Here is a 71,907-nt window from a genome sequence, read left to right as displayed (position 1 = left end):
CAAAAAAGAACAAAAAACAAGACAGAGAAAAAAAACACAAGTATATGTTATAAAAAAGTATATCAGCTGGTTACAACAACTTTTTGTGCATCTCTTCCATTAATTCATATTAATTCAAATATCTTAACTCAAATGTTTACCATATTAACATTATCATACCTCCACTTTTAGTTGATTACAGTTGTTTAAACATCCTTCATCCTTAACTATACCAAAGATTTAATCCATAACCAAATGCTAGCATTTCATTTACTTGTTTATAAAATCCTTCATTAACATCAAATCCTCATATCCTGTTTTAGCTAAACATCCATAATATTTAATACCAAAAATTCCATCCTCCATGTATATAATTTATTATCATTCTCCTTTCTTTATTTAATTATATCGTATATCATAGAATTTCCCCATATTAGTTAAGATTTAGCTGTATATAGTTTTATTTTATTTTTTATGGTAATAATTATTGTGATTAATAACCTTTATATATAGTCCAAGGATATTTCTAACCTTCCCTTCTCATATCCAATTATTATTTATCATAGCAACTCAACATTATATACATTACTATCATTATCAATTATTATTCAACTATATCTATTACAAATGAATTTAACTAGGTTTAGCTAGTTTTAAATTGTACTCTTCCATCGATCAGCCTGTGTCTCTCCAGTAACAGAACCTCCTTAATCCTGTTGCCATTCGTGGGTCGAATTCTCCAAACATCTTTATGAGCAAGTCCATACAAAAAAATCTTTGCATCTTTTTGCTTATGGTGCCTCTCATATAATGCTGCCGTCCTCCGTTTATTTCCTTTATCAGCTTGTCTTTAATTCTCAGTGGTGGTATCAAACGTTTTGCAGATGGTATTTCATAAAGTATAAATTCTTTAATGCTTTTCACTCCTCCTGTGCCCTGTCTTTTGAAGTAAATCTTCTGTGTGGCTGCTCCCCCTTCAGACATTCCATCTTTTTCTCCCTCAGAGGTAAACCAGTTGCCCCGAATATCAGCAAATTGAAAATCTTTATCTCTGATATCGTTAGTTTGTATTTGAAGAACATTCAAACGTTCAACGTTCTCATTTTTCCCCACATATTTTGTTGCTAGAAACAGCAGATAATCCAGTTTCCTCTCAATTCTATCATGTGTGGCATATAATTTTTGTAGTGCCCAAGAAATCATTTGAATAGAGGCTTGAATAGACACCATATTTGTACGCAGTTAGTATTTTTTCTTTGGGAACTCTGAGGTATTTGCAAGTAAAAACAAGCTGGGAACTGTACAATCTTATCTGATCTTAGACCAATCCAGCCAAGCAATAAAAGTGTCAAGTTGTAAGGAGCCAAATTATAGTGAATTGGTTTACAGCCCACTTGCAGAGGATCAGAGGAGATGTTGGAGTAATCTATCCTTTGTCCGTGTAAACAGCATTTAAGACATTTAAAAAATAGGGTAACCACCGTCCATAAACCAATAAAGAGATCGAAATCGCCGCTAGATTCTTCTGTTCTTTAATTTAATTTAAATTAGCTTGAATTTTTAGGCGGACTGTCTTTCTCTGAGTAATAAAATCACCTTACCAGCTGAAAACACTTTCGCCATTCTTTGGAGCTATCTGCAGTTTCAGTTAGCCTTATGGCTAATCCGGAAGTCACTGGCAAAGGAGGTTAAATTCCAAGCCCCCAGAGACTTTGTGAACATCTCTGGGGCAACTGGATCTCCTCCTACCTTTCACTGTCTCTCCGGGTCAACTTGGGTCCAAAAAGGAACCGTCCAAGTGCTTCGGAATAGGGGAATTTCAGGAATAGCCTGAAAATCCGTCTTCTCACTGCTAAGCCCCGCCTTCTTCCCAGCATTAAGATTACACTTATTTTAGTTGTAAAAGGCTGCACAGCACCAGAGATGGTGCTCACCAGTATCTCTGTGACCCAACAAGATTCTTCTGTATATTAGGTTAGATTTCATGGACATATGGGATTTCATCATGATTTTCAAATAATGCTGGCATAGGAACCTATTGGATTATTCAGTCCTAGTTTTTTTTAATAGAAATATCTTTATTATTTGAGTGATGCATGCTCAGAGATAATCTTAGTCAAGTGGATTAATGTAATAACTTGTTGACAAAATGCCAAGTGGTAAATCGCTGATGTAGCCAAAAGATATAATCCAAAGGTGTCTTGCTATTCATTTCCATCACTAAATATGTAAATAGCAGGAAGTGCAAAAAGCTTCAGATAAAAGGATGCAACCATCTCCAGATCTACTAGTGAGCATCAAAGAAAAAGAACTAGCAGAACAATGACGGTCATAGGGATAATTTTGGGTGTTTTGCTGCTTGTTTTGTTGATTCTCTTCTTCCTGAAACAACATTGGTCCCGAAGAAATTTGCCTCCTGGGCCTTTGCCTCTGCCATTCATTGGGACCTTATTGTCAGGTGGGCTTACACTCCGTGAAGATTACTTCCGCAAGGTATTTAATTCTGTATTTGTATTTATTAATTTGTCAAACATGTACAAGATAGCAGGCATCAATATAAACATAGACATGAACGGAAGAAATGAATACAAATAAATGGGGAGAGTAGGACAGGGACGGTAGGCATGCTGGTGTGCTGATGCAAACCCCCTCTGCAGACCTCTTATGAATGGGGTGAGGTCCATTCATAAGTTTAAGGTTGAAGCTGTGAGGGTTTGAGGTTGTAACTACAGAGTCAGGGAGAGCATTCCAGGCGTTGACCACTCTGTTGCTGAATTCGTATTTTCTGCAATCGAGTTTGGATTCTATTCTAACCAGTAATAATCATGATAATTCTCAATTGTTTCTATATACCAAAATTATGGTATAATTCATCATGCCACGATATTCAGCTAAGTCTTGTTTATAATTGCTTCACAGAGAACAAATGTAAAATAATGGGGCTGAATTTTTAAGAAGGCAGATTCTAGTTCAATCTTACCAATAAATGTTTGATCATGGAACCAATTCTTCAGAGAGAGGGTGGGGGAAGTGGTGGGATTCAGCCAGTTTGGGAGAACCGGTTGTTAACTTTCTGAGCAGTTTGGTGAACTGGTTGTTGGAAGAAAGCATTAGGGCAGAGAACTGGTTGCTAAATTATTTGAATCCCACCACTGGGTGGGGGTATAGAAATTCAATAAGTGAATAAAATAGGCAAAACAAAAATAATTTTAAAAAGGATGTCCATTCTTAGGAAAATAATTCTTAAAATCAGAAAGACACTCTTGGCAAGAATCTTAGAGAGGGAAAAAAATTCTAAAGAGAAAGAATTGCATATAGAGAAAAGTCTTAGAATTCAGGATTTAGGAACACCTGTGGATGGCATTCAGGATTAAATGGGAATAATCCGTGTATTTGATTGTAACGTTTCTCATCTTCGATTCACTTGACAGCCTGTAAAACGATATGGAACTATATACAGCTTATGGTTTGGGCACCAACTTACGGTAGTGCTGTCTGGATTCAAAACTGTGAAAGAAGGACTGACCGACTTCCCAGATGAATTCTCATATCGACCAGAGGATCCTTTCTTGGAGGCTTTTGGGAAAGGAATGGGTAAGTGCAAATTATAAGAAATTCTATCTTAATAACCATCAAACTCTTCCAATTTGTGGTAATTTTGTATATAGCAAGAAAAAAGAATAAGATGTAGCAAACATTTATAGGAGTTAGACCAGGAAAGGAAATGTTGCTTAATCCAATTTACACCAAAATAGTATTTATTTATTTATTTATTTATTTATTTATTTATTTATTTATTTGGTGTTTTTATATGCCGCCCAATCCCAAAGGACTCCGGGCGGCTTACAAGAAATATAAAAAACACATAACGACAAAACAATTTAAAACAACAGACACCCCTCATACATTCATTCTAATCGGGGCTGGACCTCAACAGTGAGGTCAACAGCCCCAGGCCTGCCGGAACAGCCAATTTTTTACGGCTTTCCTGAAGGCCATCAGAGTGGGTATGGTCCGGATTTCCGGGGGGAGCTGGTTCCAAAGAGTCGGAGCAGCCACCGAGAAGGCTCTTCTCTGAGGGCCCGCCAGCCGACATTGTTTGGCCGATGGCATCTGAAGGAGGTCCAATCTATGGGATCTTACTGGCCGCTGGGAGGTATGTGTCAGCAGGCAGTCTCGAAGGTATCCTGACCCTAATCCGTGTAGGGCTTTAAAGGTAATAACCAACATCTTGAATTGACTCTGGAGACCAATTGGTAGCCAGTGCAGTTCATGGAGGATAGGTGTAACGTGGGTGTACCTCGGCACACCCACTATCACCCGCGCGCCCGCATTCTGAACTAACTGCAGTCTCCGAACACTTTTCAAGGGTAGCCCCATGTAGAGCGCGTTACAATAATCCAGCCTCGAGGTGACAAGGGCATGAGTGACCGTTAGAAGCGCATCCCGGTCCAAATAGGGCCACAATTGGTGCACCAGATGGACTTGGGCAAAGGCCCCCCTGGTCACAGCCGACAGATGATGTTCCAATTTCAGCTGTGAATCCAGGAGGACTCCCAAATTGCGAGCTCTCTCTGAGGGGCGTAAATTTTCTCCCCACAGGGTTAAGGATGGACTGTCCAAACAGTCCTTCGGGGGCAACATCCAAAGCCACTCAGTCTTATCGGGATTGAGCACAAGTTTGTTCGCCCCCATCCAGACCCAACAGCCTCCAGGCATCAGCACATCACGTCCACCGCTTCACTGAGCTGGCAAGGGACAGAAAGATATAATTGAGTATCATCGGCATATTGATGGTACTTTACCCCATGCTGTCGCATGATCTCACGTCCATAACTTTCCATCTGGACTATTGCGTTCATATATTGATTTAGATATTGCCTTTTTCATTAAACTTCTCTCTCTCTCTCTCTTTTTTTTTTTTTTGAGGATCTCATCAACTTCATACATGTTTCAACATCTTCCCCTTCTTCTGGATCTCTGTCCTCTTCTTTCATATTTCTGTTTTTACGAATTTGATTTTTACTCATTCTCTCCCTTTAAGCAGCATATCTAATTGCCCCAGTTTCATAGCAACTGGCCACACAAACATGTATATTCAACATGTATATATACTTATTAATTACCTTTCCCTTAAATAATTTGAGAAGTTCTCTGATGCAGAATGGAAAACATTTATTTTTATTGCAGATACTGCATATCTCTGTGTGTGCTTTTGTGTGTGTGTGTGTCTGTGTGTGTGATAAGCTTTCAGTATTTTCCATATACAAGAACTAGGTGTGGTTGGGATCTTTTCCAAGGTGCTAAAAGATCTAAAATTTAAATAATATCGGCAACTCTAATCAGGTTACCCAAAACCGAAGTTAAATGTTATTCACAACATCTTTGTAATATTAAATGCATAGTAAAATCATAATATTCAATTGGATTTATTAAAATACATAAACCCCAATATTTTTAAAACACTTATTTCTTATTCCACCGCAGATATCTAGCGCTGGTAATCAAAATTACAGTAGTATTTCTCTATAAAATTTGAATTTCCGGTTTTCTATATTTTCATGAGAAAAAAAGCTCTTTTTATGGGATTGTGGCTGTTAAACATTCTTATAATCTGCTATTGTGTTGGAGCATAGCATAGTATTTGATTGAAATTGGTGATGTGAGATGAGGTGTATGTAAGATAGAATGAAAAGGGGTGGGGAAAACCAGGTAAAATGATCTGGGGGTTATGAAGTATGGGCCAGGTTTCTATGGCAATCAAATGATGATTAGAGCTGGCCAGGACAGAATATCTTATCCACAGTTGATGCAGTTTCCCATTACCTGATAAGTATTTCTTGGGTAAAAAAAGTTGGATTGCTAGTAGCCATGGTCTCAGGCTGTTGGCAACAATAATTGGTGGCAGATATTAGGTCCATCTGGAAAAAGATGTCATCCAGACATGATATAATACCACTTTATAAAGCATTATAAAGCATTACCACACCTAAAATACGGCTAGAGTGACGCTAGAGGGCTAGTAACTCTGAATCCAACCGAACACAATTAAGAGCCTTTATTAGGACCTATTCAGTGGCGATACAGGTGGCAAAATGTGTGCATTTTTCCGCTCTTATTGCATCCGCAGAATCGCGCCCAGCCGCCCTGTTTAGGATAGCCCGCTCCCTCTTGAAAGGGAGGGATGCGGACGACCCTCTACAGGATAGAGCTGAGGAATTTGTTCAGTTTCTGTCAGATAAAATCGCTTGGATTCGGATGGACCTGGACTCCACTTGGATGGTACCAGCCGAGGCGCCGAGGGAAGGTCTTGATCGGATTTTATGGAGCACGTTTGTCACTCCTTAGGAAGTGGTTTAGGACCTGGCTACCTGAGAGACCATCTCCTGCCATTTATCTCCCAACGACCAATAAGATCACACAGTTTGGGTCTCCTCTGGGTGCCATCGGCCGGTCAATGTCGGTTGGCGGGTCCCTGGGGGAGGGCCTTCTCTTAGCTGCTCCGGCCTTATGGAACCATCTTCCCGTAGAGATCCGGACCCTCACCGCTCTTCCGGCCTTCCGTAAAGCCACTAAGACCTGGCTGTTCCAGCAGGCCTGGGGCTGTTGATTAGTATCCAGCCCCACTCCAACTGTATGCATGTTGTTGAAATTTTAATACTTGTATCCTTATTTTAAATTTTTTAATATATGTTAATATATGTTTCTTGTCTTGTCAGTAAGCCACCCAGAGTCCCAAGGGAGTGGGCGGCATACAAATGTTAATAAATCTAAATCTAAATACTGCATCCAATTTTGGTCACTACACTATTCAAAAGATGTTGAGACTCTAGAAAAAGTGCAGAGAAGAGCAAGCAGGATGATTAGGGGACTGGAGTCTAAAACATATAAAGAATAATTACAGGAACTGGGCATGGCTAGTCTAGTGAAGATAAGAGCCAGGGGAGACATGATAGCAGTGTTCCAATATTTGAGGGGTTGTCACAGAGAGGAGAGGGTCAAGCTATGTTACAAGGCACCCAAAGGCCAGACAAGGAATAATGGATGGAAACTGACCAAGGAGAGATTCAAGCTGGAAATAAGAAGAAATTTTCTGACAGGGAGAACAATCAACCAGTGGAATAGCTTGCCTTTGGAAGTTGTGGGAGCTGGGGTGTTAGGGGGGAGGGGGGATATATAGTATGTGTTAGATTTTAAAGTAACGCGATTGCACTTGTATACTGTTGCTCTTTAATTTCACTGTAAAAATAGGACAAGCTGAATATATTAATAGATAGTAGAAATACACCGAAGGGAGGAGTAGAGGGATAGAAGAAAGAGGAGTAGAGAGGGTGGGAGAGAGGACGGGAGGGAGGGTGAGAAGGAAGGGAGGGAGTGTACTGGGAGAGAGGAGTGGTAGAGGGGGAGGGGAAGTAGGGTAGAGGGGAATGTTGGAGGGAAGATGGAAAGTTGGAGGGGGGCGAAAGAAAGGGTGTATGGAGGGTCGAAGAGGTACATTGGGTTTCTATTTTTGGGGGTATTGTTGACAAGAGGAATGGCTGTGTTTATTGTTTATTGTTATATGGCCCCGGTTATGCACAGTATATATGTGACTGTACGAAATGAAAATGGAAAATAAAAACACATTTACAAAAAAAAAAGAAGAAGTTGTGGGAGCTTCATCACTGGAAGCTTTCAAGGAGACATTGGACTGTCATTGGTCAGAAATGGTGCAGGGTCTTCTGCTTGAGCATGGGGTGGACTAGATGACCTACAAGGTACCAACTCTGTTAAACTGAAAAAATGTCATGAAAGATGAATAAAGCATTTGAGCACATTTTACTGGAGAACGTAAGGGTTAGATTTTCTGGTTTCAATTACGAAAATGGGTCCAATGTTGCTTAGGAATTATAATCCCTATGGCAACCATGAGCTTCCCCCTGGTTATCTCACCTCAATTCATATTGACACTGACTTATGGTTTACCTCACAAGAAATGGCGCAGGATCTGGAAATGGAGGGCATTGTCATCAGGGTTTTTTTGGGGTTTTTTTTGCTAGTGTTGCCTGACTACTGAAACTCAGCCCCATAAAAGCAATTTAAATTATTTTAGTCAATCTTTGGCACATAAATGCAATAGGAACTTCAATTTGGTGATTAAAAAGGCGATTTGCCCATTTTGCTGGTTGGTTTCAGTGTTGTGGGAGGAAGGTGACAACGGACTTTCTGCAATCTCTGAGAAGATCCTGTCCAAATACCTATAATAGAAGTTCTTGTATATGAGCAATTAGATCAGTGGTGGGTTGCAGGCGGTACGCCCCGGTACGGGCGTACTGGAGCCTGCCCGGAACACTGGATACCATTCCGGTATGGTGCTCTGGAAGGCCCACCCGCCCGAGTTCCTTACTGCTCTTTTAAGTCGTACAGTGCCTGTGTGACGCTCTGCTGAGCAGCTGGAGCATCACAGAGGCTCACACAGGTGGTAAGATGCCTGTGTGTGCTGCCTGTGTGTGCATGCTGCCTGTGTATGCACGCTGCGTGTGTGCGCATGCACACTGCTCAAGTCCATGTGGATGCCACCAGGCCCGTTCCAACCATACCGGTTGGAATGGGATCCAGAACCCACCACTGAATTAGATCATCTTAGAAGGTTTCCATCATATATGACAGAAGTTGGCAAGCACTGCACCTGTGGTCATCACAGCATGTATGTCTCATTGTGGATCCCAAAATGAATAGATATTTCTTAAAGGAAACATAACATGTCCAGAATTTTACAAAAATGGCAACAAGGGTTTGATATTCTGACCTGAAATTCAGAGAGATGTTTGGCAGAAACTGGACTTGTTTTTTTTTAACACAAAGGTAATCAGGAATCATTTATCATTGTCTGCTGATGCCCTCAGGAATCGTTTTCTCCAATGGCCACTCCTGGAAACAGCAACGACGTATTGGCATCACTTCTTTGCGGAAGCTGGGCCTGGGGAAGAAAAGCATTGAGCATCAGATAGAAGCCGGGGCTCAGACGTTGGTGGAGGTCTTTAGACAAACAAAAGGTATGTCATTTGGGGTAACAATTCAAATCCCCATCTGCCAAAATCTTTCCCATTTTGAGTATTTTAAATAAAAATTATTAGAAATTCTATTTATATAAAGTATCACATAGAGCAAACAAAGAGTACAATCACCATGTGCTTTACTGCTCAACTATATTACTGTAACAGGAAACAGAAAACTTTCCTCAGAACATGTAAGAAAGCATAGATTATAAGCATAAATGCAGACTAAATACTGCAATCTATTGGCTAAATAATTATGTAGTTGTTGCAATATAAATGCATTTTAACCTGTATTTTAACAAAAATAGATGCATTAATTTGGTTTTTTTTTAATGGACAGTTGTTATTTCTCTTTTTTCACCCCCTGTCAATCTCCCAAATTGATTAGACAGGGAAAATACAAGATGAACTACTACTACTTTATTGTAAGATTAAATTAACAGTCTTGCAAGTTTGAAAGTACAAATAGATTGTAGATTTGTAGATTTATTTATTTATAGGCCTGTAGTTTCTGCTGTAGTTTCTTTTTACTGCCTGATAAGTTAGATAGAATCCTTTTGAAGTTTTATTTTCTACTCACATATGAGCCAGTAGTGTGCTGCAGCTGCTCAAAAGACTAATGCACTGAATCAACAGAGACAACAAGAACTAGAACAGAACAAAACAAAACAGAATAGAAGAATTGGAAAGGAAATCAGGAAATCCTTTACCATTTCACACAAATCGTTGTCCAATCTCTTCTTAAAAACTTCCAGTGTTGGAGAATTCACAACTTCTGGAGTAAAGTTGATTCACTGGTTAATTGTTCTAATTGCCAGGAATTTTCTTCTTACTTCTAGGTTGCTTCTCTCCTTGATTAGTTTCCACCCATTGCTTCTTGTTCTGCCCTCAGGTGCCTTGGAGAATAGCTTGACTCCCTCTTCTTTGTGGCAACCCCTGAGATATCCGAACACTGCTATCATGTGACCCTTAGTCCTTCTTTTTATTAGAATAGACCAGTGGTGGGATTCAAATTCTTTTACTACTGATTCTGTGGGCGTGGCTTGGTGGGTGTGGCAGGGGAAGGATATTGTAAAATCACCATTCCCTTCCCACTCCAGGGGAAGGTTACTTCAAAATCCCCATTTCCTCCCGATCATCTGGAACTGAACAGGCAGAGAATAGATGGAGGTGGGTCCAGTCAGAGGTGGTATTTGCCGGTTCTCCGAACTACTCAAAATTTCTGCTACCAGTTCTCCAGAACTGGTCAGAACCTGCTGAATACCACCTCTGAACTAGACATACTGTCAGCACTCCTTCATTGGATAATCAGGAAAGAAAACCACGAGACTCCATTGATAGAAATCAAGTGTACTTTTACTAATTATAAATGAACAGAAGCGTAGCAAAGCGAAGACTGATTATTTAGGCGTGAAAGCAAATGATATATAGAATAACCCATTCCCCACCCCTTGGCATCCCAGTCACAGTCCAATCATAATTCTCCCAAGTGTCAGGTGCAAGATAACTTCGAAAGGCATCACCAAGATGGAATGTCGGTGCCGTTGGCCTTGGCGGGAAACCTCCTCCGCATGCGCAGTAAGACAGGCAGCAGAAACTCCAGAATCCTCCTCCAGCACAAATAGTAGTCCCCTCCCAAATACCATGCCCCCCCTCCCCGTTTCAATGGCAGCCGAAGCAGCAGCAAAGCAGAGGCTGACACATACCCAATTCCAGCAATGGTTCTTCATAGCCTCCAGTCCCCTAATAATCATCTTTGTTGCTCTTCTCTGCACTCTTTCCAAAGTCTCCACATCTTTTTTATGTAGTGGCGACCAAAACTGGATGCAGGATTCCGAATGCGACCTTACCAAGGCATCATAAAATGGTATCAACATATAATGTGATCTTGATTCTATCCCTCTGTTAATGCAGCCTAGAGTTGGCTTTTTTGGCAGCTACATGCTGGCTCATATTTAAGTGATTGTTCACCATGTTGGTGAGACCTGCATTCAGTTCTGGTTACCATGATACAAAAAAGACATTGAGACCAGGGGTGTGTTGCTGACGGCATTACTTCGGGTACTGTGTGCACGCAATTTTACGGGTGCTCGCTTTGCTTGTGAACGTGCCTGACTCTGTGTGCGTGCACAGTTGCCTATAAATAGGTCTGCGCATGTGCAGAACATTTAAAAATGTAAAAAAAAAAGACATGCCACCCCTGAACGGGGAACTGGTTCGGAGGCGTGGCAGGCCTGGGTTGCAGCCGGTTCCAGTGACCCAGGGCAGCAAACAACTACCGGTTTGGCCGAACTGGTTCGAACCAGTAGAAACCCACCTCTGGTTGAGACCCTGGAAAATTTTCCACCAATAAGTAAATAATCAGACAAATTGACATCAACACAGTCTTCCAAGATTTGAGAATGAAAGAACTGCATCAACTATGATCCTGAAGGTAGCATTTAAAACGAACAACAGGCACCCCACTATACAGAAACAAATATAATACCCCATCGATTCACAAGAAATCGGACCACATATCAGTAACAACAGCCAGCCACTCAAGCTATCAAATAAGCCAAAACCAGATCATAACTCAGAAGTACCCAGATAACAACTCTAATCCTAATCTGTATCATACAAACGGTACTTAAAAGTCAAAGAGAACAGCAACAACAGCCAGCCAATCAAACAGTCCAAAAATTAGACCATGACTCAGAAAAATCCGAATAAACAATATTTAGATTAATTTGCATCTCATAAAAAGGCATTTAAAGACTTGTGTTCTGACAGATTAGCACAATTCAAAACACACTGACGATGTCTCTTCAAATAGTGATGAAATGTTTGCAATCAAATTTCCAAGATCGGAGAGTATACTAACAGACTAATCCTGAAAATTGTACAAAGACAACAAAGATGAGAATGCATCTGGAGCAGGAGTGGGTTGCTGCCAGCATTACTGCTGGTTCGGTGCGCATGCATTTGGCAATAACTGCAATAAAAATTGCTCTGCACGTGCGCAGAAGCAAAAACCAAGATGATGGTGCCTACTGGGAAAACTAGTTCATGAGCGTGGCAAGCCAGGGTTACTACCTGTTCCAGTGACCCAGGCTGCCAAACTAATGCAGGTTCGGGTAGGAACCCACTACTGGTCTGGTTAAATCATATGATAAAAGATTGAGGGACTTACTATAGGTATGTCAAGTCTATAGAAGAGAAAGATCAGCAGGGAGATCATAACTGTCTTCCAGTATGACACATTATTCAATTAGGGGAGGGGAAATAAGAAAATATTAAAATGCAAATATACAAGCGGAAAAATGACATAAGTGGAACTAATATTAGAAATAAAATGTAAACCGATAAAATTATTTGTATGAAAATATAAAGTTGGGATTGCTGAAACACCACCCTGAGAACCCACCAGAGAAAATAAATAAGTAAGGGCAACAAAGGAAAGGAGGGGGGATGAGGAGGGAAAGGAAGAAAGGGTAAAGCAGAGAAAGTAAAGGTGGGGAATTAAAAGTAGAAGAGAGGGGAAGAAAGAGGAGGAGGGAGGAGGAGAGGGGAAAGAGAGGGGAAGAAGAAAGGAGGAAGGAGAGGAGCAAAGAAGAAAGCAGAGAAGGGAGGTTGAGAAGACGGAAGGAGTAAGGTTGTTGCAAAATAAGATGGAGGCACAGAGTGGCAAGAAAGTGCCCCAAACTGTATTATATACGTGTGTGTGTGTTTGTGTGTGTGTGTGTGTGTGTGTAAAAATTATTATAGATACTAATGATGAACAAATGTTAAACAACAATTGTAAGAATGTATATCTGTGAATGAATTTGAAAGGGAATAATAAAAATAAACTTCATAAAAATAACTGTCTTCCAGTAGTTAAGGGGCCGTCACAAAGAAGAGGCATTTGACTTATTCTCTAGGGCAGGACAAAAAGTAATGTGTAGAAGCTTGTTGATGACAGAACCAACCTAGAAGTAAGGAGTACCATAATTTTCTGACGGAAGAGCTTTCCTCCTTGGCTGTCGGTGCTCTTATCACTGGAAGTTTTCAAAATAGACGGAATAACCATTTGGCTGGGATGGTATAAAACTCCTGCCTTGAGAAGGGGATTCAACGAGAAGACGTCCGAAATCCTTCCAGCTCTATGATTCTGATTCTAGTACAAATCGGTTAACAGGTGAGGCTGGATTCATGATAAAATATCTTCCTTTTCAGGGCAACCATTTGACCCTTCACTTTCAGTCCTAAATGCGGTTGCTAATGTCATATGTGCTTTGAGTTTTGGACATCAGTTTTCTACAGAAGATGAAGATTTCAAGCAGCTGGTTGTCGCTCTTAAAACTATTTTTAAATTCTTTTGCGGCTTTTTCCATGCGGTGAGTCATTTTTTCTACTAAGGAGGCAAAGCCCTCCAAACTAACTATGTTTCCACCAGTATTTTCATGGCATCCAAGAATGGGTGGCATGCAGTAAGTTTTGGAAATCCTCTCCTCTCCTCTTCTTCCCAGTATATGTGTGTATGTTCCTTGAGTGAGTCTTGATTCCTGGAAAGGGCCTGGACAGGTTTGTGCATTTCTTGTCATGATTTTGGAAGTGTTTTAGCGTTGGCCACTTCCTAAAGACTGACTCAAGGTCATTTGACTTTCTAGGGCCTGATTAGTTTCTAGGTTGGTGTCTTTACCACTACACATGTGGTACATATGTTGTATTTGATCTATACTAGTCTCCCTTTATTTATTGATCAGCACAAATACAACACAAATGTAACAAAGGCAACAGTAAAAATATTGGCTTTCTGTCTGGATGGTCTCTTGTGATGAGCCGATAGACAGAGAAAGGAAGCAGTATGCAGTATACATATATACATATATGCATTTATGCATTTATGCATTTATGCATTTATGCATTTATGCATTTATGCATTTATGCATTTATGCATTTATGCATTTATGCATTTATGCATTTATGCATTTATGCATTTATGCATTTATGCACATATGCACATATGCACATATGCATATATATGAATATATATATGAATATATGCATTTGTTTGTTTGTTTGTTTGTTTATTAGACACATTTATATGCCGCCCAATTCCGAAGGACTCCAGGCAGCTTACAAAAATAAAGAGAAAAAACATAACGAAACACATAACGGAAGAAACAGTTTAAAAACAGCAACGCCTCATACATTCATTCTAATTGGGGCTGGACCTCAACAGTGAGGTCAACAGCCCCAGGCCTGCTGGAACAGCCAAGTTTTTACAGCTTTCCTGAAGGCCATGAGAGTGGGTATGGTCTGGATCTCCGGGGGCAGCTGGTTCCAGAGAGTCGGAGCAGCCACAGAGAAGGCTCTCCTCTGAGGGCCCGCCTGCCGACACTGTCTGGCTGATGGCATCTGAAGGAGGCCCAATGTGTGGGATCTTACTGGCCGCTGGGAGGTATGTGGCAGGAGGTGGTCTCGAAGGTACTCTGGCCATTTAAGAGCTTGAGCCTATAAGTCATCCCTACCCTCCTGTCAAGTGCCAGAGAAATCAGGAGATTCAGGCAGTTCAAATGAGTGTAAAGATTTATTGCAAGCTTAAGCTCGCTACAAGAATCTGAGCTACTAAAGGTCTAGGGAAATTTGTGGGAGTAAAGAAAGGTATTTAAGGCATTCTCTTGTGGGCACACAGTGACTCTTGACTGATGATGTGTTTGACCCTTCCCTGCTTTACTTATGGCGGGGAATAACTAACTGTTCCGTTTCTTTTTCTGTTAGGTATATGATTTGTTCCCACAAATAATGAATTACCTACCAGGCCCTCACAAGGACGCCCTGGGTGCTCTGGATTTTATCATTGAATTTATAAAGCATGAAATAGAGGAACACAAGGAATGTCACTCTCTGCACGAGCCGCAAGATTTCATTGATTACTATCTTCTTCAGATGGAAAAGGTTTGGGTTTATTGTGGTTCAATACACGGGCAAGGAATTATTATATTCCTTTCTGTAAATAAACAAGCAGAGCTATTGATCATGTGTTCCTCCAGCTTGGATTTTTCTTTCTTTCTTATTCAGCTCCCATTGTGAATATATCCCACACTTTTAAATGGGAACTATATTATACTTCTGCTCTTGTTATTTGATTCATTCCCACTCAGTCCCTGAAATGATTGGAAAAGGACAGATACTTTCATAGCATTGACCTAAAATAAAAATGTTTACAATGTTTTGGGGGAAAGACCCAGAATGATTTTTTGAATGTATCAATTTGAAGTGCTTTAGCAATAGTACTGAGACTTATATACCACTTCACAGTGATTTACAGCCCTCTCTAAGAGGTTTACAGAGTCAGCATATTTTCTCCTAACAATCTAGGTCATTTTACCAGCCTTGGGAGGATGGAAGGATGCGTCAACCTTGAGCCTGGTGAGATTCGAACTGCCAAATTGCAGGTCTTTATAGGAAATAGCCAACAACCTTGAATTGGACCTAGTAGGCACCTAGCAATCAGTGTAACTCATACAACGGTGATGTTACATGGGCCACCTGAAGGGCCTCAGGAACTGTCCACACTACTGCATTCGACACCAGTTATTTCTCCCAAACGCTCTTCAAGGGTAGCCCCATGTAGAGCATGTTGCAATAATCCAAGCAAGAGATGACTAGGGCAGGAGTGACTTGCACTGGCCTCACGATCCAGGAAAAGGCACCATGTGAAGCTGCACAAAGATTCTCTTAGCCATGGCTGCCACCTTGTGTTCAAGCAGGAGTTGTGAGTCTAGGACAGTGTTTCTCAACCTTGGTCACTTGAAGATGTCTGGACTTCAACTCCCAGAATTCTGGGAGTTGAAGTCCAGACATCTTCAAGTTGCCGAGGTTGAGAAACACTGGTCTAGGAGAACCTCCAGAAACAAAAATAACCTCAGGAAAGCTACAGAGAATTCATTTTAATTTCCATTTTCCGTTTTGAATCACCAGAGCAGGAATGACCCTGACTCTACCTATTATGAAGACAACCTGGCTCAGTGTATTGCTGATTTTTGTGGTGCTGGAACAGAGACAAGCTTTGGTACCCTGATGTGGGCACTGCTTCTCTTGACAAATCATCCTGACATTCAAGGTGAGCAAATCTGGGCTGTGAGAACAAGGGCTAGTCTCAGGTAGTTTGAAGGTATTTGAAGTGTTGAGGGCTATTGAATGATGAACTGAATCTATTCTTCATAATATTTTTCCTATGTGGATTCCTGAATTTATCTAAACTGGAACTTAACATGATTAAAAGAAAGCATAGCTTGTTCATACGGAGAACCTTCTCTGATATCAATATAATATTGTGTGAGGCAGGTATTTACTTACCTTCCCTACCGGTTTGCAACTGTGAGCATGCGCACCAGTGGTGGGTTCCTACCGGTTCGGACTGGTTTGGCCAAACTGGTAGTGGTTTGGCAGCCTGGGTAGCTGGAACCAGCAGTGAGACAACCCTGCCACGCCCCGGAACTGGTTTTCTCCTCTAATCTTTTTTTTGCTTCTGCGCATGGACAGAACAATTTTTATTGCAGTGCACATTGCACAGCATGCCCACGAGCATGCTTCTTGCAGGAATCCACCCCTGGTGCGCACATACGTGCATGTGTTCCACCTTACGCACATGCGCTTTGCCTTTTAAAAAGGGCCTAAATAGGATGCTGTACTGCTGGGGTGATGGGCGGGGCCACCCGCCATTTCCGCTACCACTTCAGGTGATCCGGTCAGAACCGGAAGAATATCACCTCTGGTGTGAGGAAATAAAAACTAGAAATCAGTACTCTACCAAAGTTTTCAGATTTTTTTTCCCCAGCCTAAATTGTGTGTAGGAGACCAAATTAGGATATGATAATGAACATACCTGGGTTTTGGGAAAAATGATTGAGATTATTTGCAAAACAATTATTACATTTTCAAAAATTTCACCAGATTTCTGAACTGGTTGAAATTAAAATCTAGAGGTTGACCAGTCTGAGGAGAGTCACTGGAATCTTTGAATTAAATCCCCAATTTACATCAATGTTCTGAATCAATTTAGACTGTATCTAGTCTGTTCTGACCCACCTCGTTCCACACCAAAGCACACTCAGAGCCAGAGATAAATTACGGCATTTAATTAACAGACAAACAGGGCCTTGGCAGCAACCCAGCACAGACAAGCTTGGACAGCAATAAACACAGATAAGGCTTGGCAGCAATCCAGTCTGCCAAGCTCATACAAAGTTCTCCGACATTCGATTCTGTGTTGACTTCTGCAAAGAGGGGCGTGTGCACAAGTAGCCTCCTGGTGGCCAACCAGTCTCTTTGCGCCCTGCTCGGAGTCGGAACCCTGTCCAGGGTCCTCCACATCATCCAGAGCCGACTCAGAGGGCCCCACACTGTCGGAGTCTGGTGGCAGCTCCAACGGGCCACAACACTAGTCATATCCCAGGAATTGGGAACTGCCCACCCAGTCACATGACCACTGACCCAAGCCTACCCAGCAGGTCATTAGGGCAGAGAACCGATTATTAAATTATTGGAATCCCACCACTGGTCTTGTTCTGTTTTAATTGTTTTAAAAGTTTTAATTTTTTAACTCTGGTCTGTCATCATAATAAAGGATTGATTTGTATTTCTGAGGATTGAAATGGGAAAATGAATAAATAAATGAACAAACTAAAGGAATTTAAAAAAAAAAAACACAATATTGAACGTGAAATTTCTGCTTCTATCATTGTTTTCTAGAGAAAGTCCAGAAAGAGATTGAAGATGCGTTTGGCTCCTCGGGGTCAATTTCCTATCAGGATCGGAGGAAGCTGCCCTACACCAATGCTGTCATTCATGAAATGCAACGTTTGAAATATGCATTAATGTATGGGATTCCAAGGCAATGCAACAAGGATGTGACGATGAGGGGATATCACATTCCGAAGGTGAGAAACGTGTTCAGGCTGAATTGCAGTAGCCCAACATGGATGGAAAAAGGGAATAGGGAACTTGGACAGAAGCGCCAATCAGTTGTGCAAAACTGAATAAGCAAGAATAGCAAACATTTTTGAGGGATGAATTATGGGTTCAAACCCAAACACCTCTCCGATTTTAAAATTACAACCTTAAGCGTTTTATTTTTTAATCATTGGAAGATGAGAGTTTAGGAGCTGAACTTGAGATCAGAATTGTAGTCAAGTATAGCCGTGTTTCTTTGTCCCATTCTTCAAGAGACAAGGTGACTTTAGTTAAGAGAAAGGAAGCTGTCTCATTGTCTCATTCTACATCCAGTAGGAAGAACAGCCAGACCTTGTCAATTTATTCCATTGATTGGAAACTGAGGAAGTATAAAATCAGTGATCTGGTTTCTGTGTGGGAGTTACAACCACAACCACGTATCCTCTGCTTTCAGAAACTGCTCCGAGAAACAAACAAACATGGATCTGTAAAGGGAAGCTGTTGTGGCCCAGGAGGAGCCGTTGGAGCTGCCACCAGGCTCCGACAGCAAGGGGCCCTATGAGTCGGCTTTAGAGGATGTGGAGGACCCTGGACAGGGTTCCGACTCCGAGCAGGGCGCAGAGAGGCTGGTTGGCCACCAGGAGGCATCTGAGCCTTGGACCAGTGGAGAGGAGACAAGGGAGTGTGATCCGGACGTCAGCAGTGGGGAGGAGCCAAGGGAGTTGTTCCTAGATGCCCGGGACCAGAGAGCTGATAGGTGTAAGGAACAATTACGCAATTACAGGAGATAATTGCACCCAGCTGGTGGTAACTAGGCTCCTCTCCAGACTATAAAAGGAATGCTTGTGCACAAATGCCCCTTTTGCAGAAGTCAACACAGGAACGAATGTTGGAGAACATTATTGTGAGCTTGGCAGGCTGGATTGCTGCCATGGCTTATCTGTGCTGGATTGCTTCCCAAGCTTGTCTGTGCCGGTTTGCTGCCAAGGACCTGTCTGTCTGTTAATTAAATGCCGTAACTTATCTTTGGCTCGGAGTGTTTGTTGGTGTGGGATGAGGAGGGTCAGAACAGGAAGCTATATTCAAAGGTTTCATTAATATTGTTTAAACTTATATGCTTGTTTTCTTTATGAAACTGTTCTGTTTAATCATCTCTTTCTTTTTTTTTAAACAGGGGACCTTTATCATCACAGACCTTCGCTCTGTCCTTCTTGATCCTGAACAATGGGAGACACCGGAAGAATTCAATCCAAATCATTTTTTAGATAAGGATGGGAAGTTCATTAACCGAGAAGAGTTCCTGTCCTTCGGAATGGGTAAATCCGTGAGCTCAAAGCAGCTTACTCATTTCTTATTTCATTTTTTTTTATTACATTTATATTCCACCTCATTTCATTAGCAAGTGATTCTGGGCAGCTTACAACTTACGGATTCCCACCACCACATTGCCCGAGTTGTTCTGAGGCCATCATGCTCTGAATAGGAAATCAAGGGATCTTAATTTCTTCTAGCAGTTGGGGCAGATCCATAGCAAACGTGACATTCTGGACCATTCCTGACAATATGAGCATGAATATTTAAGTCTCTGGCCAAAAAGAAAAAAAAAGTCAAATGTGGTCGAATTACTTACTGATGCACCGTAAAATAAGTTGCTGGACAGAAGGTGAGAAAGTGACTTCCCTCTTGTCAGCCAATCACTGGAAAAATATATGAGATCAGGTTTTTCATGGGTGCATAGTTTTGCCTTTGAAATGGTACACCATCTAGTACAACCTTAGTTAAAGTCATCTCCCTGATAGGTGTCAACAGAGTTAAATAGCAATAGCACTTAGACTTATATACCACTTTACAGTGCTTTATAGCCCCCTCTAAGCGATTTACAGAGTCAGCATATTTGTCCCCAACAATCTGGCTTTTCATTTTACCCACCTTGGAAGGACGGAAGGCTGAGTCAACCGGAAGGAAGGAAGGAAGGAAAGAGAGAGGGAAGGGAGGAAGGATGGCGGGAAGGGCAGTAGTAATAACACTTAGACTTATATATCACTTCACAGTCCTTTATAGCCCTCTCTAAGCAGTTTACAGAGTCAGCATATTTGCCTTCAACGATCTGAGTCCTCATTTTACCCACCTCAGGAGGATGGAAGGCTGAGTCAACCTTTGAGGCTGGTGAGATTTGAACTGCCAAATTACAGGCAGCTGGCAACCAGCAGTCACCAGAAGCAACCTCTTCGATCTCCCTGAGCTCTGGAAGCTTTCCTCCGGGGGGGGGTGAAAACAGCTTCCCCTGCGCTTCGGCCTCTCATTTCTGGCTTTCCAGAACTTCCGGGAGGCCTGTTTCTCATCCTCCCCAAGCCTCCACACAGGCCCTGTACTCACCTGGCATCCCAAACGGGCTGCATGGGGACTCCTGGGAGAGGCGGGGCAGGATGGGTGGGACCAGCTAAGGTTGGGGTTTCTGGGTTCTCCGAACTTGGCAGATTCTTAGCTAGAGGTTCTCCCGAACCCGTGTGAACCTGCAGCAGCCCACCCCTCCAGGCCTTTGATTCGTTTTAGTTGCCCTTCTTTGAGCTTTTTCCAAAATCTCAACATCTTTTTTTTATAATGTGGTGACCAAAATTGGTTGCAGTATTCTAGGTGTGGTCTTACTAGGATTTTTTTTAAAGGTGGCGAGGTAAAGAGAGCCGAGGTGGCGCAGTGGTTAAATGCAGCACTGCAGGCTACTTCAGCTGACTGCAGTTCTGCAGTTCGGCTGTTTAAATCTCACCGGCTCAGGGTTGACTCCGCCTTCCATCCTTTCGAGGTGGGTAAAATGAGAACCGGGATTGTTGTTGGGGGCAATATGCTGACTCTGTAAACTGCTTAGAGAGGGCTGAAAGCCCTATGAAGCGGTATATAAGTCTAACTGCTATTGCTATTGTTATATGCTGATGGGGTATATTCTGTAGAAGAGATTATTATCTCCTTTATGCATGCTTTGTCTCATTTACAGGTGAACGTGTATGTGTGGGACAGCAGCTGGCAAGAATTGAGACCTTCGTCTTTCTGACCAGCCTGTTGAGGGCCTTCAGCTTCCGGTTGCCTGAAGGAGTGAAAGAACTCAATGAAGATCCTATTCCAAAGATGACAATGCACCCATACCCTTACAAACTGTGTGCTATTCCCATACAGGCATAAACTTTTAAAAACACCATAAAAAGCATGAAACTGTTTCCTATCTGCTTCTTCGCTTAATTTAATCATTTTCTTTCGTTAGTTGTACTTTAAAACTTTTTCAGTCTATTGCTGGGCTCACAAACACACTTCACCAGTTCAACTAGTGGTTGTGTGTGAACGATATGCTAAGTAAATTTGTTACATTTTAGCTTAGTTTGCTTTTGGCTGCCAATAAACATATTGCTTTCCATTCAGTCCTAGAATCTTTTTTTCATTTTTTAAAATAAATTTCTCCTATGGGCTTCATGGTCTCCAGCCATAGCAAACTTCACAGATAGTTCAAAATGATACCATGTTTGAAGCGATGAAATGCTTTTATAGCCTTGACCTGTGGAGAAAAGTTATGTCATCCTTCACATGCCAGTGTACAACATCCATAAGAGCAATCAGTGGATTTTTTTAATCCTATACTTAGTGCCGAACCTGGACTGGATCCAAATGCTTCATCTAGATCTCTCTCTGGTTACAATCTAATCACGTTCAACATTTCAACAACCGAATAATCAGAGAAGCAATTGAAATAGAAAAACGCCCACACAGCATGAACAGGCGGGACGATACCTCCCACCTGCCAGCCTTTTGGAAGCCTGCCCTTATTGACAAACGAGTCCCGAACATGATGAATGACACCAGGCCCACACCCACAGTAGCCACACAGAATATCACCACCAAACATCCACAAAGAAAACAGACAAAACCACAAACTGATTAGGAGGCACGACCCAGAACCAGAAGCCAGACTGCAAAAGCACAATTAGCCTCTTTAAAACCCCTCCTACCCTTACATGAAACACAACCCCCCAAACAATCAGAACAAAACACACCTCCACCAAATAAGGACGCACCTCCACCCAATCAAGACACAGCCAAGCCCCCACCCAATCAGTTCAAACCCCCACTGGCAGTTAAAAGGAAGAAACAGCCGAGATCTCACATTACTCCTGGAAACACCAAGCCTGAAGTAGCCTGAAGCAGCCTGAAGATGACGAATGAGACTTCGTCGAAACGTCGCCAAGACATCTCCAATTCTACGCGGGAGAAAACCCGAACAACTAGAGACCTACATATGTATATGTAGGAGATCAGAGATCAGAGATGGAGTCCCAGGTCAGGTATTCTAGTCCAAGTAGCAGCATAAATATCCCTGAGCTGACAACTGGCATTGGAGATTCAACTGGGACTGCAAATTTGGAATTCCAGTTGACATGGAGACCAGAAGCTGGCAATAACTTGAAGGAGAAAGCCAGAACATTGGTGGCAACAGGTCTGAACTAAAAAATAAAAAATAAAGTTTCCATTCCCACCATTATTTCTAGAGAAAGTCCAGAATGAGATTGAAGATGTATGTGAATTTTCACGGTCAATTTCCTATCAGGATCGGAAGAAGCTCCCCTATAACAATGCTGTGATTCATGAAATACAACGTGTTAAATATGTCTTGCTAGCTGGGGCTCCCAGGAAAAGTACGAAGGATGTGAAGATCAGGGGTTACCACATTCCAAAGGTGAGGAACATGTTCAGGCTGTATTGCAGTAGTCCTGCATGAAGGGAAAAGCAGAATACAGCATAATCTCTCTGTTCATAAACTGCCAATGTAGTCATGCAAAATCAAATAACCAAGAATAGCAAACTTGTGGGGATGGATTATGACTTTGAATCCAAACACCTTGCAGATTTTAAAGCTAGAACCATAAACATTTTCTATTTATTCTAGGAAGATGATAAGTGAGTAATGGCTGAACCTAAGTTCAGAATTGTAGTATCTGGACATGTTTCTTTGTGCATTTTTTGGGGTAATCTGATGTGATACATATGCACCCAGCTCTCTGTTTTAATAGAAAGGGTGGAAGAAAGGAAGCTAAATAGCTGAGCAACTACTACTTTCTGAAACTGCTCTGGAAATGAACAAAAGTGGGTCCATAAAGGCTGGCTGAGGAACTCTGGGAGTTGAAGTCCACAAGTCTTAAAGTTGCCAAGGTTGGAGACCACTGCTCTAGAGAACAGATTATTATTCCCTTTATGCATACATTGTCTCATCTTTCTGACCAACCTGTTGAGGGTCTTCAGTTTCCGTTTGCCTGAAAGAGTGAAAAAACTCAACGAAGAACCTGTTGTAAAAATGGCCACACATCCACACCCTTACAAACTGTGTGCTATTCCCACACAGCCTTAAACTTAGACCACAAAAAGCATACAATTATTAAAGAGTAGCTATTATGATAAATGTTTCCTATACAGTATATCTAGTCACTTAATATTGTGTTTTGCTTTTATTTAGTCACTATTAGAAACTTGTTCAATATATTGCTGAGTTCATACAACATACCTGACAAGGTCGACCAAAGACTAGGAGGCTGTGGGTGAAAAATGTGGTTTTCCTTTATTTAACATTTGTTTTCTTTGGGTGTTCAAAAATATATATTACTTTCAATTTAGTCTTAGTATCTATTTTCATTTTTAATAAATTTCTCCCATGGACTTCACATTCTCCAGCCAGAGCAAACTTCAGAAATAATCCAAAATGATATCATGCTTGAAGCGATGAAATGCTGCTGACAGAATGAACAGAAAAAGAAGAAAGGATGTGCCATCCATCCATATTCCAGGGCAGAATATCCACAAGAGCAACCAATACATTTTCTTATCCCATACCAGGGGTGGGTTTCAACCGGTTCGCGGCGGTCCCCGCGAACCGGTTGGTCGGCGAACCCGGAAGTAAGTAACTTCCAGGAACAGCGAAGGGCCCACCCGCCCGCCCGCATTCCTTACCCGGTTTTGACAAGTTCTGCGCTTCCACGCATGCGCAGGATGCATACAGCGCCTGCGCGATCCTCCAGGAGCAGCTGGAGCATCGCACAGACGCTAGTACACATGCGTGCGCTGCGCGCGTGCATGAGGACGCCGCCGGCCCCATTCCAACCGAACCGGTTGGAATGGGGCGAGAAACCCACCCCTGTCCCATACTTAGGCCTGAATGTAGACTGGAACCAAATGCTTCATCTAGAGCCCTCTCTGATTATAGTCTAATCACTTTCTATAGGAGACTTCCCACCCCCAATATTGCTCCACTTGTATTTTCTAGCAATTCCTCTCCCAGAATTCTTTGATTATTCAAAAACTTCTTCTGAATCAATGTAAAGAAAGAGGTCCCTTGGGGTTAATCCTGCCTAATCTCTTTGTTATCCCTGTATTCCCAAAATGCCTCCTGGAAACCAGTTGCACCTGAATGTTACGATCTAAATAGAGAGGTGGGTGATTGCAGCAAGCTTCCTGGTATATGGGAAGTGACCTCACCATGAGTGATGTGAATGTTCTAGATCAGGAGGGTCAAAACTCACATCATCATGGTGGCGTCATGTGACATATTGGGACATTTCTCCCTCCCCCACACACACACTTCACTAAACTGGACATGCAGATGGGTAGCATGTGACACATCTGATCCACGGGCCTGGAGTTTGACAGCCTTGTCCTAGATCTTCAGATTATATATTAGTTGAGAAAAAAGACCAGACCAAATATATGCTGTTCCCAGTGTGAGTGAGCATCATTTGGTTTTGTCTTAGTGGCCATGAATTTCTGAGTCACTTACCCTGCTCTGATGGCTGAGAGAGTGATATTTTTGAATCTAAGAAATTTCGATGAATTTGCCAACATCAAGGGAATGAGGTCAAAGAACTGGGAAACAAGGAAGGCAGTACAGCAGACATACTCACAGTTTATACTTGATTCTTTATTCAGAGCCACACAGAAGTTATCTAAGGAACACAATGTCTTGATACTGCAATCTTCTCCCAGGGGATCATTTCCATCTCTCTTCCCCTGACTTCATAGTTGGTATAAGAGCTGAAATCCTGGCTGGAGAATCTCAGACAGTGGCACGCCTGATTTTCATGAATATTCCAAAATAATTTGGAACATTCATGTTCCAAAATAATTTGGAACATTCATGTTCCAAAATAATTTGGAACATTCATGTTCCAAAATAATTTGGAATGCTTTAGATTTTGTATTTGTAAGCATGATCCCAGGATATTTAACTCTTTTCTTCACCTTAAAACTTGATTTCTTCATCAGAAGTTCAGTCTTGGGTATTTTGATTTTTAACCAGCATTTTTTTTTTGAAACTGGTTAAACCTCCAAAGTTGTTCAGCTTCTTCATCAGATATCCCATATCACTTTTGGCATCTGGTAGAAAAATAATTCAAGTATCAGCAAAAGCTCTCAGTTATATGTTTCATTCGTAATTTCCATTTTTAATTATTTTTCTTTGTTGAAAACTTCTGATACTAAAATAAGCAACAGTGGAGACAGAGAACATCCTTGTCTCATGCCTTTTTGGATTTCACACAGCTCATTTAAATCACCATTAGACCCATTAACTGTAACGTGTATTTGTTGAGATGTATAAATTGAATTGATCTCTTGAATAAATTTCTATTCAAAGTCCATATCCTCTAAAACCTGGAGCAGAGAGACTTAAATTAAATTGTCAAAGGCTTTCTCCGCATCCAGAAAAATTAAAGCTGCTTGTTTCTCATGCTATTGAAGGTATTCAATAACATTCAAAACTGTTCTCACATTGTCTCTGGTCCACTCACCAGCTCATTTCACTGTGATCCTTGGCTCTGCTCTCAAAATTTTGTATTCCTCATCATGCAAAATATCTTCAAACGGAACAGAACAAAAGCTTTCCTGATTTAGTCATTTAATCATAGCAAAATATAAAACTAATACAGATATAGTAACAGATGCAAAGAAATAAGAGGACATGTTCACAGTAAGTTGTCACTCCTGCAGTTATCTCTAACCTGTTCCAAATATTCTGCTCTCTACAAATTAGCCCTTGGCTTAGAGACTGGTCTTCTAGTGATATGTAGGATCAATCCCGGAAAAAAGTAAAACAGTTTCTCTTGGCTTTTTCTATATTCTTTAGTTTTGAAAAAGAATCTCAATAAGCAAACCTTTCTGAAAAGTAGCATTTGCAATCAAAATGTCCAATGTCTTTGCTATAACATGCAGTCTTAATCATGAAATACAGATTCATGGTAAACAGTTTCGCCTAACTTGCCCAGTACCTAACTTTTTAATATTTTATTTAGTTTGTCAAACATGTACTAGATAACAGGTATAAGTATAAACGTGGATATGAACAAAGGAAATGAGTACAAATAAATGGGGACAGTAGGACAGGGAGGGTAGGCATGCTAGTGTGCTTATGCGGGCCCCCTTTATGGACCTCTTAGGAATCGGATGAGGTCCATGGTAGACAGTTTAAGGTTGAAGCTGTGGAGGTTTGAGAATGTAACCATGGAGTCAGATAGAGCATTCCAGGTATTGATCACTCTGTTGCTGAAGTCGTATTTTCTGAAATTGAGTTTGGAGCAGTTTACCTTGAGTTTCTATCTATTGTTTGCCCATGTATCATTGAGGTTGAAGTTGAAATAGTTGTTGACCGGTAGAACTTTGTAGCACACAATTTTGTGTACTATGCTTAAGTCAGACTGTAGGTGGTGTAGTTCCAGGTTGCCCAAGCCCAAAACTTTGAGTCTGGTGGCATAAGGGATTCTATTGTGAGTAAAGGAGTGGCGTTCTCTTCTCGTGAAATACCTCTGGACCCACTCAATTGAATTGATGTCCAATATACAGTGTGGATTCCAGGCAGACGAGCTGTATTCGAGAATTGGTCTGGTAAAGGTTTTGTATGCTCCAGTTTGCAGTACAATGTTACTGGAGAAGAAGCTATGCAAGATTAGGTTAACAACTCTTAATGCCTTTTTGGCAATGCTTTTACCGTGAGCTCTGGGGCATAGATCATTTGAGATGAGTACTCCTAGGTCTTTGTCAGAGTGAGGGTCATCTACGAGGTTGTATCCACCCATTAATAATTCTATATTCAGAAGTAGTTTTCAAGAAACTGTGTAATGGGAAGAATCATTTAGCTGTACAATGCTGTTGGTAGAATTACCATACTCTAGTAATATTCCTCAAACAGTCACTAGCAAAATTAGTCATTGTGTGCTGAGTACAGTTGAAACAATCCCTTTGTCTAGATAATGAAAGCTACATTCTTCTTCCAGGCTCCACTCTTTCATCAAAAAATCAGAGGGAAAAGAATCATCCAATTCAAGATGTAGGTTACAAAACCAAAAAAATCAGGAGCAGGTTTTTAAGTTGCTGATCCTATAGAATTATTTTGGAATGCTATAATAATACACAAACATCATGATTCTATCTACAGTGAAGGAGCAAAAGGTTTTTCCTTAAACCAATGTATCACCAAGAAACAGTTACACAGAGCAGAACAAAAATGGGGGGTGGGCAATTTATGTGCTGGAAAAGTTGTTTATGACTGTCTGCCAACCACGACGTGCATTCTTGGAGAAATGTTTCAGTTGGAGAGAGAAAAAGCTCATTCCCTTTCTCTTGGTCTAAGAGAAACAATGAAAAGCTTATCAGATTAGTGATCTAAAAAGTATTTGCAGAAGCATGCTGAAAACCTCACTATCTTCTTTTGGACTTGTGTTCCTTTTTTGGAGGCTAATTTCACCATGTATTTTTCTTCATATCTAAGAGTGGGATCATCCAGGGGGAACTGAAGAAACTTCTCAAATAGGAAGAGAAATGTCTTCAAAGAAAAACAAAGCCCAGTTGCCTTTTGAAAAAGCATCTCTAGGACATCCATAACCTGAATGGCAGAGACTCTCCATAGACAGAGACAGGGGACAACCCCTTCCTTTCCCCTGAATAGATTTTGAAATTTCAGGAATAATTTCTGTTGCCATTTCAACAGAGGCACCCTGAGAGAAGGCTGAAAGAAACCTCAGTAGCAGCAATCAACCAGCTATACAATATTATTTCTGTAGGCAGAATATATTTTATTTGATTTATTTATCAAGTTTATGCACAGCCCAGTTCATCTAAGTGAATCTGGGCAGTTTACATACAGCCATATAAAAGAGAAATAGATAGAAATGTTAAAACCAGAGTAAAGTAAATTTAGTTATACGTGTCACAGATTGTCTCCAGGTTTTCTATGTTTCTCTGGAGCCAGAGAAATGGACTCTTGCCACAATCTCAGCTTCCTATTGAGCAAAGTGCAGCATCGAGACCAATGCAAGTTCCAGAGAGTGCAATTGTCCTCGGCTGAAGATGACTTCTTTCCCTGACAGTGCAATAAGGCTGCTTATTAAGTGTGAATGGGCATGACCAGATTCTTTTTGATTTGGGATGGCTATTGATTAACAAGTCTCCCCTCCACCCTCTCTCCATGAGTCATCAATCACAAGGAAGTTGCTCAGTTATTATAACAACTAATCCAATAATGTGTATGGAGATTGTTTTGCCCTTGTGGCAGTGGTGACATTCAAATATTTTTACTATCGGTTCTGTGGGCATGGCTTGGTGAGTGTGGCTTGGTCATGCAATTGGGTGGGCATGAGTGGGTGGGCATGTGAGTGGGTGGGCATGGCCACGTCAATGTCACTCCCACCCAGTCACATGACCACCCCCAGCCACACCTACCCAGGTTTTGTGGCTCCCAATGTTTTCTGTGGGAAATGGGTCATGTGACTGGGTGGGCATGGCCAACTTGATTGGTGTCATTCTTAGGATTCTCTCCTCAGTCCAACTCACAATAAAATATTACTTTTCCAATATTTAGAATATTCCAGAAGAACTGAAAAAGGCCATTCAAAAACAAAAAAACAATAAAACACCTGGGCCGGATGGGCTTCCGTCGGAAATATATAAAAAACTTCAAAATACCATGGAAGACAAATTATTAGAACTATGTAATGAGGCACTACAAAATGGTAGGGTCCCAAAATCATGGGGGGAAGCTTACATCACCCTAATACCAAAGGAAGAGGCGGACAGTAGCAAGGTCCAAAATTATAGACCCATATCCCTGTTAAACGCAGATTACAAAATTTTTGTATCAATATTGGCGGAAAGACTAAAAATAATATTAAATCAAAGTATCCATTCGGATCAAAACGGCTTTCTCCCAAAAAGACATATTAGAAACAATACAAGAATAATAATTGATACCCTGGAATTCTATCAAACAAGATCCGAGAAACAACTCGCATTAATTTTTGTCGACGCCCAGAAAGCCTTTGATAACCTAGATTGGAACTTTCTAATCACTCAACTAAAAATGATGAAATCTGGCGACAAATTCATTAAGATTATAGAATCTATATATTCACGGCAATCTGCAAATATCATAGTCAACGGGGAACTAACGGAGAGGATACAAATTGGAAAGGGTGTTAGACAAGGGTGCCCGCTCTCCCCACTACTATTTATTATGTCACTAGAGGTTCTTTTAAATCGGATAAGATCAAATCAGGAAATTAGGGGCTTGACCATAAAAAAAGAACAATATAAAGTACAGGCCTTCGCGGATGACATGGTCTTTATCGTGGAAGACCCCTTACTTTCAGGACCGAATTTGATGAAGGACATTGAGAACTTTGGGTGTGTGGCCGGTTTAAAAATAAACAAGGAAAAAACAAAAATGATTATAAATTTTTTCCCCAAAAACCAGATTGGAGAACTAGAGAAAACAATGGAATTAAAGGTAACTAAAAAAATTAAGTATTTAGGGATCTGGCTGTCTGCGAAATGCTCTTCCATAAAAGAAGACAACTATGATAAGTTGTTACAGAATACTCAAAAGGACTTAAAAACCTGGTCAAAACTACAACTATCACTGATGGGAAGAGTCACAGTAATTAAAATGAATGTTTTGCCAAAAATCCTCTACCTATTTCAAACGGCACCGGTCAAGTTAGGGGAAAATTTTTATAATGATTTGGACAAAATGATTCGAAACTTTATATGGAATGGTAAAAAGCCCAGAATAAAATATATGCACCTGCAGGATAAAAGAACTCAAGGGGGAATGGGATTACCGGAATGGAAAACATATCATCAAGCAGCAACAACTATGTGGATAAAAGAATGGGTAATGTTAGCTAATAAAAGAATCTTAACAATAGAGGGCCACGACCTGCAATACGGGTGGCACAACTACTTATGGTGCGAGGGAAATAAAATCCACAATTATTTTAGTAGACACCATTTAAGGGGGGTATTAATTAAGGACTGGCTGGAAATTAGAAGGAAATACTACACGCAACTACCTAAATGGATATCTCCAACGGAAGCCCTGATATACCCGAATTTGATAAATCTGGATAAAATTGTTACCTACTAACAGTTGCTAGACGACCAAAACAAACTAAACCCCAGGGAAAATTTGGCTGATAAGGGAATAAACATCGATTGGTGGCCATATCTTCAAATTCAAAACAAACACAAATTCGATCTAGCACAACCCGGCTTCCAGAACAAGAACCAGGAATTAGATAAAATCTTAATTGGACCAGATGAGAAACTAATTTCAAAAATATACAACTGCTTACTGATTCGAAAAACGGAAGCAGAAAGAGTAAAAGAAGTCATGGTAACCTGGGCCCAAAACATCGGCCACACAATAGACCTAGACGACTGGGAAAGAGTCTGGGAATGGAACCTAAAATTGACAAAATCGACGGCCTACAAAGAAAATATATATAAAATGTTCTACCGCTGGCATCTTCCACCGACAAGACTGGCGAAAATTTCTTCAAAACTTTCGGCCATATGCTGGAAATGTAAAACAGTGCTGGGCACGTACTACCATATGTGGTGGACGTGTCCGGTTGCCAAAGCGTATTGGAAGCAAATACTAGGATGGCTGAATGGAATCTTGTCAATTAAACTATGTCTGAAGCCGGAAACCTTCTTATTAGGGATAATAGATCAAAAAATATGCAAATCTAACCAATACCTCCTAGTCCATATTCTGACAGCGTCAAGGATTGTTTACGCACAGTGCTGGAAGAGTGAAAATGCCCCCACCAACACTATGGTGATGAATAAAATTTTAGAACTAGCAGAAATGAACAGATTGACGATGCGAATTAACGACAAAGAAGATACAGACTTTTATACAGTCTGGGAGAAGCTGTACAAATGGCTTGATGAGTCAGTGAAGACTTAGACACAAAAAGAGATAGCTGACTAACCTAATACGATTAAACCAATAACTCAAATGAACAATATACAACAACTGAGAGATAAGCGAATGGAGAAATGTATTAGGGGTGAGAACCCACCGTCGAGCAATTTTGTTAGACTACAATTTTGGGAAAACTTAAAAAAGCTGATAGGAAATCCGCTATAACTACCTGCATGGAATTAGCAATTAAACTTCATTTTAGATGAGGCGAGAGGATTTATAATCCTTGCCTCTTTAAGCAAGGAAAGGAAAAGAGAACAAGGTTGTCCTCAGCAGAGGAAAATATGTAAATGTAACAAAGGTTAGAGGGGAGGGAGGGAGGACAGTAGGGAAGTCAGGATGGAGAGGAGAAAGGAGAGGATGAACGCTTCCCTTTCCTACCACTTCCCACTTCCTCCCCTTCCAGAACCTCCGATGAATGGCCTACCTTTCCTTGACTGCCCAATGGGATCAAATAGCCCCCCCCCACCCACCAGATTTCTTTCTTGTGTTCACTGTTAACTCTGCCTATCGTTCTTGCTTTCCATCGGTGGCTCTTCTCTTCTACTTCCTTTTCCTGCCTACCCTCCTTTCTCTAAGCTGGAATTTTTTTTCAACCTTGTCAACGTTAAGATACTTGGACTTCAGCTCAGCACGCTGGCTGCAGAATTCTGGGAATTGAAGTCCATGCAACTTAAAGTGGTCAAGGTTGAAAATCACTGTTCTAAGCTAAATTCTTTTTACATTCGCTGGTGCATTTTGAATTCCTTCTTCATTTTCTCCTAGTGGCTTTTTTTTTTGGTGCTAGGGATCCTACTTTATACTGCTGGGCACGATCTCAACAGAGAAGCTATTCTTTGGGGGGAGGGGGGTTTGCTTCTGCAGGATGGCAAACCCTAAGAATTCGTGGAGAGACCATTATTTCCTTTCCTCGTTTTCTCCCTCCTGGATTTGCCTGGGAAGGGCCGGATGAGATGGTCTAAGAACCCCTCAGGCCCTGCATCAGGGGTGAAATGCTACCGGTTCTGACCAATTCACCTGAACCAGTAGTAACAAATGCTACCAGTTCACCCAAACTGATATTTCCGACAATCAGCTGGGTGACTGGGTCGCAGTACCAGTCCTCTTTAAAGAAAAAAAAGATGGAACTATGAGGTTGTGTGTGGACTTTTGAGGGATTAATGGGGTGTGCGTGCACAACTTATACCGATACCCCTCATGAACGACATGCTATCTCATCTGGCCAAGGGAAAAGTCTTCACCAAACTAGACCTCAGAGAAGCATACTACCGATTACATATCAGAGTGGGAGATGAGTGGAAAACAGAGTTCAACTGCCCCCCAGGGAGCTTTCAATTCAAAGTGATGCCTTTCAGACTGCAGGGGGGCCCAGCGGTATTCATGCAGTTAATAAACAAGGTGTTGCATGAGCACCTCTACAAGGGGCTCCTCGTCTACCTAGATGACATCCTTATCTACACTGAGATCATGGATGACCACCGTACCCCTGGTCTGCCAAGTACTAGGAAAACTTCTGGCAGCCAACCTGTACGTCAAGGTATCAAAATGTTAATTCCACCATGCATGGTTAGACTACCTGGGTTACTGTGTGTCAAATGAGAGAATAGAAATGGACCCAGCCAAAGTACAAGGCTTCTTAGGCTGGCAACTGCCTCACACCCACAGACAACTAGAAAGCTTCCTAGGTTTTGCGAACTTCTACAGGCAATTCATCCCCTCCTTTGTGAAAATTGCCAAACCCCTAACAGTCCTTCTGAAGACAGGGAGCCCAGGAACGAAACCCCGTCTGGGACAACCCTTACAGTGGGACCTAACCTGCCAAGAGGCGTTTGAAACACTAAAAGAAATGTTTGCAAAGGAGTCAGTGCTGAAGCATCCTGACCCCAAGCAACCTTTCGTGATCCAGGCAGATGCCAGTGACATGGCAGTTGGAGTGGTGCTACTCCAAAGAAACAACCAAGGAAACTTACAACCTTGTGCCTACACCTCCCGCAAGCTCACAGAAACAGAGAGATGATGGGCCGTGTGGGAAAAGGAGGCTTTTGCAGTGAGATGGGCACTGCTAACCTGGAGACACCTGTTGGAAGGGGGACAGAAACCGTTCAAAGTCTGGACTGACCACAAAAATCTGGAGACGCTTAGGACCCCACGGAAACTATCACCCAAACAGGTCTGATGGGCTCAATACTTCAACCATTTTGATTTTGTTTTAAAGCACATTCCAGGCTGACGCCCTCTCCCGCATGCCTCAGTACAAATGCGAACAGGAGTATGTAGTGGATGCCATCATTCCCTCTACCCAAATCGCTGCCAAGTGACCACCAAATGGCAATGCCATGACCGGCAAGACCTAACCACGAGGCTCAAAACCGAACTGCTAGCAGACCCCTGGTTCCAAAACAACCAACACATCTTGACAAAAAGAGATGACCTTGCATGGAAGGGGACAAAACTCTATGTCCCAGAATCCCTACGTACCCAAATTCTCCAGATGAGTCATGATGCCAAACCGGCAGGCCACTTTGGGATCCTAAAGACTTTACACTTAGCCCGGAGACAATTCTGGTGGCCTGGCATGAAGAAAGATGTAGATAGTTATGTGAAAAGTTGTACCATCTGTGCCACAATGAAGAGACCACCAGGAAACCCCCCCCCCCGGACTACTGTAAACAGTAGCAGAGCCAACGAGGCCATGGGAGGAGATCGCAATGGACTTTATGGTAGAGTTGCCAAAAAGTGGGGGAAACACGGTGATTTGGATTGTAATAAATCTGTTCTCCAAACAGGCATGCTTCATATCCTGCAGCGGACTACCCTTGGCTCACAAGCTGGCTAAACTGTTCGTGAAGCGTATCTACTTACTGCATGGAGTACCTCGAAGAATTATCTCAGACAGACCGGTCCAGTTCATGTCTAAGTTCTGGGGGGAGTTCCTGCAGTTCATTGGATCATCTCAGGGTCTTAGTTCAGCTTTTCATCCAAGTACCAATGGGACAGCAGAGACTGAATGCCATGGTGGAGCAGTACCTGAGGTGCTACGTGAACTATCAACAGTCTAATTGGGCAGACCTTTTATCTTTTGCTGAGGTGGCGTACAATAATGCTGTTCACAGTAGCACAGGACTCACACCATTCAAAATAGTGAGTGGTATGGACTTTGAAAAGGTTTACCTCTCCACAAAATATTTGAGATTAAAACTGCCTAGCAAGAAACTGAGGCCGTAGTTTATGGAACCATTCCCCATAGTAAAGATCATCAACCCAGTCACAGTGCGATTGAACCTGCCTCGATTGTTGGGGAAGTTACACCCAGCATTTCATAGTAGCCTCTTGAAACCAGTGATTGGATCCACTTTGAGACCACTACCCTGGGAGCCCCCGGGCCCTATGGTCATATGGGGCCAAACCCATTATGAAGTTCAACATATCCTTCAAGATGGCACAGGAGAAAACTCCAATACTTAATCAAGTGGAAGGGCTACCCCTTATCAGAAGCATCTTGGGTGAAAAGTAGAAATATCCAGGCTGATTGTCTTATAGCAAAATTCCATGCAGAAAATCCAAGCAAGCCTGGGGGAGGGACACATGCCTAAGTTATGCACCTGTATTCAAATTGTTTTGTTTTACACAGGTCGCTTTCAGGAAGTGAGGGGAGCTGGATGTCAACACCGAAAGCTTTCCATGACTACTATCAACTTGAGAAGGGGTGGGGATGCCATGCATACTTTTGGCCAGAGTAAAAGTCTCATATTTCTGTACTGGGATGTGGATGTGCATGTCCAGAACCCTGTTGGAGAATGTGATTGATGATCTCACCCAGAGGGGAGGGGACACAGTGGTAAAGTTCAGATTTCATTAAGTGGGATTTAGTTTCAGCTCCACAGAAGTCCGTGCCAAGATGTTAGTCCTAATAAATGAATGGGGTGTGGTTTTTTTTGAACTTTGTCTGGAGGCTCATAAATTAATTAGGTCAGCTCTTGGAAACTTCACATTGTCTTTGCTTAATGTTGAATTCCAATATTGCATGGTCACTTGCCCCCAGGGTTCCTGTGGCTTCAACACCTTCTATCATTTGAGTGAGAATTAAGTCTAATGTGGCCGGTCCCCTTGTTTCCTTCTCTACTCTTTGGGAAACCAAGTTGTCTGCTAGGTTCATTAGGAACCTGTTGGATCTTCCACTTGGTGCAGAATTTTTTTCCCAGTTGATGTTGGAATTAAAATCCCCCATTACTATTGTGGTGTGCTTTCTACATACCTTAGTTAGCTGATTAGCAAAAAGTTCATCTACTTCCTCTGCTTGGTTGGGTGGCCTGGAGTATAGATCTATGGCAATGTCATTTCCCCCCAACCTTTAATATTGACCCAAATGCATTCAAGATAGTTCTCATCATCTGTAGAGATGTAGTTATTTCTTATATATAGTGCAACTCCACCTCCTCTTTCATTTGGTCTATTTCTTTTAAATAATTTAAATCCTTCTAGCTGTATGTTCCATTTGTGGTTTCCACTCCACCAAGTTTCTGCAATGCAACAATATCATATCTGCCTTCATTTACTTGAATTTCTAATTTACCCTGTTTATTCCTCATACTCTGTGCATTGGTGTATAGACATTAGAGTCCATTTTGATTGACCCTGTGTTTACTATCTACATAACTTGTGTTATGCTTGACTGCCCCTATTTTCTTGCCACTTGTATGATTCATGCACATGGTATGACACTCACTATTAAATGCTTGGTTTTGCTTGACAGCAGGAGTGATAATCTTTCCCGCACAAACATCTATGTTACATGTACTGATAACCCTATGAGTTTTAGATTGCTGGGGACAGAAATGTCCGGTATCAATTAATTATCAGTTCAGTTTAAATGTTTATCCAGAAAATCTTTGAATTTAATGCCAAGTAATTCAGTTCCTTTCTTGGATGGGTGCAAACTATCTCTTTTGTAAGTTTTTCATTGGACCAGCTGCAGGCATCATGACTAGTAAAACCAAAGCCTTCCCTTTTACACCACTCCTTTAGCCACACATTAAACTCATTACACACTGGCCCTCCCCTTTTTGTTCCTTATATACTGGTAAGACCTCTGAAAAGATAAGCCTACAGCCTACACTACTAAGTTCATATCCCAAGCTCTGCACTTTATTTTTAACCAGTTCTCCAAACTGTATAAGCAATTAACTAACGGTTCGGGTGAACTGGTAACAACTGTCTGAATCCCACCTGTGCCTTTTGGCCATTCTTAATTCAGGTTGTAACCCATCTGATGAAGAACACAATAAAGTGTCTAGACCAGGGTTGACTAACTTTTCAGCACCTAGTGCCGAAACCAGCATGCCACCTCTAGCACGCGTGCCATAGGTTTGCTCTCATTGGTGTAGACTGTCCTGTCAATATAGAGAAAATAAGTTTCTAAAGAGCAGACAATTGTATATGGTGAAAGGTCTTAGAATTGAGGATTTAGGGAAGACACTGGTGGTATCTTAGCTGTAAATAATCTATTTTATATGATCATAACAGTTCACAACTTTGATTCACTTGACAGCATGTAAAAGAATATGGAAATATATACTCCATGTGGGTTGGACATTACCTTATGGTAGTGCTATCTGGATTCAAAACTGTGAAAGAAGGAACGGACTGTTTCCCCAAAGAATTCTCTTATCGACCGGAGGATGCTTTCCTGACAGCTGTAGGGCAGAGAAGAGGTAAGTAGAAATAATAAGGAATTGTATCTAAATAACTATCACACTGTTACAATTTGTGTGTCAGGCCTGCAATTATATTCCTTTTAGAATTTTGGCCTGCCACACTTCCTCTTATTTCATTATGCTGTTTCAATAGTATAGTTGATGGGAGAGGGGAATAGACAGGAGTAGGATTGTGGAATGTATTGTTGTCATTCTTTTCTAGAAGACCAAGGTCATCTTTTGTCTCCGCACTTTTACACCTGACTGGAAGCAGCTGGGTGGAGATGCCAGTGTGGAAGAAGATTGGACCATGTGATAGATTGTGGGTGTGGGGCCAAGATCATGAACTTTTAACGGGGTGCGATTCTGGTGTAATTTCCAGAATTGGCATTCCACAGCAATGTGCTAAGATGTCTGCTTTATTAAATTGGAACTTTAAGGATCATTTTGCCTTGGACTCTGATTTAATTCTACATGATACTTGAAATGCTGACATTGTGGGGATAATATATATAGCAAGGGGAGGAGAGGAGTAAGGGATAATAAAACGATTTCTTTTTCTTTAAAATACTTTATATGAAAGTATAAAGCATGCAAGTGATGATGGAAGGATGATTCCTTCTGTCAGTTGCTGATTTGAATTGTTTTTCCCTCTCTCTCCCTCTCTATGCTTTTTTCTTTCTCTTTTTGTAGGCAGCTGAAATGATTAGACATTAGAAGGGAAAGAAGGGTAAAGCTTTTTATAGGGTGATATGATTAAAAGCTAGGCTAAGTGATAAAAAGAAAGGGAATATTAATGTACTATACTTTTTGTTTGAAAGAATGAAAGTAATAATTGGAATAACTGAATAATGAAAGATTGCAACCTAATATAGATGTATATTGCTATATTGGAATTATATAAGTTTATTGAATGTAATAATAATATTTAATCTGATCAATTTTGTTTGTATCAGAACATATGCTGCCCGGGTGCCACAATGTTCATGCATTGATTTGATATTTTTATAAAAAAAGAAAAAAAAGAAAAAAAATTGGAATCCTTTATAAATAATATAAATGACTTATAGTTTAATTGAAAATGCATATTTATATCGTCCTGATTTATCTCTTCCATGAACTTTTCTAAGAGTATTTTCCTTCAAATGGGCATCAACAAACTTAATATATTCTGGGGACTTTTTACCCTGTTGCGTGACTTCATAAATTATAGGGTTGATCTCCTTATGCCATTAATGAAGTTCAGGAAAGAATGATTCTACCATGTAAAGGTCTATGGAGATTCTCAGCCATCCAGGTCATGGTTGCCCCAAAGATACCTTTTAAAGAGAAAACTGGACATTCTTGTTTCTCAAAAGGACCTCTTGAAAAAGCATCTTCGAGATTCAACCATGTAGCAAACTAACAATCTCAATATTTGCAATGTTTTCTCTGTCCCCTTGAATCCAAATATTTCATCCCCAAGATCAGCTATATATGGTCTAATGTGCAGAGGATTGTATACAGCTTGTATGGTGAGATCATTTTTAGACAGGTATTTCAAAACACTTATAGATTTCTACCTATAATTTGATCCCTCCTTGTCCTTTAAGGACTGCACCATTATGGTATAACCATTATGTGAGCAAGATAACATCTTGCTCACAAAGTATGAATGCTCATTAGACAGAGTATTAAAAGGCATGTTGCCAATCTTTTCCCATCAGTGAAACATAGAAGCAGCAGGAGAATGATGGCGATGGGGACATTTCTGTTCGTTTTGCTGCTTGCTCTGCTGATTCTCTTCTTCCTGAGGCAACTCTGGTCCCGAAGACATTTGCCTCCTGGTCCTTTGGCTCTACCTCTCATTGGGACCTTGTGGGCTTACGGGTTTCGGCTTCGCGAAGATTACTTCCGTAAGGTATTTAATTAGAAACAGTAATCCAGTCATATACAAAATAATAATTAATTGTTTTCTTTGTATCATCACTATAAACAAATGTATTAAGTGAATATTTGCTTAATATGAATCCATGAAATATTCCTTCATGATGAGGAATTTAAGTGCTAGTCATGACGCTTGATTAGTTATGTTCCTCATTGAGCCAGAATATTCAAGCTGAGACCTGGTCACCAACATTTCACAGAACACAGGCCAGAGCTAACTAATGGGCGCGGGTTGGGACTGCTGGGAAGGGTTGGGATTCCGGGGAAACATTAAGGCATTCCATTGGGGGGGGTTTACCATCGCTACTATTTGTGGGAGAGGCAGATATGGTGGGTGCTGAGGGCCAAATTATGTTCGGGGGACGCAGGTTTGCTGTTTAAGAGCAATCATGCATTCCAACCCTCATCACCCTTCTCACACCCCTGGGTGCTCGGGATTACAGGACCCTGGTCTCCAGCTGGTGTCTCTTAACACCAGGTTTGTGGTACATAAGGGTCCCCTCATTTACAACCTCATACAAGAGGGTAGAGCGGACCTGGTGTGTATTATGGAGACCTGCTTGGGCCATGAGGGGGGTGTTCCCCTTAGTGAATTATGCCCACCAGGCTTCCGGGCGTTTCACCAGGCAAGAACCCAGGGCAGGGGCAGGGATGTGTGTGGCTGTCGGATTGGTCACAGTTTGTGTTGACTGGAGGGCAGGGATCAACCCCAAGGTGCATCACTTGTGGGGTGCCCCAGGGGTCAGTTCTGTCACCCCTCCTGTTCAACACATATATGAAACCACTGGGTGAGATCATCTGTGGCTTTGGGGTATGGTATCATCAATATGCTGATGATACCCAACTTTTCATCTCTACCCCAAACCACCCAAACAATGCCCTCAACGTGATGTCCCAATGCCTGGAGGCTGTGCAGATCTGGATGAGGAGGAACAGGCTCAAGCTCAATCCCTCCAAGACTGAGTGGCTGTGGTTTCTGTCATCCCGATTTGTGCATCTTGTTCCATCTTTGATGATAGGGGGAGAAATTTTAGTGCCCTCAGAGAGGGCCCACAATCTGGGAGTCCTCCTGGACATGCAGCTTAGTTTAGAAGAACACTTGACATCCATGACCAGGGCGGCCTTTTACCAGGTTCGCCTGGTACATCAGTTGCACCCCTTCCTGGATCGGGATGCTCTGTGCACAGTTACTCATGCCCTCGTCGTTTCTTGCCTGGACTACTGTAACGCTCTTTACATGGGGCTGCCCTTGAAGAGCATCCAGAGGCTTCAAACGTTCCAGAATGTGGCTGCGTGGGTGATCATGGGGGTACCTAGGTGCTCCCATGTTATGCCCCTTTTAGGCAGCCTGCACTGGTTGCCGGTTGTCTTCCGAGTGCGATTCAAGGTACTAATCATGACCTTTAAAGCGCTCCATGGCTTAGGCCCAGGATACCTGCGAGACCACCTACTGCCACCGGTAGCCTCCCACCGTCCAGTGTGATCCCACAGAGTTGGCCTCCTCAGGGTACCGTCAGCCAGACAGTGTCGGCTAGCGACCCCCAGGGGGAAAGCCTGCTCTGTGGGAGCGCCTTCCCTCTGGAATGAACTGCTTCTGACATGCCCTAAAAAGTTGACTTTTAAAGCAAGCCAGCCTGGCCTGAACAAAATAAAATAAATGATTGATTATTGTTAATTTTAATCAAATTTTAAAAATGTTATTGTTAATATTAATTGGGTTTGTTTTTGGATACTCTATCTAATTTTCTGTTTAACTTTTGTAATATGTCTTTTTTTAATGTTGTACGCTGCTCTGAGGCCTTTAGGAGAAGGGTGGTATATAAATCCAACAAACAAACAAACAAACAAACAAACAAACAAACAAACAGCAGAATGTGAAAGAAACTTCACAGGGATGGACTGGTATTTTAGAAGGCAGACTCTAGTTCAATCTTACTAAGAAATGTTTGCTAATGGAATGATTTCAAAGATAATGATTATATCAGGGATGTGCAATCAGGGGAGACAGGGGAGGCAGGGCCTCACCACTGTCATGATGAAAAGAAAAAAAATTAAAAGGAAAAAGGCAGAGGTAGTTGCTGCCAGACTCACAGTGGATGACTGCTTAGTGTTTAACTGCAGGAGGAGGCGAGAGAACCACGCGCCTCCTTTACTCTATCTTTATGATCACTTGAGCAGAGTTAAGCAAGGGTTAAAAGGTGAAAAATTCCTTATGCAAAGGAGGCTCGTGGTTCTCTCGCCTCCTCCTGCTCTGGCAGCAGCAGCTTTTGCCTTTTTTTTTTACACTTTTTACATGTTCATCATGGCGGACAAGAGGAGAGTTGAAATCCTCTGTGACACAGCTGGAATGGGTATGTGTGTCAGACGGAGGGAGGGGGGAGGAATTGAAAATTATTGTAATTTAATTTGTAAGTAATTTTTTATTGTGAGTAATTTGTTCGTGTGCATGTGTGTTTGTTTCTTCACTCAAACAAACTCTCTCTCAATTTGAGAGAGAGTTTGTTTGAGAAGAGAGGGAAGGGGGAAAGGTAGGGAGGGCAGCCTTGTTTGAGAAGAGAGGGGCAGCCCACCAGCAGAAGCGGGTCTTTTACCTGCCTCTGCTGGCGGGCTGGCACATTCTTTCTTTTGCCTTCTGTGCCCCCCTTCCCTTTCTCCTCTCCCCCCCCACCAGGAGCCCCGTCTTGCTCCCTTCTCCTTTTCCTCCTCCTCCTCCTCCTCCTCCTCCTCCTCCTCCTCCTCCTCCTCCTCTCCTCTTTCTTCACTGGCTGCCGCCTTGCCCCCCACCTCCTCCATTTCTGCCGCTGTGTCCGACAGGTGTCTCACATCTATGGCAGCCATAAACACAAACCGCCTGTCAGGGACAGTGGTGGCGACATTGCTTCTCACCGCTGCCACACTCCGCCGCCTCACCCCCCACCTCCTCCATTCCCACTGCTGTGTCCGACAGGTGTCTCACATCTATGGTGGACATAAACGCGAGATGTCTGTTGGACACAGTGGCAGAGATGTTGCTCCTCACTGCTGCCGTGCTCCGCCACCTCACCCCTGCCTCCTCCATCCCCGCTGCTGTGTCCAACAGGTGTCTCACGTCTATGATGGACATAAATGTGAGACCCCTGTCAGACACAGCAGCGAGGATGTTGCTTCTCACCGCTGCCACGCTCTGCCGCCTTGCCCCCCGCCTCCTCCATCCCCACCGCTGTGTCCGACAGGTGTTAGATTAGTGATTTGAAAAATATTTGCAGAATCATGCTGAAAACCTCACTATCTGCTTCTAGACGTGTGCTCCTTTCTCAGAGGCTAATTTAGCCATGTATTTTTCTTCATGTCTAAGAGTGTGATCATCCAGGGGGAACTGAAGAAGCTTCTCAAATGAGAAGCAAAATGTCTTCAAAGAAAAACAAAGTCCAGTTGCCTTTTGAAAAAGCATCTCAAGGACATCCATAATCTGGATGACTGAGAATATCTGCACGCCACCTCTGGCACACATGCCATAGATTCCCCATCACTGGCGTAGACTGTCCAGTCAATATAACTATCAGTTGGATGGTTCGGGAATTGATGGCTGAAAAAAGCAGGGGGGCAAAGGAAGATGCTGAAAAACGAAATGGACCGCTGTTTTTGCAGGAATCTTAGGGAGAGAAAATAAGTTTCTAAAGAGCAGACAATTGAATATGGTGAAAGGTCTTAGAACTGAGGATTTAGGGAAGACACTGGTGGCATCTTAGCTGTAAATAATCTATTTCATATGATCGTAACATTTCACAACTTTGATTCACTTGATAGCATGTAAAAGAATATGGAAATATATACTCCATGTGGTTTGGACATTACCTTATGGTAGTGCTATCTGGGTTCAAAACTGTGAAAGAAGGAATGGACCGTTTCCCAGAAGAATTCTCTTATCGACCACACGATGCTTTCATGGCAAATAGAAGGGGTAAGTAGAAATAATTGTATTTAAATAGCTATCACACTGTTGCAATTTGTGGGGATAATATGTATAGCAAGTGGGGGAACGTAAGGGCTAATAAAATGATTTACAGTTATGAGATAAGGAATAGAACTATTGCTATAATACGCTTTACCCTACATTATGGTGCATTTCCATTGTATACAATCTTCTTTCATTTCATTGATAAATTGATGTAGACATTGCATTTCCTTTTGTAATTATTGATGTTTCTTTATGTAATGCATAAAACCACATATGATTGTTTTTTATTAATTTTTTTTCTTTAGATATTCTACCATTGATGATGTTGCCAAGTTAGGTTAATGAAACGTCTGCAAGAAAACAAGCAAGCTCAGAGAGCACCAAGGGCCCCTCACACAATTATACACTGTGTTTCCCCAAAAATAAGACAGGGTCTTGTTTTCTTTTGACCCCCAAAATAAGCACGGCCTTATTTTCAGGGAGGTCTTATTATTTTTGAGGTGCAGTAGGTGGCGAGCATGGTCACCTCAGGGCTGCTGCTGTGTTGCAAATTTTTTTTATTGAAAATTTTGAAAAAAAAACTTTTACAAATATTTACTTCCCTCCCCCTACCCTCCCCCCCAACCTCCCCCAACCTCCCCCCCCGGCTTCCCAGAACCAATACAGGGTATAAATTTTTAACAAAGATATTCTAAGATAAACTTAAAAAAAGTTACTATCATCTTTCATTTGAACTTTAACTCCTCTTTGCTAGGCTAGCTCTAAACACATTATATCATTCCTTGTTTCTTCAGTCATAAGCTATCTGGAATTTCTTAGTCCCATATTTATTTTGAGTATAGTCAATCCATCTTCTCCACTCCAGTTTATATCTCTCATTGGAATGGTCCTTGAGATATGCTGATATTTTAGCCATCTCTGCTAGGTTTGTTACTTTTAATGTCCATTCTTGAATAGTAGGCAAATCTTCCTTCTTCCAGTATTGCGCCACCAACAGTCTTGCTGCAGTTATTAAATGCAAAATCAAGTTAGTCTCTATAACTGTACAATCAGTAATTATACCTAACAAAAATAACTGAGGGGTAAACTTTATCCTTTTTTTAAGAACATTTTGCATAATCCACCATATTTTTATCCAAAATGCTTTAACCTTTTTAAAAGTCCACCATATATGATAGTATGTAGCATCAGCACAATCACATCTCCAGCATTTAGGTTGTAAATTCAGATACATAGAGGCCAGTTTTTTAGGATCTAAATACCATCTCTAAAACATCTTATAAAAGTTTTCTCTCAAATTTTGGGCTTGTGTAAATTTTACATTTCTTACCCAAATCTTTTCCCATGTGTCCAACATTATCGGTTCTTCAAAATTTTGTGCCTACTTTATCATACAATCTTTAACTAATTCTATTTCCGAATCCATTTCTATTAATGCATTATATAGTCTCTTTATATGCACTGGACTTTGATCCCTAATTTGTTTTAGTAAATTATCCTCATTTTGCATAAAACCGATTTTTTTGATATTTTTTCCATCTGGCTTGTAACTGCCCATACTAAAACCATGTTTGAATTGCCTTTTCCTATTTTAGTACATTCAAGGGTTTTAATTGTAATACACCTCTTTCTAAAGCGAGAAGCTGTCTGTATGTAATTACATCCTGTTTTTGTACTATATTTATGTTTTCTACTGTGTGTCTAGGAATTGCCCACATGGGTATCTTATCATTTAGTTTGTATTGATATTTTTTCCAGACCCGCAGTAGAGCATTCCTTAAAATATGACTTTTAAAATTCTTATTTACCTTTTTGTCATATAGCAGGTAAGCATGCCAACCATATACCAAATCATGCCCTTCAATATTAAGTATTCTATCTATGGGGGATCTGCCAAAAGGTTAAGGCATTCTGGATAAAAATATGGTGGGTTATGCAAAATATTTTTAAAAGAAGGATAAAGTTTATTCCTCAGTTATTTTTACTAGGTATATGTACTGACTTTACAGTGGTAGAGACTAACTTGAGTTTGCACCTAATAACTGCAGCAAGACTGTTGGTGGCGCAATACTGGAAGAAGGAAGACTTGCCTACAATCCAAGAATGGACATTGAAAGTCACAAACTTAGCCGAGATGGCTAAAATATCGGCATATCTTAAAGATCACTCAAATGAGAGATATAAAAAAGACTGGAAAAAATGGATTGACTATATACAAAATAAATATGGGACCAAGAAATTCCAGTTAGCCTATGCTTAAGATCAGAAATGATTTAAACTTTTAAAAGTTAGTTCAGTAAGAAGAAGCTAAGGTCAATGTAGAATGTCATTAATTTCTTTATTTCTTTTTTCTCAATAGATTTTAGACTGTGTTAGTTAAAAATCCATACCGTGTACGGGTTCTGGGAAGTCGGGGGGGGGGGGGAAGGAGGAGGGGGGTTGGGTGGTGGAGGGAGGGAGGGGCATACAAAAAAATTGTACTTCAATGTTTTAATGATTGACGAATGATGAAATATTTGTGTTTTTTAAAAGAAATAAAACCTTATCTAAAAAAAATATATATATTAAGTATTCTATCATCTGTTAAGTTAATCCAGTCACTAATTACCGATAAAACTACTGCTTCATAATATAGTTTTAAATTGGGTAATTTCAGGCCTCCTCTCTCACGCACATCTTGCATTATTTTTAGTTTTATTCTCAGCTTCTTCCCTGCCCATACAAATTTATTAATGCCCTTCTGCCATTCTAGTAAATTTGCATCTTTTTAAAGTATTGGTATCATTTGGAAAAGAAATAAAAATTTAGGTAGAACATTCATTTTCACTGCTGCTATTCTTCCCAACAAAGATAACTGTAATTTTCCCCAATTTTTCATCTCTGTCTGAATGCTGTGCCATAGTGGCTCAAAATTATACATATAGTTTCACATTTTAGGTTGAGATATAGACTCCTAGATATTTAACTTTTTTAACTATTTCACATCCTGTCATTCCTTCTAATTCTTCCCTTTGTTTAGTGTTCATATTTTTAACTAGCATCTTTGTTTTCTCTAAATTTATCTCTTCCTGATTTCTTCCTCTAGTTCGGTTCTTTCCCCCCCCTGTTTACGTCTATGTAACCTATTTAAATTTATTAGAATTCCTCGCATATATGCTTTACCTGCCTCCCAAACCATTTCCATAGATGTACCCCTATTCATATTAAAAACAAAATATTTTCTTAACAATTTTTTACATTCATTAATATTTTTCTCATATCTAAATAAGTTTTCATTCAATCTCCAAGTCCTCCTTGCTTGCGTCCCAAATTCCAATTCCATCCAAACCAGATTATGATCTGATAAAGCTCTGGAACATATCTTCATCTTCTTTACCCTAGAAAGCAAATAATTGGTTGTTAGTATAAAATCAATCCTAGAAAAGTATTGATGCCTATCGGAGAAAAATGTAAAGTCATATTCTTCTGCATTCCTTTCTCACCAGATGTCTCTCAGTTCGAAATCATCTATCATATCGAAAAAGGACTTGGGTAGTTTCGCTCGGGTTTGGATATTTTGCCAGAGACCCTTCTTGTCTTTCTTGGTATACATAGCACCGTTCCAGTCACCCAGCAATATGCAGGATCTATAGTCCCAACGTACTAACTTAGTATGGAGCGTTTTATAAAATTTATCTTGTTGTTGATTGGGAGCATATATTCCCATTAGAAGTATCTTTTTCCCTTTTAATACCAGTTCTAATGCAATATATCTTCCTTATGTAAGCGTTCCAAATACCATGTAAAATTAAATCAGAGTCAAAGCCAAAACTATGCTTAAAGTTCCAATTTAATAAAGCAGGCATGTTGGCATAGTGCTATGGGATTCCGACTCTGGAAGTTACATCAGAATCCCACCCAGTTAAAAGTTCATGATCTTGCCCCCACACCCACAGTCCATCACATGGTCCAATCTTCTTCCATGCTGGCGTCTACGCCTAACTGCTTCCGGTCAGGTGTAAAGGTTTGGGAGACAAAAGATGACCTTGAGCTTCTAGAAAGGATTTTTTTATTTTGATAACAACACATTCTACCCTTTGCTAAATCCCCACCTTAATAAGAGTGTGGCAGACCAAAGATTCTTCCTTAGACTAGATGTTTTATTTCATTTTCATTTTCAATTTATACAGTCACTTATATACTGTGCAATTAAAGAAACAATAAACACAACTCTTCTTATATTCCAAAATACAAAACCAACATAACACTTCAACTCTCCATACACCCTTTCTTTCTCCCCCTCCAACTTTCATTTCTCCCCTTCCACAATCCCCTCCTCTACTTCCCCTCCCCCTCTAACGTTCCTTTCTCCCCCTCCCTCCATCTCACCCTCCTACCATTCCCCTCTCACTCTCTCTCTGCTCCTCCATCTTCTTTCCCCCTACTCCTCACTTCGGTGTATTTCTGCTATTCATTAGTATATTCGATTTGTATTTTATACTAAAATTGAGAGAAAGGAAAAAAAAAGAAAATAAAAGAAAGGAAAAAAGCAACAGTATACAAGTGCATTCTTGTTGTTTTGAAAATTGAAACTATGTTTCCCCCCTCCCTCCACCCCCCTCCCCCCTATGATCCCCCCTCCCTACCCCCCTTCAGACTTCCCAAATCCCATACCCAGCTTAGCTTTTTATCAAACACAGTCTAGAGTATATTAAAACCAAGTACATTAAAAATTAAGAGATAAAAAAAGGAAAAAAAGAAGGAAATAATAAAATAAAAAAAGAGGAAAAAATCAATAAACTCTTTACGTGGAGCTCAGCTTCCCATCATTATTAAGACTTGAGCAATGTACGTCATTCCTAATCTCAGTTAGTTTATTGCTTGCAGGATTTCAAACTGTATTGAAACCAAATAAGTTAACCAGATAGAATTCTTCTCTAGCTAGGGGCCTTATTTCTTTATCTAAATATCTGTCTGATTCCAAACCTTTAATTTGTCCCTTTTGTAAACACATCTCAAATTCTTCCCTCAGTTTCCTTTTCCAACTCTTCTCGTCCTGCCTCTATCCGTGTCCATATACATACATATACACATATATATGTATATACACACACATATACATACACATACATATATTTTATTTTCATCCGTACTCCTCTCATATATGCTCCGCCTTCCTACAGATTCCCTGGGTGTATCCTTCCAGGCATTATAATCAAATAACAGTTTATACAAAAATCAATTTATTTTCTATCTCAAAATAAGCTCTAATTCAACCTCCACTACCCTCCCATCTACATCACACCTCCCAACTCCCTCCAACCTGAACCACGATCCAAAAACACCAAGCTCTCCACCCTCCTCACCCTGGAAAATAATTCATTAATAATTTATATAAAAGTTCAGAATTATCCATCAAGTCTTTTTTTTTCCCAAGGAGATCAGCATCAGTTCTTTCAGCATTAATGTCTCTTCATCTGTATACAACTATACCATTTTATGCAAAACAAAAGTCACAGAGTATTGTTCAAGTTGAGAATTAAGCCAATATTTTAAATCAGTTAATTTAGTATAATTTCCTTGCAAAGAAGTCATATCATTTTAAGGCTATTTAATATAGCAAGATGTTTATAAAGGTTTCATGAATATCTCCTTAATCAATGGCTGATGTTCATAGATGTTGCTACAATCCACTTTATTTTCAATTTGTCTGGGAGCACGGCTAGATCCTTGTTCTCTGGTCTTCTGCTTTTCCGGAATGGGAAAGCGATACTTCCTGTCTTGTAATAGTGTATTTTGTTGTTTCTCTTCTCCTTCTCTTTTTCTTTCTCCAAGTCCAGGTGATTCAAGGTCCCGCCTTTAGGGTCTCATAATAAAAATCTCGGGCTTCCCGAACAGAGTTAAGACGATATTTTTGGTCATCAAATGTAACTATAATACCAAATGGCACATCCCATCTATACTGTATCTGATGATTTCTGAGTTCTTTAGTTAGAAAAGCATAGTCTCTCCTAGCTCTTAACATTTGGAGTGGTATTTCTTTGAAAACAATCAAGTCCTATCCATCAATTCGCAGCCTGGTATTATAAAACTCTTGAAGTATCGCATTTCTGGATTCTCTTGTAGCGAAATATATAATTTTGTCTCTCGGAAGCTGTCTCTGTTTTGCCGCCCACGAATTCTGGAGATAAATTTTTTGGATCTGCCAATCAAAGTTAAGTCCCGGACTTCCCACCAAACGACTGAAAGCCTCTGAAAAAGTCTGTTTCAAGTTCTCCCGTTCATTTTCACGTAATCCCCTAACTCTTAAAGCAAGCTCCATCTTTTTATAATTTGTCATAACGAGTTGTTTTTCTGCGTTTTCAACTGTTGTAGCACTTCAATTTTAGATGTCAGGTTGGAGTTGGCTTCCTCCAGGGGCTCCAGCTTATCTTCCATTCCAGCAACATAGTCTGTCAATACAGTTATGACTCTTATCATATCCTCCCTTGTTTGAGCAATCTTGGTATCAAGCTTGTCACATAAATCTGTAATAAGTTGCTTCATCTCCTCTCTAAATTCTTTGAGAGTCTCAAAAAGAAATTCTTTCGTTAACAAGTCTCCAGTAGGGGGCTTGGAAGGTAAAGGCTGCGGCTTTGTAACGAATGCCTGAGATGTAAAAGAACGTCTGGGCTGCTTCGATTTCGGTGCCATTATAAGAGGAAAGCAAACAGAGTCTCTGCTCACGTTGATTTGAGATAAGGTAGTTTCAGTAAACTTTTGGCAATTGATAAAAAGAAATCTTCGAGGGAATGGGGCTAATTGGTTTGCAAAAAGTTATTTCCTTAATTCTGTGCCAGGAAGTTGAAGATATAGCAAATGCGGAAGCTATAAAATCGCCATTTTTTAAAAAAAAATTAAACAAAGGAGTCTTTATATAAAATTGAAGCTGGTATTTTAAATAGAGAGAAAAAAGGGTTCACGGGTATGGTCTCTGCTCGGATTGATCTTAAATGAGTTAATTACAAAGGCTTGTCCTGAGGGGGGGGGTAACTCGCCTTGAGCTGAAAAAAACAGCTGAGAAGATCTGGCCGGAGTAAGTGACTCAGCTTACGTTGATCCTTCTCTTTTGTTCGCAGCCAAAAAAAAAAAAAAGGGCTGCGAACTACAAAGAGGATTCTAACTAGCTGTGTCCCTCCCTACTTTTTTCTTGCCTGAAAAAAGAGATATCTAAGATCTTAAATAGATATACGAACCAGAACTCTGAGGGCAGCTTTGTTAAGCTGCCGACGGCGGCAAGCCCCTCCCCCGGAAGCCGCAGACCAAAGATTCTTAAAGGAACCGCTGCAGGCCTGACACCTTGAGAGTTTGCTTCAATTAATTCGGCTTTCATGTACTTTCTTAAGTAAATAACTATACCTTTTTTCTTCTCAGGAGCAGAAGCTACAAAGTATTGTCCAAGTCTTGTATTAATCAAATATTTCTGGTCAGTTGATCTAATATGAGTCTCTTGCAGGCAAATTATGTCATTCTTAAATTGTTTCAAATAATGATTTATTTTCTTCCTTTTCTGTGGGGAGTTTAAACCATTAACGTTCCAGGTTAAAAACTTAGTTGTCATCTTTAGCTCCCTGAAGCTTTTTAAGAGCCATCTGGAAATCCTATAGTTTGGTTTTCGGCCTGGCTCCACCCACTGCTTCTGAACTACAACCTGTGAATTCTTGGACAGTAACATGTGTTTGTTGTAAAGCTTTTTGCTTTTTTAACTCTTGTTCCATTCGCCTGGTAATTACGTGGGTTTGTCTTTGCTCCTTCTCTCCTTCTAGTTCTGAGAGAGGAGGTTGGTCCAGCCTTGATGATCCTTGGGTGGCTTGCTGTCTATCCTGTCCTTCTTGTTATCTTCCTCTGGGTCCTGGAGGGGGGGATGTCCAGCCTTCAGTATATTATTATAAAAATCTTGAGCCTTCCATACTGAGTTAAGACGATATCTTTGCCCTTGGTAAGTAACTGCTAGTCCGGCTGGGGCCTCCCATCTGAACTATAGCTGACTATTTTTGAGCTCATCGACTAAGAAGGCATAGTCTTTCCTCTCTTTGGGTGGTATTTCCTTCAAAACAGTCACCTCCTGACCTCCAATTTGAAGCTTAGTTTTGTAAGACTCTTGCAATATCAAATTCCTCATATCTCTCATAGCAAAATACACCACAATGTTTCTTGGGAGTTGCTTTTGTCTGGCGAGCCAGGAATTAACACGATATATCTTGTCAATCTGCCAATCAAAATTCCTTCCTGACCTTCCCATCAATTGATCAAAGGCTTCTGAGAAAATCTGCTTCAAATTTTCTTGATTTTTCTCTTTGAGGCCTCTTATCCTTAAGGCAAATTCCATCTGTCTATACTGCAACATTATAATTTCATTTTCTGCATCACCAACCTTTTGTTGAACCACATCCATTTTCATTACCAGATTAATATTGGAATCACTAAGAGCTTCCAATTTATCTTCGATTCCAGATACATAACCAGATAGGCACTTAAAAGCCTCTAAAATATCATTTCTAATTTGTTGGTTCCGAATCTGGACTGAGTCCATAAGTTCTTCTGACAATTCCTTATGGGCAGCAGATATCTCTTCCTTTATTTTAATTTCCATCGCAGCTGCATGATTTTTTTAAGGCCTCGGCTAAGGCCACGCTTAGGTCTTTTTGCAGTATTTCTCGAGTCAAAAGCTCCCCTGCAGGGGTAGGAAGGGGTTGGGGGGGTATAGTGACTGTAATTTAGTTCCAGGAGCAGGAGAATTATCTCGCTCTTAGAGGCATTAGAGGCAATCTTTTGCTGCTTAGAAGCCATTTCACATTTAATCTTTTCCACCCAATTACTAAATCCAGGCAAGCCGCTTGTCCAGCAATTACTATTTAGTTTAGTAATAAATCACTACTGATTTAATGATCTCTAAATGTTCTGAGCTCCGTAAAAATCTGTAGCATCAGAGCCTGACCCCCCTCCCTTACAAAGCTGTTCGGCGCCATTTTCTGTGTATTTCTAGCAAGCAGTTTGTCAGAAGGAATTCTTTAAAAAATGGAGTTAAAGTCTTAATACATACAATTAGAAGTTCTCCTGTATCAGCTCTGCCCATATTGGAATCAGTAATAAATCAATCCTTGAGCTGAGGGTGGACGTGTGCCTTTGTTCTGCAAAAAAGGCAGAAGAAGAAGAAGTTCTTGAAGCAGAGAATCCACTATGTTATCGAGTGGCTCCCTCTTTCCACCCCCAGATTTATGTTCTGGGGGAGTTAAATGGAGCGCTGCCCAAACACAGCTTACTCACCTCCTCCTCCTTTGCCCGGAGAGGAGGTAATCAAACTGTTGATGGATACTGTTTAGACAGTTTAACGCAGCCAAGGATCCGGAGCTGTTAAAAACAACAACCCCTCTCAGACCACGCCCAAACTGGAAGCACTGTGTTGCAAAATCTTGGGGAGGGATTATTTTCAGGGGAGGGCTTATTTTAGCACATGCTAAATAGGGTAGTTAGTATTTCTCATATCATAATTATGAAAATTCAAGCTATTTTTACTCCTAGTCATGATTGCTTGGTTAGCTTGTTCCTCTTGCCATCTTGCAGCCAAAGGCTGATCCAGGTCACCCTGTCTTCCCTGCAATGTTTTCTTAATTACAGGGAGACAATTTGCCGTTATTGATGTGTTGAAATTTCTCCCCCATTTTCTGATCAATATATGATTAAGAAGAAACCAAAATTTTAGTGAATTCTACATTTAAGCAATTGCTCCCACAGAAATTAGAATTCTTTATAAATAATATAACTTACTTATATTTTAATTGAAAAGGCGCTTTTATATTGTCCTGATTTATCTCTTCCATGAACCTTTCTAAGAATATTTTCCCTCAAATGGGCATCAACAAACTTAGAGGCCTCTCCTCTCCCCCTTCTCTTCCTCAGACTTCCCCCATAGAGACCTCTCTTCTCCTATCCCCTTCTCTTCCTCAGGCTGGCCCCATTGATCCTCTTCTATCTCCTTCTCTCCCTCAGGCTTGTCCCACAGATGTCTCACCTCTCCTATTCCCTTCTCTCCCTTAGGCTTGCCCCACAGAGGCATCTCCTATCTAACCCCCTTCTCTCCCACAGGCTGTCCCCATTGATCGTGTCCAAACGGCATACAAATATAATAAATCAAATCAAACTCCCAGCCCTCAGGCCAGTTGAATCACACACTGGCCACATCCAAGTGGCAATTGGAAAAGAGTTATTTTCAGGTTGTGAGGGGGAGCAGAACATATAATGTTTATTATTATTGTGTTAATAATAATATAAGAAATACTAATGATCTGGTGGTCATTTTGAAAAATCCTTTCTTAGCAAGGACCTAGAAGGCAAGAGGAACATACATGCCAAATTTCAATTTTGTAGGCTTAATGGTTCTGGAGATTCCGTGAAGTTGTGTGAGTGACATTTCTCTTTTGTGTATATATATTTCCTTAATTTAGTGACGCATACTAAAGTAACACAGTGTTATTTCATTTCTTCCATTGTTTTGTATCCCTCCAGCTTATAACATATGTTTGTATACATGAACGTTTACATCATCTTAGAAGGTCTTGATGTCCATTGTATAAGGTTAACAAGCAATGCATCTGTGGTCACCATGCCACATGCACTTCCCAGTGTCCATGTGACTTCCAAAAGGAATAAATATTTTTGTAAGAAAAAAACCCAGCACAGTCAGAATCTTACAAAATGGCTACATGTCATAACGGTTTGGTATTCCCATCTGAAATCCAAAGAGATATTTGGGAAGTACTGGACTAGTGTTTTTTTTTTTTTTAAAAAAAACATGAATGTTGTCAGGAATAATTTATCATTGTCTGCTGATGCCTTCAGGAATTGGTTTCTCCAATGGCCACATCTGGAAACAGCAGCGTCACATTGGTGTCACGTCTCTGCGGAAGCTGGGCCTGGGGAACAAAAGCATTGAGCATCAGATAGAAGACGGAGCTCAGAGACTGGTGGAGATGTTCAGACAAACAAAAGGTCTCTTTGGGGTAATGGGTAATTTGGGAAATTTGAGGTGATGGGCAAAATCTTTTTTATTCTGAGTATTTTAAAGAAAAAGAGATTATTTGATTTGATTCTTTTTAGTTTTGAAAGAATTGACAGAGTTCCCAATTTCCTTCCTTCCTTCTCTTTTTCTGTTCTTTAAAAATTCATTATGAAATATCTTTGTTTAAATATCTTTGTTTGCAGGAGAGCCTTTTGACCCTTCATTTCCAGTAGTAAATGCAGTTTCTAATGTCATATGCGCTTTGACTTTTGGCCATCAATTTTCTCCTGAAGATGAGAACTTCCAGAAATTAATTAAAGCTCTTGAAAATATTGTGAAATTCTCTGGTGGCCTTTTTAATGGGGTGAGTCATGTTCTATTTTAAAGCTCTGCCAAAACCTATTTTCCATCAGTAATTCCATGGAATCATGAATGGAATGAAGGGAGGAAGCCTTGGAAATTGTCCAGTAGGTATGTCTGTCCTTGAATCAGTCTTGACTCTAGGTGAGAGCCTGGACAAGTCTTTGCAGTTTCCTTGTCAAGATTTCGGTTGTGGTTTCCCATTGCCCACTTCCCAGGGCTGAGAGAGGAGAACTCTTCCAGTGTCATACAGTTGAGTTAGTGCTTGAGTTGGGACTAGAACTCAGAGTATCTCAGTTTCTAGGCTGGTGCATTAACAGCCACCCCAAAGTGATTTTGCCTATGGATGAATCCCACATTTCAGTTATCACCAGCATCTGGCTATCCATCCCATGTTTCAATAGCTTTAGCAAAAGATGTTCCACCATTGTTTGCCATGTTTTAATATTGTTGCAGTGGCTTTCTTTGGTTATTAAGGGTTGTCGATTACTGTGAGCTGCTGAGAACAATGGGAGATATCTGTTGAGCTGTTTTTTTAATTGTGGTGGGTTATAAATAAATAACCTTTCCAATTTCCATTTCAATTAGATGCTTTTGGTGTTACCACAATTAATGAGCTACCTCCCAGGCCCTCACAAGGAGGCCTTTGCTTCTATAGAAGTGATCACTTCCTTTGCAAAGCAAGAAATAGAGAAACACAAGGACTTCAGATCTCTCCATGAGCCACAAGATTTCATTGATTACTATCTTCTACAGATAGAGAAGGTATGAGTTTACTGTGGTTCAATACATGGGCAAGGAATCTTACTCTCTATAAGGAAATAGGAGGAGTTACTGAAATGGTCTTTATTGGATTTTCTTTCTTTTTCATTTAGCTTCTCTTCTGAATGTAGAACCTTTTCAATCATGAACACTCCTTAGACAAGGGAGATTCTCTGGGGAAAATTGGAATTATTTTCGTTTGTCCTCCTCTCATGTCTGATTATCATTTCTTTCCCCCCTTTTTTCCTGAAGATTCCATTCGTTCCATTATGAAGGAAAAGAATTAACAGGGATTTTTGATTAATTCATAATTAAATGAATACTATACAATAATACAATAGCAGAGTTGGAAGGGATCTTGGAAGTCTTCTAGTCCAAAGCCCTGCCTAGGCAGGAAGCCCTATACCATTTCAGACAAATGGCTATCCAACATCTTCTTAAAGACTTCCCAAAGCAAAATACAATATTGTATTTTTGCTGGAAAAGGGCTGCAGGAGGTTGTCGCAGCCAAAAATTGAGCTCAGGAGCCTGTTTGCTCTGGCAGAGCATTCAGGCCACCATAGGTGCCCCCAGCATGTGACATCAAGCTAGCCATGCCCACCCAGGCCACACCCACCCTGGGCCCCCACAATCAAACCCAACTCTTATGTGGTCCTCAATGAAATCGAGTTTGACACCCCTGCCCTACAGCGTCATCTAGAGGTAAGAAGATGAAACAGTTTATGCCCAGGATGTGACAGGTCTGGAGATGTTTTCAGAGGCCCTTTTTCTGGCTTGTGCAGTATTCAGTTTCTCAAGATAATATCTTACTGTGAATCTACCACTTTAATTATTGCTCTCCTGCATCGACTTGTGACACAGAAACAAAAGTAATTAAAAAAAAGCTGCATAGAATTCATTGTAAATTTCATTTTTCATTTTAAACAGACCAGGAATGACCCTGACTCTACCTATGATGAAGAGAACCTGGCTCAGTGTATGTTTGATTTTTTTTTGGCTGGAACAGACACAACTTTTGGTACTCTATTGTGGGCACTGCTCCTCTTGACCAATCATCCTGACATCCAAGGTGAGACAGACATGGCTAATGGAACAAGAGTCACTCTCAGGTTTTAAAATACCCAGGAATTATTTGAAATATATTCCTCATAATAATTTTCCTATGTAGATTCTTGATTCTATAAGCAAGAGAATGAACTTAGCAGGACTAAAGGAAAGAAAAGAATGTACATGCGGAAATCCGGCCATATGCTAAGTAAGGAAACAGAGAGCCTTGTTTGAATCCTAAATAAAATATTCATCAAGGAATTAAAAACTAGAAATCATTTCTGAAACATTTAATAATTTCAACGTAGTAATCTCCCTTGGCTTTCAGATTTCTTATTTGTTTCAGGCCTAAACTTAAATTGCCTGAAAAAAACCAAAATGGCCGTTGCAAGAACAGATTTGGGTTGGGGGGGGGGGTACAGCCAACCTTGAATCATTGTCTGCAGCATTGAGGGACATGACAAGAGACTGAGGGGAGGTGGAGATCTAGCCATGAGTCTGACAGAAGAGTGGAAGGCTACTGGAGGCATAATGAAGATCCAACTTTGAGTCAGAGCTGGAGGCAGCCAAGAAGAATGACAAGCTGGTGAGAGCTGGAAAAAAAAATCAACCCAGAGAGTCAATAGGGGGCCTTGATAATGACATATATGGCCAGATCAGAGATCAGTGACTGGAGGTAGATTTGGAGCCCTTTGGAAACATATGATGGGGGACAGTTTTTACGGATTAAAGATTAACAGAGTTGGAAGGGACCTTGTAGGTCATCTAGTCCACCTCCCCCGTCCAACCAGGAGGCCCTGCCCCATTATTCTACCAGTTGTGGAATAAGAATCAATGAGCTTATTTAAACAAATAGGAGATCAAAGTTTAATGCATATAACGGAATATACAATGTATTAATAAAAAAGGGATTACAAAACAGAATTAGTTAAAGACTGTATGATAAAGTGGGCTCAAAATATTGAAGAACCAATAATGTTGGATACATGGGAAAGAATCTGGGTAAGAAATGTAAAATTTACACAAGCCCAAAACTTGAGAGAAAATTTTTATAAGATGTTTTATAGATGGCATTTAGATCCTAAAAAGTTGGCTTCTATGTATCCGAACTTACAACCCAAATGCTGGAGATGTGATTCTCTCGACGCTACATATTTTCATATATGGTGGACTTGCAAAAAGGTTAAGGCATTTTGGATAAAAATAAGGTGGGTTATGCAAAATGTTCTTAAAAAAAGGATAAAGTTTACCCCTCAGTTATTTTTGTTAGGTATAATTACTGATTGTACAGCTGTAGAGATTAATCTGATTTTGCACTTAATAACTGCAGCTAGATTGTTGGTGGCACAATACTGGAAGAAGGAAGATTTGCCTACAATTCAAGAATGGACATTGAAAGTCACAAACTTAGCTGAGATGGCTAAAATATCTGCATATCTTAAGGACCACTCAAACGAGAGATATAAACGAGACTGGAAAAAATGGATTGATTATATACAAAATAAATATGGGACTAAGAAATTCCAGATAGCTTATGCTTAAGACAGCGGTGGTAAGACCCCTCCTGAAGAAGCCGTCTCTGGATCCAGCTGTTCTTAATAACTATCGTCCAGTCTCCAACCTCCCCTTTGTAGGGAAGGTTGTTGAGAAGGTGGTGGCTCTCCAGCTTCAGCGTACCTTGGAGGAAGCTAACTATCTTGACCCCTTCCAGTCTGGCTTCAGACCCGGTTACAGCACAGAAACCGCTTTGGTCGCATTGACTGATGATCTCTGGAGAGCTAGAGATGGAGGCCATGCTTCCATCCTAGTTCTCCTGGACCTCTCAGCGGCTTTCGATACCATCGACCATGGTATCCTTCTGCGACGACTGCGGGAGATAGGGGTGGGCGGCACTGTCTTGCGGTGGTTCTCCTCCTATCTCTCGGACAGGTCGCAGTCGGTGTTAGTGGGGGGGCAGAGATCGTCCCTGAGGCCCCTAACTTATGGGGTGCCGCAGGGGTTGGTCCTATCCCCCCTACTATTTAACATTTACATGAAACCGCTGGGCGAGATCATCCGAAGGCACGGGATAAAATATCACCAATATGCGGACGATACACAGTTGTATCTGTCCGCCCCGTGCCAACTCAATGAAGCGGTGGACGTGATGAACCGGGGACTGGAAGCCGTTAAAGACTGGATGAGAGCAAACAAGCTGATACTCAACCCAGACAAGACCGAGTGGCTGTTGTGTTTCCCTCCCAAAAATTTGACCACCATACCATCACTCAGGCTGGGGGGACAAAATTTAAACCCCTCAGAAAGGGCCCGCAACTTGGGAGTCCTCCTGGATTCACAGCTAACTTTTGACCACCATCTCTCAGCTGTGACCAGGGGGGCATTTGCCCAGGTTCGCCTGGTGCGCCAGTTGCGGCCCTACCTGAATCGGGAGGCCCTCACAACAGTCACTCGAGCCCTTGTGATCTCTAGGCTGGAATACTGTAATGTGCTCTACATGGGGCTGCCCTTGAAGAGCATCCGAAGACTACAGCTAGTCCAGAATGCGGCCGCGCGAGTGATCATGGGCGCACCACGGTTCGCCCACATAACACCGATCCTCCGTGAGCTGCACTGGCTACCTGTTGGTCTCCGGGTGCACTTCAAGGTCCTACTCACCACCTATAAAGCGCTCCATGGTAGTGGATCTGGCTATTTGAGAGACCGCCTTCTGCCAATTACCTCCCTGCGTCCCATCAGATCGCATAGAGTTGGCCTCCTCCGTATTCCATCCGCCAGTCAGTGCCGACTGGCGACTACTCGGAGGAGAGCCTTCTCTGTTGCGGCTCCGACACTATGGAACAATCTCCCCGTGGAGATTCGTACCCTCACCACCGTCCAGGCCTTCCGCACAGCCCTCAAGAACTGGCTAACCCGTCAGGCCTGGGGATAATCTTATTTCGCCCCTCCCGAATGCTGAGTGAATGTTGAGTTTTATTGTCTAATTTACTTTGTGCACATTTCTTTTTTCGTATTGTCCCACACTCCCCTTCCTTTTTTGATTGTAAGCCGCCCTGAGTCCCCTCAGGGAAAAGGGCGGCCTATAAATAAACAAAATAAAAAAAAAATAAATTAAGATCAGGAATGATATAAATTGTTTAAAGTTAGCCTAGCAAGGAGGAGCTAAATTCAATGTAATTTGTAATTTGTAATTTGTAAGTTTATTTATAGGCCGCCCTTTTCCCTGAGGGGACTCAGGGTGGCTTACAACTTGTGGGGAAGGGAATACAGACAGTGACATATAAAAACAATACATAATTAAAAATAGAAACAACATTCATCATTCGGGTGGGGATGAATTTCAATCTTTAACACCAGGCCTGACGGGATAGCCAGATCTTGAGGGCTGTGCGGAAGGTCTGGAGGGTGGTGAGGGTACGAATCTCCACGGGGAGATCGTTCCAAAGGGTCGGAGCTACTACTGAAAAGGCTCTCCTCTACGTGGTTGCCATTCGACACTGACTGGCGAATGGAACTCGGAGGAGGCCCAATCTATGTGATCTAATGGGTCGTGAGGAGGTAATTGGCAGGAGGCGGTCTCTCAAGTACCTAGATCCACTACCATGAAGGGCTTTATGAGTGGTAAGTAGCACCTTGAAGCGCACCCGGAGACCAACAGGTAGCCAGCGCAGCTCGCGGAGGATAGGTGTTATGTGGGCGAACCGAGGTGCACCCACAATCGCTCGCGCGGCCGCATTCTGGACTAGCTGCAGTCGCTGGATGCTCTTCAAGGGCAGCCCCATGTAGAGCACGTTGCAGTATTCCAGCCTAGAGGTCACAAGGGCACGAGTGACTGTTGTGAGAGCCTCCCGGTTCAGGAAGGGTCGCAACTGGCGCACCAGGCGAACCTGGGCAAATGCCCCCCTGGTCACAGCCGACAGATGGTGGTCAAAGGTCAGCTGTGGGTCCAGGAGGATGTTATCAATTTTCTATTCTTTTTTTCCAATATATTTTATATATTTTGTTAAAGATTTATACTGTGTATGGGTTTTGGGAAGTCGGGGGAGGGAAGGCTGGGGGTGGGGGTGGGTGGGAGGGTGGGAGGGAGGGATGTATATTAGGCTTGACGAGGGGTGTTAGATTTTAATGTAATATGATTGCACATGTATACTGTCTTCTCTTATTTTTTCTTTAAAACTAAGATATGTTAAGTATATTGATATGGAAGCATAAATAACATCAGCATAGACTGGAGTTTGCTCAGAAGCAGAAATACACCAATGAGAGGAAGAGTAGGAAGCAGAAGAGAGAAGAAAGATGGGAAGAGAGGGATAGGAGAGAGGGTAAGGGGGGAAGATGAGGAGGATAAGTAGGAGTGGAATGTAGAGAGAGGAGAAGGAGAAAGGAAGGGGAAGTAGAGTAGGAAAGGATGATGGAGGGAAGAAAGGAGGTAGGAGACAGGTAGAAGAAAGAGGTGTATGGAGAGCAGAAGAGCTAATAATGGGTTTTTTATCTTTCTGGGTGTTGATGACAAGAGGAACTGATGTAATTACTACTTAATACAATAGGATATTGGCTATGTAATAGTATACATGTGATTGTATGTTATGAAAATGGAAATTAAAAAAGTATATTTTTTTTTTTAAAAAAGAATCAATGAGCTGTTGACTGGAGTTGAAGGCCTGGCTGGGGCTGCGAATGTGGGAATCCCATTAGATATGGGGCTCAGAAGCAGATAATAACTTAAAGGTGAAGGCCAGATCCCTTAAAGAACATTGGTGGCAACAGGCCTGATTGAATCAAAGAAAGCTTCTATTTCCATCATTTCTTTTCTAGAGAAAATCCAGAGAGAAATTGAAGATGTGTTTGGCTCCTCGGCGTTGATTTCCTATCAGAATCGGAAGAAGCTGCCCTACACCAATGCCGTGATTCATGAAATGCAGCGTTTAAAAAATGTCCTGTTAGTTGGGGTTCCCAGAGAAAGTACAAAGGATGTGAAGTTGAGGGGCTACCATATTCCTAAGGTAAAAAGCATGTTCATTGCACACCAGTAGCCCAACACGGAAGGAAAATCAGAATATGACACTGGGATAGAAGCTCTCTGTTCAGGAACTGCCAATGCAATCATGCAAAATTGAATAAAGAAGAATAACAAACTCTTGCGAGGGATTCATAATGTGTTTAATACAAATGGATGGACTTGCTTGGGTCGGTGATCCAGGCCAAATTTCCACCACTGGTTCACGCGAACCAGCGCGAACTGGCTAAATATCACCTCTGGGATAATAGATTAAAGGGTTGAACTTAAGTTCAGAATTGTAGTCATATGTGGACATGTTTCTTGTCCATTTCTCGGGGCAATTTCATGTGATAAATATGCACCCAGCTCTCAGTTTTAATGGAAGGGATGGAAGGAAGGAAGCTAAAGAGTTGGGGACTACTGCTGTCTGAAACCGCTCTGGAAATGAACAAATATGGCTCCATAAAGGCAAGCTAAAGCCAAAAGCTTCATCAATATTGTTTATACTTTTTTCCCTTTTGAAACTATGAAACTGCTCTGTTTAATCATCTCTTTGTTTACAGGGGACCATTATTATGCCAGACCTGCGCTCTGTCCTTCTTGATCCTGAGCAATGGGAGACACCTGAAGAATTCAACCCAAATCACTTTTTAGATAAGGATGGGAAGTTCATTGAACGGAAAGAGTTTCTGCCCTTTGGAATAGGTACTACATCCATGATTCCAAAGCAGGTTCTAACTTGAAGATTCCCAGCACTACCACCCCTGAGGTCATCGTAGTTTGAATAGTTTGAACCCTTCTTCCTCCTGGTTTCAAAACTAGAGAGCCTGAAGTTCCCCCTAGGCTATAAACTTTGATGTGCAAAAGAATAGTAATCTTACCTAGAGGTAAATCCCTGAGCAAAAGAAATCAAATGTAGTCCAATGCTACAGCAGCAATTACTCTCAGGAGGACATAAAGGAAAGCTGTTTTGCAGACTGTTAGCCCAACTTTTGTCCAGACAGACAGATGTAGCAAACAAATAACAACAAGAATAGGTATTTGGTTTGTGAAAAGGAATTCCCACAGACTGTGTTCATACCTCTTCCCTCTTCTCCATCTATATCACTGTGGAATAAGTAATATAGTTGCTAGATTACTTTTTTCATGCATGTTTAACTATGTCTTTGAAAGTTTCTTCCATCTAGTACAATCTGAATTAAGGGCATCTCTCTGACAAACTAAAAGGGAGAAAAAAAGCTCTAGGAATTCAATCTGCTAGAAGATACCAGGGTTATCATGGAAATCTCTTTCATCTGTTATGAATCTTTTCAGATTTCCTTGGTGATGGTGTACACCATGGAAAACAGATCATTATCCACAAATCCATGCTTTGTCTCATCTACAGGTCTACGTTCCTGTTTGGGAGAACAGCTAGCAAGAATTGAGATCTTCATCTTTCTGACCAGCCTGTTGAGGGTCTTCAGCTTCCGGTTGCCTGAAGGAGTGAAAAAGCTCAATGAAGAACCTGTTGAAAAAGTGATGATAAATCCACACCCTTACAAACTGTGTGCTATTCCCTTACAATCTTAAGATTAAACATCATAAAAGGCATAACATCAGTTACAGAGTAGCAATTCCATATGATAAATGTTTCTGATATACCTATTCACTTAATATTGCATTTTGCTTCTGTTTACTCAATGCTGAAGCTTCTTCAACCTATAGCTGGGCTCACACAACATCCCCAACAAAGTCAACCAAAACCTAGGTGGGTGTGGGTGAAAAATGTACCAACTAAGCTTATCATACTGTATAATTGTTTCCTTTTGGGTGCCAATAAAACATATTATTGCATTTATTTTCTTTTTAAAAACTTTTTTATTGTTTTTATGAAACAAAAACACAAGAAGAAAAAGAATCATCTTTTGTTACATCTTGTGGAAGGTTAGGTTAGGTTTATTGGTTTTGTATGCCGCCCAATCCTGAAGGACTCCGGGCGGCTCACAATAAACAGGGGGGGGGAATAAATAAGACAATACAAACAATAATAAAAATCCGCAACAGTCCCAATTGAAACGGGGGTGGGTACTTCAACAACCCCCAACCTGCCGGAACAGCCAGGACTTAGTAGCTTTACGGAAGGCCCGGAGGGTAGTAAGTGTCCGGATCTCCACAGGGAGCTCGTTCCAGAGGGTCGGAGCAGCAACAGAGAAGGATCTCCCCCGGGGGGTCTCCAGCCAGCATTGGCTGGCAGATGAAACCCGGAGAAGGCCAAGCCTGTGCGATCGAATTGGTCTTTGGGAGGTAATTGGCAGGAGACGGTCTCTCAGGAAGGCGTTTCAATTGGTTACAGATACATTTCGTGCGTTTCTTCCACAATCATTACATATACTTCATTCAAATTGAGTTGTACATTTTAGAATTTATGTACTTTACTATCACTGTACTACAATTTTCATATGATTACAGTTACTTAAACGTGTTTTTATCTAAAATCATTTATATTTGAAGAGACAATCACCTACTGGCATATTTTTGTAATCTCAATAAGTCTGCCATAACTTTACATCTTTAAAACATATTCTAAAAGAAAGTCAGTTAGTGGGATATCTAACATTCCCTCTCCTCCCCCCCCCCCCAACTCACAAGTTAATGCTTCTGTCCAATTTGCTTTTATTAGTACAACACACCTGTATTTATCATTATATATTATCCATTAACATTTCCTTGTTATTATTGTAGTTAACTAAAAATTATTTACTATTTATCTCACTTCTCCTCTCCTCAGGCCCAAAAAACGGTTATACCTTCATAACCATCTCTAAATAGAAATTTATTAATAAGATTTATAGGTCTTTTCCCTAAGTCCCAGATTACAATTTATATCCAGTTTATTTTACTAATTAAGGTTATCATTTCATTATTATTATCATAGTTAATTACATGTTAACAAAATAAACATTTAAAATCTAAGACAATCTAAGAGATGTTAACATTTCTACTTAAAAATCACCAAAAGTATACATTAACATATCCTTATTATTATTATAGTTAAAAAAAGGAATCGTTTGTTATTTGTATCACATCTCCTCTCTTCTGACCCAAATTAATTATACCTTCATAACAAGATCTAAACAAAAATTTGTTAATAAGATTTATAAGGCCTTTTCGCCAGATCCCAATTTACAATTTATGGCCCAATTATTTATCCTACTTAAGGTTATCATTTCATTATTAATTTCATTGTAAATTATATGTTAATGAATAAACATTCAATGATAATCTAAAACAGTCTACAAAATACTAAAATCCCTACTTATTAATCATCAAAAATTAGCTAACGTTTTATCATCAACTAGCATTATCAACCAGTATCTTTCCAGTAGAGAAATGGTCTTATCTCTCTCGCCAGCTGTTGTGTCAATTCTCTTTTCAGCTCCTTTCCAGAATTTTTAACTCCTCTCCACACTTTGCAGCTTAGAAGATCTCTCATGTAGATTCTTTGCCCTTGAATTGTTATTAACATAAGCTTAACTTTGGTTATCAAACTTATTTCTGGATAGATTTGTCTTCTGAACTCCATCATTTTTGCTCTTTTTTTTCCTCCTGCTTCTTTTCTCTGCAAGTTCTTTTGTGGTTTTTTAAAATAGAAGGGTTCTTGTCTTTTTCTAGCCCTTTCCTTCTCTTGCCAAAATATTTTCCAAGAGCACCTGCAAAACACTGTTCATGCCTTTGAGTCTTTATCAAGTTTTATAAGTAAGTTCAAACCCTTCCGTTACAAAGTCAGTGAAGTCAAATAGGAATGAACAAAGGATACATTGTTTCAAGAAAAAAACTTCAGACTCAGGTTTCCGAATGGCAGATTCAACTTTTTAAATACTTTTTCTTTAAGTATCTTTAATATAATTTTATAACGGCTTCTGGGGGAGGAGCCTGTCACCGACGGGAGCTCAACGGATCTCCTCTCAGAGTTCTGGTCTGTATATCTTATAAGATCTATAGATATCTCCCCTTTCTGGCAGAAAGGGGCAGGGAGAAGGTCAGTCGTTAGGATCTCTTTGTAATTCACAGCCTTTTTCTTCGCTGTGAATGGAGAAGAGGTTCAACAATAGCTGAGCTTTTACTCCAGCCAGTTCTTCTCAGCTGCTTTTTTTTTTGCAGCACTAGGCAGGTTGCCCCCCCCCCCAGGACAAAGCTAAGCTATTTAAAAATTAATCCGGGCGGGGACCATTCCTGAGAAATCTCTTCTATTATTATTCAAAATACCAGCTTCAACTTTGTAAAAGGCTTCCTTTTCTAGCTGCGTCACAAGATGGCGATCTTATAGCTTTTGTGTTTGATGTGACGTACTCAATCAGTCCTACTCTCCTGAAGGCTTCTCCGTATCAACTGTTAAAAGATTACAAATAGTATCCCATTTAAAACTGAGGGGAGAAGAGACTTTGATTGTTGGCTTGTTTGATTGCTCGTTTTTTAATTTTTTTGGAATGGCTCCCAAATCGAAGCAGAAGCGCTTCCTTAATAACACATCTCAAGAAATTGCTATGAAGTCGCTGCCCTTGCCTCCTACGCCCTCTACTGGAGATTTGTTAACGCAAGAATTTCTTCTCAAAACGCTTAATAATTTCAGACAGGAAATCAATCAACTTATATCGGATTTATATGATGAATTTGATGCTAAAATTGCTCAAACAAAGGAGGATATGATCGGAATTATGACAGTTATGACAGACTATATTGCCGAAATGGAGGATAAATTGGAACTTTTGGAAGAAACCAACTCTAATTTGACATCCAAAATCCAAACGTTACAACAGGAAATTGAAAATGCTCAAAAACAACTTGTCATGATAAATTATAATAAGACTGCATTTGCAATAAGAGTTAGAGGACTGCGTGAAAAGGAACAGGAGAATTTGAAACAGATCTTCTTTGAGGCTCTTAGTCGTTCGGTGGGAAGTCCGGGACTTAACTTTGATTGGCAGATTCAAAAAATTTACTGCCAGAACTCGTGTGTAGCAAAACAGCGACAGCTTCCGAGGGATATAATTATATATTTCACCACAAGGGAATCCAGAAATGTGATAATACAGAGGCTTTACAACAAGAGGCTGAGAATTGATGGACAGGACCTGATTGTTTTTAAAGAAATACCATCTCAAATATTAAGAGCAAGGAGAGACTACACTTTCTTAACTGAAGAACTCAGAAATTCTCAGATTCCATACAAATGGGAAGTCCCAGCTGGCATTACAGTTACATTTGAGAATCAAAAACATCGTCTTAATTCTGTCTGTGAAGCCCGAGATTTTTATTACAAGATTCTGAAGGCGGGACTTCCTGATTCATCCGGACCTGGAGAGAGACAAGGAGAAGGAGAAGACAAGCAGCGGGACACGTGGCTACAAGGCGGATGGCGTTGCTTTCCTCTTCCAGAAGGGCAGAAGAGTAAAGAATAAAGATTTAGCGATGCTTTTAAAATACTTTTCAAATTTTTAGTTTGAATAAAATTTCATGATTTCTGCCTGGTATAAAATGGCAAAGTTGTATATCGATGATGAGACATGGAGGCTGAAAGAAGCGCTGCAGATTGTGGACATATATTGTATATAAGATTTGTTTGAACTCTAATTTAAATTGTGCATGAATTATTTTTCCAGGCGAGGAGAGCGGAGATCGTGATTTTCTTGAGTTGTGGTTTGGGACGAACGGAGTTGGGAGGTGCGAGGGAGATGGAAGGGTAGCGAAAGTTCAATTAGATTACTCGGGGTCAGAATGTAAGCTGATGTTTGTATGAATTGCTATTTGAATATAAGGTTAAGAAAGATTAGTCGGAGAGTCTCCAGGAAGGTGGAGTAAATATGAGAGGAGCAATGGACACGGATAAAATATATATGTGGACACGGGTAAAGGCAGGGTGGAAGGTATAAAATTTATATGTGGATGTGGGTAAGGGCAGGATGGGAGGTGTTGGAAATGAAAAATGAAAGGAGTACTTGAGTTTAATGGCTTTATAGAAAGGTTTGGATATTTGGATAAAAAAGAGATAAATTAAAGGTTTGAATAGATAGATAAAGTAATGAGGCCCTTAGTTGGAGAATTCCATTTGACTAACTTACCTGGTTCCAATATAGTTTGAAACCCTGCAAGTAATAAAATAACTGAAATTTGGAATGAGGTACATTGTTTAAGATTTAAAGATGATGGGAAGCTGTGTTAATGTAGTGGGTTTATTGATTTTTCTTGTTTTTCTTTTTTTGTGTGTGCGTCTTGTTTTTCTTTTTCTTTTTTATTTTTTACTATTTCTCTTTTTTTTTGTTTTTCCTTTATCTTTTATCTTTTAACTTTAAAGTTAGTTGGTTTTATTATACTCCAGTGCTTGATAAAGAATTATGCCGGGTATGGGACCTGGGAAGTCGTAAGGGGGTTAGGGAGGGGGGATTATAGGGTGGAGGGTGGAGGGTGGAAATACAGTTTCAATTCTCAGAACAACAAGAATGCACTTGTATACTGTTGCTCTCTTTTCTTTTTTTTCTTTTTCTCTTTTATTTTCTCTTTTTTATTATTATTATTTTTCTTAATTTTAGAGTAAAATATAAACTGAATAGATTAATGAATTGTAGAGATACACCAAAGTGAGGAGTAGAGGGAAAGAAGAGGGAGAAGTAAAGAGGGAGTGAGAGGGGAATGTAAGGAGGGTGAGATGGAGGGAAGGGGAGATGTCTGAGGGGGAAGGGAAGTAGAAGAGGGGAATGTTGGAGGGGAGAAATGAAAGTTGGAGGGGGAGAAGAAAGGGTGTATGGGGGATTGAAGTGTTATGTTGGTTTTTTATGGTGGATTTTTTTTGTTATGCACAGTATATAAGTGATTGTATAAAATGAAAATGAAATAAAACAGTTTAAAACGGAATATAATTTTATAACAAATAGAAGGAGGAATTTGTTAAAATAAAAAAAGTTTTAGTTTAAGGCAAAAAAAAGGTAAGGTAGTAGAAAAAAAAGAGGAAAAAAACCAGTCCATTCACTTCAAGTGGAGAAACAGGAACCGTTGCAATCACTTCAATCCACAAAACATTGTTACAAGCAAGAGCAAAAAACTTTCTAAGGCAGTCCAATAAGGATTAAATTCACAGCTTTATTCTTACTTAGAGGACTAATTTATCATTTTAAAAAAAGTTTTCTTAGGGCAATCTTCTGAAATAAAAAAAAACCTCACAAGATGGAACACTTTCACTTCCTCTTTTCTTTCCGGAGCTGTCTCCGACTTTGTCAGCCTGGGGGCTGCCTGTTTGCCGCTGGTTGGAAGCGATTCTCTTGGGTCAATCAGGGACTTTGCTGTGTCCCTGTGACTAGCAAGTTTTTGTGTTCCTAGTCACCATCTCTTCGGGACGGTTTAGGTCCTACCAGACCGTACAGAGGCAAAAGTGTCATCGGCGGACTCGGACTGTTGAGTCCACAAGATGTATTATCATGACGTTGGATCCTCCACTCCTATTTTTAGCATCTTATTCATTTTAACTAAATTTTCCCTATAGACTTCATGTTCCCCAGCCATTTGCAGACTTCAACATGATAGCATGCTTGAAGGATTGGAATGATGTTCAGAGAATTAACAGAAGAACAAAAGTTTTGCCATCAATCCATGTCTTAGCGCAGAACATCCACAAGAGCAACCAATGCAGTTTTTATCCTATACTTAGGCTTGGAACTAGACTTGATCTAATCATCTAACCCCTCTGTGGTTACAGTCTAATCACTTTCTCTACAACCTTCCAGAAATATTTTTTGCCAATATTGTTCCAGTTGTCTTTTCTGGCAAATCCTCTCACAGAATGTTTTGATGATTCAAGGCCGGTTAGGACTGGTTCAGGTGAACCAGTAGCAGAAATTTTAACTGGTTTGCCGAACTGGCAAATATCACCTCTGGCTGGCCCCACCTCTGCCTACCTGCTTTCCGCACCTGCCCAGTCACCCTGCCTGCCCTGTCTCCCTGCCCACCTTGCACATCCAACCACAACACACTCTGCCTGCCCCATTGACCCCGCCCACCCCCATCCTTTATATTTTGCCTTAGTCACATGGTCCAACTAATCACCTTGCCTCACCTCCATACCTAACCCGCTCTGCTCACTAAAGGTAAGCATGCTGTCCACTTACCCTTCGCCTTGGATTGGACTTGGCACCCAGGGACATGCCATTCCCTGAGGCCCTGAAGCCTCTGCCACTTGCTGTTCACCTTGGCCAGGTATGGGAATGTGCCATATCCCGGCTCTGGTCTTCCTTGGGGCCTCCATCCACATGCCGCCTGCTCAGTTTCCATCATATTGAATTTTACGGCAAGGGCTGCAGCTAGAGTATCAACATTCACACACAGACATAAACACACATGCAAAACCAGGCAATCACTCAATCTTCAACTAGAACACAGAAGCACACACGGAGAGAGAAACCACCCTCACAGGGCCTCTCTTATATAAACAGGCTCTTAAAGTGCTGACTCATTCTCAATGCATCATCTTGGTTAACTGCCTTACAGCAGTTGATCAGCTATTAAATCATCATTACTAAGGTGACCAACTTTTTTACAATGAAAAGGAGGACAAACAAATTGAAAAAAAAGTATCGTAAATAAAAGAAATATTTTATTCATTGCAATAATAACACACTATAATATGATATATGCATAGTAAAAACATTTGTAACATTTTATCTTGTAATTATGCTTACATGCCTGTTAATTATTATTTAAATGAGTACTTTTCCTTTGAATTAATATTTTTTTTGTCAACGTATCATTTTCTAACAATATATTGGAAATATCTGAACAAGAAATATCCTTCATATTGAATTTTATGGCAAGTGCTGCAGCTAGAGCATAAACATTCAATCTTGATTTCTCACTTCTCCAAAAATCATTGGCAATTGAAAAAACTCTTTGAACTGCTGCATTAGTTCCAGGGCAGCACAATGTAAATTGAACAAGTATAAATAAATTTTCACATGAAATATGTTCATTTTGAAATGGCTGAAAATATCCACCCATCTTCAACGTGTTAATTTTCCCATTGTATTAATTTTTCAGAATTTAACATTCAGTCTTCTAATTTCTTCAAAGAGACAATTGTCGTCTATCTTAATGCTTGGCACTTCTTTAGACAAAAACACAAGATTCAATATCTGTCCAATATACTTGCGATGAAGTCAACAAACACCATTGAAAACTGTTATTTCCCGTGATGCTTGTTTCAGACCCTTCTTCGATATATTTAAAACATGTTCGGTAAAAATTCTGCACTTCTTTGATAAACTTTTCCATTATGCCCGGATTTGATTCCTCTAAGTCTGACAATTTACTTTTTATAATTAAAGGAAGAAAATTTATCTTCAAATCAAGATTTATATTGAAGGATAAAGTCATTCAAATAAGACTAACTTCTGTAGCTGAAATGTGTTCACCTTCAATCTTTTGAATCATTTTGTGAAAAATAGATGCTTGATTATGTACAAAATACATTAATATCTCAGATATTTCATTATTGTACTTACCTCTGTATAATTGAATATTCACTGAGAAAGAAATAATTACCATGAATCATTCAATTGCTGACGTGCCATGAGACTACCACGTGCGTATCTGCTGCGTTGTGTTTCGATAAGAAGTAAACAAAGCCACATGCGTGAAGTGCTCTCTCTCAAGGTCTCCCGTGCGGAGCGCATGCGTCTCATAATCGCGTCTTACACTGCACTATACCGAGCCTCGATAAATCATCATGTCAAAGGCAAATACATCACATTACGAGTGACAAATATCGAAAAGGAGGACATGTAGGAGGACACTTTTCGAGGGAGGAGAGAACTTACAAAGGACTGTCCTCGCTAAAGGAGGACGATTGGTCACCTTATCATTACCTTAACAGGCTGAGTCAACCTGGATTGCACACAGGCTGTGGGCAGAGTTTGCCTGCAAAACTGCATTCTAAGCACTGCACTAATAGGGCTCATGATGCTTCAGAGTTGGGCAATTGTTCCTCCTAAGGTTGTAGTATGGATCAGTTATTTTCAGTTGTGCACATGGATAAGGCAGCTTGTACGGTGAGATCATTTTTAGACAGGTATTTCAAAACACTTAATCTCTCTACCTATCATTTGATCCTTCCTTGTCCTTTAAGCACTGCAACATATGGTATAATCATTATGTGAGCAAGAGAACATCTTGCTCACAAAGTATGAACGCTCATTAGAGTATTAAAAGACATGTTGCCATTCTTTTCCCATCAGTGAAACATAGAAGCAGCAGGAGAATGATGGCGATGGGGACTTTTCTGTTCGTTTTGCTGCTTGCTCTGCTGATTCTCTTCTTTCTGAGGCACCTCTGGTCCCGAAGACATTTGCCTCCGGGTCCTTTGGCTCTACCTCTCATTGGGACCATGTGGGCTTACGGGTTTTTGTTTCGCGAAGATTACTTCCGTAAGGTATTTCATTATAAACAATAATCTAGTCATATACAAAATAATAATCAATTGTTTTCTTTTGTATCAATTGTATCATCACTATAAACAAATGTATTAAGCTAGTGAAATATTCCTTGATGATGAGGAATTTAAGTGCTAGTCATTACGCTTGGTTGTTATGTTATGTTCCTCGCTGAGGCAGAATATTCAAGCTGAGACCTAGTCACCAACATTTCAAAGAGCAGAATGTGAAAGAAACTAATATTGGAAGAGCTGGGAGTGGAAATGTTTAATGAAGTTTTAGTAAAAGCCAAGATACCTGAATCATGGACAGAAGCAATAATATCGCTAATCCCAAAAAGAAGCAACCAATCTACAAGAAATTCAAAATTACAGGCCAATTTCATTGTTAAACTCTGATTATAAAATATTTGCAGCAATTATGGCAGGAAGAAATAAACAGGTTTTAAAAGAACGAATACAAAGAATTTTGTCCTTGACCTGCAAGTAGGC

General features: G+C 40.7%; 3 protein-coding genes across 8 annotated transcripts in view; all 3 read left to right on the top strand.

Moving 5' to 3' along the window:
* The first annotated feature begins 2,301 nt into the window (after positions 1-2,301).
* Positions 2,302-21,113, top strand: LOC106551243 (cytochrome P450 2J2-like). 2 transcript variants are annotated; one of them, XM_087725112.1, is made up of 9 exons: positions 2,302-2,472; positions 3,411-3,573; positions 8,865-9,014; positions 13,215-13,375; positions 14,763-14,939; positions 15,966-16,107; positions 17,739-17,926; positions 19,114-19,255; positions 20,929-21,113. In XM_087725112.1, exons 1-9 carry the CDS (start codon positions 2,302-2,304, stop codon positions 21,111-21,113), a joined length of 1,479 nt encoding a protein of 492 aa, XP_087581238.1. The 2 variants fall into 2 exon arrangements, with proteins under 2 accessions (XP_087581238.1, XP_087581237.1); XM_087725111.1 differs by having other exon boundaries at positions 14,763-14,945.
* A 15,689-nt stretch (positions 21,114-36,802) lies between these two features.
* On the top strand, positions 36,803-62,534 carry LOC148043468 (cytochrome P450 2J2-like). Of its 4 annotated transcripts, none has more exons than XM_087725114.1 (10): positions 38,647-38,817; positions 42,630-42,783; positions 51,479-51,490; positions 53,638-53,787; positions 54,001-54,161; positions 54,746-54,922; positions 55,847-55,988; positions 60,779-60,966; positions 61,526-61,667; positions 62,350-62,534. In XM_087725114.1, exons 1-10 carry the CDS (start codon positions 38,647-38,649, stop codon positions 62,532-62,534), a joined length of 1,482 nt encoding a protein of 493 aa, XP_087581240.1. The 4 variants fall into 4 exon arrangements, with proteins under 4 accessions (XP_087581242.1, XP_087581240.1, XP_087581239.1 ...); XM_087725115.1 differs by lacking the exon at positions 51,479-51,490 and adding an exon at positions 49,708-49,715 and having other exon boundaries at positions 38,650-38,817; positions 42,630-42,787; XM_087725113.1 differs by lacking the exon at positions 51,479-51,490.
* Positions 62,535-71,244: 8,710 nt separating this feature from the next.
* The window catches only part of LOC148043467 (cytochrome P450 2J2-like), a 10,412-nt gene continuing 9,749 nt past the window's right edge, over positions 71,245-71,907 (top strand). For both annotated transcript variants that reach the window (XM_087726116.1, XM_087726115.1), the window contains exon 1: positions 71,245-71,415. In XM_087726116.1, the coding sequence (XP_087582242.1) occupies positions 71,245-71,415 (171 nt within the window). The remainder of the gene's footprint in view (positions 71,416-71,907) is intronic.

This window comes from Thamnophis sirtalis, unplaced genomic scaffold, assembly GCF_051295495.1.
Source record: "Thamnophis sirtalis isolate CommonGarterSnake01/CBP01778 unplaced genomic scaffold, rThaSir2_p1.2 scaffold_11, whole genome shotgun sequence".
Lineage (NCBI taxonomy): Eukaryota > Metazoa > Chordata > Lepidosauria > Squamata > Natricidae > Thamnophis > Thamnophis sirtalis.
The sequence above is the reverse complement of the archived record's forward strand: the minus strand, read 5'-3'. Positions and strand labels throughout refer to the sequence as shown.

What these genes read in the sequence shown, in the direction of transcription:
- LOC106551243 (XM_087725111.1), top strand. Translation starts at nt 2,302, where the DNA reads ATGACGGTCATAGGGATAATTTTGGGTGTTTTGCTGCTTGTTTTGTTG. An exon ending in TTTGCGGCTTTTTCCATGCG is followed by an intron (nt 13,376 to 14,762) that starts GTGAGTCATTTT and finishes TTTTTCTGTTAG; the next exon opens with GTATATGATTTGTTCCCACA. An exon ending in AAATCATCCTGACATTCAAG is followed by an intron (nt 16,108 to 17,738) that starts GTGAGCAAATCT and finishes ATTGTTTTCTAG; the next exon opens with AGAAAGTCCAGAAAGAGATT.
- LOC148043468 (XM_087725114.1), top strand. Translation starts at nt 38,647, where the DNA reads ATGATGGCGATGGGGACATTTCTGTTCGTTTTGCTGCTTGCTCTGCTG. An exon ending in GCGAAGATTACTTCCGTAAG is followed by an intron (nt 38,818 to 42,629) that starts GTATTTAATTAG and finishes TTCACTTGATAG; the next exon opens with CATGTAAAAGAATATGGAAA. An exon ending in GTTTCTGCCCTTTGGAATAG is followed by an intron (nt 61,668 to 62,349) that starts GTACTACATCCA and finishes TCTCATCTACAG; the next exon opens with GTCTACGTTCCTGTTTGGGA.